Consider the following 71,529-nt stretch of genomic DNA (forward strand, 5'->3'; position numbering starts at 1 on the left):
ATCCGCTCCGCGCATAACTGCGGCCAGCTGGCTGTCCTTGGCCCGTCTGAGAGAGGTGGGCTTTTGTAGAGCGCGTTTGCACATGTACGAGCACGAGCACGAGGCCTACGCCGGTTCTGAGGTCATTTCCTGTGCGCCTGTTGGGACATAGAAAAAAGAAGGAGGGACCATGCGCGGACATTTAAAACAATGGTGGCGAAAGGTTCACGTTGGTGTGATGCGGAGGTGGAGTGTTTACTGCAGATTTGGTCGATGAAAAGATTCAAAAACAGTCGACAAGACGCACAAAAACTCCGAGGTCTATGGAAAGATCTGGAAACAAAGCCACGCATCGCCATGACGTCATCAATGCGTGTGACGTGTTACGGCGTGATGACGTATAGGCAGCAAGAAGCATTGGCTGAGGCCCAGGTAGTGTGAGTACAAACGGGCTGGCAAGCGGGGGGAGAGGGAGGGGGGGGCAAGTACCCTAAAGCCCGGGGCGCGGTACGGAAAGACAGTGTGAGTGCGCCACGACCAGCCCTGGAGAATCGTGTGATAATAAGAGAGTTACAAGTGCTGATAGGTGGTTTTCCCCTGTTTCCAGTCTTTATGGCTAAGCTAACCATTTAGCTTTAGCCTCATGTTTACAGACATGAGGACAGTATCCTCTAACTCTCGATAAGAAAGCAAATAAATGTATCTTCCAATCATCAATTGTCCTGATGACTATTTCACTGCACAGTGAGCAATCAATCCAAACACTGATCTATTCTCTAATCTCCATAAACAATTGTTCTGGTTTAATGCAACATGGGTCTTGTTTTTGCAGTTCTAGGCATCATTTCTATTGGTTCTGATAATAATTTACTCCTCAAAGTCACTGTTGAGACCTGGGAACTTGGCAGCATCAATACAACAAAAGCCTGAGCCGTTAGACAGGTTGTAAACAAGCTGACAGTTTAGCCAGATTATCTAAACCACAGAAAACATGATGTGCGAACAACTACGCGAGAATGCGTGAATGAATTTTGCCCTGCCATTTTCTGGCGTTGTCAAGCATTCGAGGAGACGGTTTTCCCTCGTGTTGACAGTAGGTCAGAATTTAACCAGAATTGTCGGGCTGTAAGCCGCGATGGAAGTTTACAGCTGACAGTTTGGGTTATAATTTTTGGTCTTCTTTTCCAGAAAGGCTTCAACAGCACTACGATCATCTGGCCGCCCGAGCTTCTTGCCCGATCACAAACACATCCACTGTTCACAGAGAGATTCCCTTTCATTTTGGTACGACATTTTATGATCTTATAACGCTGAAGAGTCCAGCCCTAAAAGCCAAAAACCAGCACTCTGTCCAGAGACAGTTGGCCACACCAACATTAGATTTTCATTTTCAGAGTGTGATGTGAGAAGACGTCCGATTTCTACTTCTGTCTCGATGCCATTTGGATTCACCGAAGTGCAAAAGTCACCAAGTGCAACTTTAAAAACCTTTGAATACAATATTCTAGCTGAATATGACCCACGCTGAATGAGTGGAAGACAATCATCCAATTGTAAATGAATGCCATAAATTATGATGATGATGATGATGATGATGGTGATGATGATGAATGGAGCGCTGCTGGAGCTGAAGTCCATGTAATTTTGCACAGATGGACGACTTTTAGCTAAAATCCCCCGCTCCAGACCACATGGGCACAGTCTCACAGCACTTCCTCCACTGTGATGTCTCAGTTCTTTAGTACTCAATGTCTTTCAAGATGATTATTCATGATGGTTTTCTCATGTTCTCATGGAATTTTTGGCTCGCAGGTTCGAGAGCACAAATTGAATCATTATGAAAACATTTCGGAGATATAGCTACATAACTTGACATGGACGTGGCCACCATCTGAAGAAGAAGAAGGCTGGCTCAGACCGGAGAGATCCGTAAACTGAAGAAGGGATGCATATATATTTAACCCTCCTGTTCCCCTCAGATGTGACCAACAGCGTTTATCCTCGGGGTCAATTTGACCCCAGCAACTTAAACATCCAGAAAATCCTCATTAAAGATCATTCAAGTGTTAATGTCAGATATTCTGTGTGTATGTGTTAATATGAATTGATCTAAAATTGTAAGTATTTTATTTGTAAGTATTATTTTGTGTTGTTTATTATATTCGGAATGAAAGTAACGTCCATTATCAAGGAGAGTAGCACGTGTGGTACGTTTAGGGTCAATTCGACCTCAGGAAAAACAAACAATTTCAACCATTTCTCATTCATTCATTCATCTTCAACCGCTTATCCCGGGGTCGGGGTCGCGGGGGTGCTGGAGCCGATCCCAGCTGACATTGGGCGTGAGGCGGGGTCCACCCTGGACAGGACGCCAGTCTATCACAGGACACATAGAGACGAACAGAGACAGACAACCATTCACACCTACGGACAATTTTAGAGTCATCAATGAACCGAACACATGCATGTCTTTTGGATTGTGGGAGGAAACCGGAGAACCCGGAGAAAACCCACGCAGACACAGGGAGAACATGCAAACTCCGCACAGAAAGGCCGAGGCCGGGATGCGTACCTGTGACCTTCTTGCTGTGAGGCGACAGTGCTAATTATTAAATTATCAAATGAACCCAAAGGAACGACGCTGCAACACGTACGTGTACAGGACAATTAAAGAATATAATCATGTCAATTTATGGTTTTCCCAGTTGTCCTCATGAAATCAGAAAATATATAAAGAAAAAAGACACGACATCAAGCGTGTGTTTAGAGAATTCAAACTATGAACAGGGTCAAATTGACCCAGAGGAGAACACGAGGGTTAAGGTGGCTTGGCCCCGGTCTACTTTCTGAGTATTGTGGTTTTGCAGAATTGCGGATAAGCGATTCTTGCACGTTATATACTTTACGGTGGGGCATGTGCGCGAGGAATGTAAAGCTGTGTTAGGCTGTTTTACTCTCCATGACACAAATCAATTTTTCATTTCTGGCATGAAGACGGAAAACATAAGGGCAAATATGTTTTGAGAGCTAAAGAAGCAGCACATATTACATATTACCATGCAGCATACTGACGTTTCCTCTGTGCTTTAAAGAAATCTATGGTTGTGCTCATCCACCATGAATCAGGGGCATTGCCGCAAAAGAAGTTCCTATTCCCCTTTCCAAGTTTGCAATGGTTACTTGGAGTGTTTACGTGCAGACAGGCTGAGTGAAAGTACATCGCAAATCAGGTTTGAAAGAGTTTTGCCACTAACTTTCAACAAACAAATATACACAAGTGTGGGATGCAGCATTGTGAAATTTTGAAACCCAGTTGTCTCAGAGCAGGACTCTCGACTCTCTGTGGGTCAGATAAGCACTCACTCTCCCCCCTGCTGAGCAGTAATGCTGCCTCCCCAGCACGAGGTATGAGTTATGTTAGAGGTATTTTGGCCTCAGTCTCCTAGAACACAGAAGCATAAGCTGAAGCAACTGCAGCACGTTTTGGTCTCTTTTCTTGCTCTTTTCTTCTCCTCGTATGCAGCAAAATGTCACAAATTGCCCGTATTAGTCACGGCGAGGGCACTGCATCCAGGCAAGTCATCACAGGCGGGAGAGCACTGTGACTCCCCGTGTTGCGAAACACAACCCGCTGAGTAACGCCCGCCTTGATTTTAGACATCAGAACTGGTATGTGTACAGAAAAACATGGGGCACTGGTGGTTTTGGCCGACGACATTCTGTAACGTAAACTGTTGCTAGAGCAGAAGCAGACTGGTACTGAGGTCATCACTGCACAAACCTCTGATATGGATTAACATAGAGCGGGTTGACTTCTGTGCGTCTGCCTATATGGGCAATCAATGAGACCCACTCGGTTGATGCAACTACTCGGAAAAATCATGTATTTTCTCAAGGGAGTTTCACAAATATCAGTTGATGATGGATAATTTAATTGTTCGACGTAGTTTGTTTTAATCCTCTTTCAAGTATGTTGATTTCGAACACAGCCTATATCTTTGGCTTTGCTTCAGTAAGTAACAACAAGTGCTTTCTGAGTAATGTTGTTAGTTTTTGATGCAGATACTAATCTCTGGCTAGCTTACTGTGATTTGCACAGAGGGTGTAGTGCTATTAGGTCACGTTAGCACTGGAGCACACCTATGTCGCGCGGTTAAGTTGCGGCTCGTTTCGAAGATTATGTAACCACTGATCCTATGGTGGCAAGTTATATAGATTAGTCGGCAAGTCTGGCAGATCGAGTTGATTCAAATTTCGAACTCTCACGCCCCTCCCCCTCAACCGTCGAGCTCCTCAGCTCTTTGCTAGTGCTCGTCAGTGCATGTGCACCAGATTCCCGTGAACACGCCCGCCTCTTCTCTCATCGATAAACAGCATGGAGTACACGCTACATGGAGGATGGAAACAACATAATCATGATGGTGTCTATATTCGTCTCTATGTGTCCTGTGATAGACTGGCGTCTTGTCCAGGGTGGACCCCACCTCACGCCCGATGTCAGCTGGGATCGGCTCCAGCACCCCCCGCGACCCCGACCCCGGGATAAGCAGTTGAAGATGAATGAATGGATGATGATGTATCCAGTAATTGAGCGAAACTACGTGGGGGTCGAGGTGGTGCCCTCTCCAGGCTTAGTGGGAGGGGAGGATTAAGAGACAAATGTTTTTTGAAACATATTTTAGTGTACTGTTTAGCTCTAAAATGAGAAAGTTGGGTTGAAAACAGTTGAGAGCGGCACTGTAGTGTGGTGGTTAGCGCTGTTGCCTCACAGCAAGAGGGTTCCTGGTTTGAATCCCGACTGGGGTCCTTCAGTGTGGAGTTTGCATGTTCTCCCCGTGTCTGCATGGGTTTTCTCCGGGTTCTCCGGTTTCCTCCCACAGTCCAAAGACGTGCAGGTGTTCGGTTCATTGATGACTCTAAATCACCCGTAGGTGTGAATGGTTGTCTGTCTCTGTTTGTCTCTATGTGTCCTGTGATAGACTGGCGTCCTGTCCAGGGTGGACCGGCCTTACGCCGCTCATGTCAGCTGGGACCGCGACCCCGTAAGGGACAAGTGGTTGAAGATGGATGGACGTTTACACTCCAAAGACTAAAAAAGGGAGTCCGACAATTAACAGAATAAGACACATGTCAATGATTGTGTTTCAGAGATGGAGAGAAGATGTTGTTAATAGTTTCACCTTCTTCTCACTGCTGCGCTAGAAATTGTTTTTCCTCAAACGTCATCACCGAGTTTTGTTGCCTACACTTTTAATGTTTGTGTTTTGTCTGAATTCACAAACTGTCGTCATAGTGAAGCGCTTTGTGCGTAAAAGTGACATCAAGGGTTCCAGAAAGCATCCGTATGCGACAATGATGAAAGAGAACGGGGCGTAAAAATGACACGGTAAAAGGTCGATATGCATGACATGACGTGCAGAACGCAGCCAAAAGCGATGCGCTATTGAAACGCTTTCCCATGAAACTACGTTGTGACAGGACGTCTACATGACCTCATCAACAACGCTCTGATAATAAGTCATGAATCAAACGAAAGCTCACTTGATGTTTCAACTCTTTCAATGTCAAGAATCATACGATTTCAGCCAAGTCTGTTGCCAATCCCCCATGACTCAGCAATTATGTTTTTCCATGACACATCCCTTCATCACGCAGCACGTCTCAAGAGAAAACAGAATGAAACCAGTCGACAATATGTCACGAAGTAAAACAACGCCATGCTGTACGTGAATAAACCTCAACTAAGGGAAAAGCAATGGCGTGCGTTGCCCTCTCCGGGTGTTACCTGACAAAAAACAGGTGTGCTTGTTATTTCTACGTTTAACATCGGCTGTAACAGAGCTTTTCCACCCGCGGCATCCGTCATGTGCACACACCTCGTCAGTCTACGGCTGACGTCTTGCTCTGAAGCAGATCCCGTGTTTAGCCAGCGCTCACCGATGACGGATCCCTACTGACATACATGTTCGTTCTGCCGGGGCCAAAATGCCCTTTCATGGCGGTACACGCACACGTATGTGAGAGTGCCGGCCTGTCTTTGGGAAACCGCGTCCTCCAAGAGGCCTGAAAGTCCAAATATTTAGTCTCTCTATTGTTAGTCGCACGCTGTTAAAGCGCAGAGTTTGGAAAGTGAACGCGGTGGTGATAACAGTGACATGATCTGCTTTTGTTTGGCGAAGGTTTCTTTCCCACTCTCGCTCCATTTTTCTGCTGCACACTCATGGAAAATAAACGCCAAGCCCTCCGCTCGCTGCATTTCTTTTGTCTCACTGAGGTTTTTGGCGAGTTGCTGTCCCGCTGGTGGTTTTTCAGATATCCTATTGATCCTGACAGGAGGCTTCCTCGTGCATCTGAGCAAAGCCAGGTCTAGTCTGGAAGAAAAAAAAAACTGCCTGTCTCCTACATTGCCGTAGCAACCATCTATGTACAAATTGTTGCTGGATGCCATCAGCCCATAAAGCAGCGGTCTGCGTAGCATCATCACAAGCACGGCAACACTTATTAAACTCACCATTCAATTTGAAATGTTAACAGAGGAACCTTTTAAAGTACTTTGGAGAGTCAGCTGTCCTTCTTTGTCAGCACACATCATCACATTTGGAGCTCTAAGAGCGCATTCACACTGTCCTTCCGCACTGGGCCAAAACCGGTTTTTCCGGCTAAAGCCTAGTGCGTTTGACCAGTGTGAGTGCAACCACTCCGCGCATTACTGCGGCCAGCTGGTCGTCCAAGGCCCGTCTGAGAGAGGTGGGCTTTGTAGAGCGCGTTTGGACATGTACGAGCACGAGCGTGCGCACGTGTACGAACACGAGCACGAGGCCTACGGCGGTTCTGACGTAATTTATGTGCGCCTGTTCGGACATAGAAAATAGAAGGAGGGACCATGCGCGGACATTTCAAACAATGGCGGTGAAAGGTTCACGTTGGTGTGATGCGGAGGTGGAGTGTTTACTGCAGATTTGGTCGATGAAAAGATTCAAAAACAGTCGACAAGACGCACAAAAAACTCTGATGTCTACGGAAAGATCTGGAAACAAAGAGACGCATCGCCATGACGTCATCAATGCGTGTGACGTGTTATGGCGTGATGACGTATAGACAGCAAGAAGCATTTGCGCGAGGCCCAGGTAGTGTGAGTACAAACGGGGCTGGGGCGCGGGGGGGAGAGGGAGGGGGGTCAAGTACCCTAAAGCCCGGGGCGCGGTGCGGAAGGACAGTGTGAGTGCGCCCTAAGTTGATGGACAATGTGACATATCAGCCATCTAAGGATGTATTATATATTTTCCGCATTCCTTGTCGCTCTGACTTGATCGATGCTCCCTTCTCAAAACTGATTTACCGCAATTTTTTGGCAATCTGTTGTTTTTCATCTCAACCTTTACACTCAAACGCAAACGTTCGATTACGGTGCCATCTATCACCACCCGTCCATACTGCATAATGCATTTAACATCCTGCGTGCTGTTGCAGAATGTTTTCTCCTGGCCTCGGCTCAAGAAGCCAAAGAAAAAAATGTCCAGGTGAGCGGCGTGCTCTACGGAGGAGACAGCTGTAAAACACATTGATTTGATTAAAAAAGTTCAACACTGGAAGTTACCCTGAGAGGTCTGTGTTTGCTGCACCCACACTTAAAATCAAATTAAGCTCTTTGTGTTTTCCGTCGCTCCGCATGAACTGTTACCAACACAATGCAATGCAAATCGAGGGCATACATTTAAATAGAGGGATTTCACACCTACGGTCTCATCGTGGAGCGGGGCAAAGCTGGGAGGAGATGGACACTCGGGGCTCTGCAAATTGACTTTAGCCCTCTGGTGCGTAATTAGGTCGGATAAGGAAGCACTTCCCCAACGTTTGTGTGTCCGGCGAGCACAAACAGAGCTGTATTCGATCACCAACCCCCCGTTTGATAAGATAATGTCCGCAAGACTTAAGACAACTGTTTCACGTCAGATAAGACTTGGCTCTGCTCCGCGCTGCAGAAATCCATTACAAAGTTTAAACTTTGATCAAAACAACTTGATCTAACACAGTCTCTCACAGGGCAGGAATAGGCTTCACTAGAAACTGAACTGCAATCATTTAAATTTAGATTTGAATCGCTCAACTTGAATTTGAGTCGCGTTAATTGAATTTGCACAAAAATCTGAAAAGCATAATTTTGAAATTAATCTTATTGGTTTTAATTCCAGACAACTTGAAACTGAATTGAAATCTCTGCCAATAAGAGACAGTTCATTTACACTAAGACTTCTCTTTGCGGTGACTCCCGCAAGGAGATTTGATTTGGAGCAGCTTGCAAAACACTTGCGTGGAAAATAAGAAGGTATACAAAATATATGTGGTATAGAGGATAAGATACACAATAAACTCTGAGCTAAACAAAGAATACAAGTATAATAAAGTTCTTGGGAAAATTAAGATAAATGTAGAGGACTGTGTAGAGGATAAATATAGTTAAATAAAGATAAAAATATAGAGGACTGTATATGGCATACAGAAATCAACTGAATTGAAAATCTCTGCCAATAAGAGACAATTCATTTACACTTAGACTTCTCTTTGCGATGACTCCCGCAAGGAGAATATGGTATAGAGTATAAGATACACAATAAACTCTTAGCCAAATAAAGAATACAAGTCAAATGAAATTCATGGAAAATGAAATCAAGTAACATAGATGTAGAGGACACAAATCTCTGCCAATAAGAGACCGTTCATTTACACTTAGACTTCTCTTTGCGATGACTCCCGCAAGGAGATTTGATTTGGAGCAGCTTCCAAAACACTTTTACAAATAAAGTATCAGATAAACAATAAACTCTTAGCTAAATAAAGAATATAAGTCAAATAAAATTAATGGAAAATGAAATCAAATAAGATAAACGTAGAGGACTGTGTAGAGGATAATTGAGGAGCTCTTTTCCAAAACGCTCTAAATCCATTTTAATAGTTTTCAGGAAAATGACATTTTTTACCCAGACCCACACATTTGGTTAATATTCATTAATCTTGTCTAAATGGTTTTTATGGCTCAGTCTGAACATGTTGAACGGACGGACGACACAAAAAACTCTCCCGCTTCAGAGCGCCGCCATGTTGGATCGCATAGAACGCTCGCTGTGTTCTGATTGGTCGAGAGGACGTATCGCATTTAGGCTAAAAACAGGTTTGGCGCTGGTCACGGTTTGGAAAGGAACTGCATCTTGAGACCATTTTAAACAGGGACTCTCTCAACTTTTAACTTTTTAACCTTTTGAGTCATTTTCAGTTGGTATTTGTTTGGTTTTGGTCTTTTGTAATGACTTTGGGTCAATTTGTGGTCATTTTACAACTATTTACGGTCATTCTACATGTCTTTGTAGTCATTTTGCACACTTTTGTGAGAGTTTTGCATCCACGTTGAGTTATTTTGCACTTTTATCCGTGTTTTTACGTCGATTTTTAGTTGATTTGCATTTATTTGTGGTCATTTTTTGTCACTATTTGTTTGGTTTTGGTCGTTTAGTGTCATTTTGGAAAGGAACTGCATCTTGAGACCATTTTAAACAAGGAAATAAAGCAATTTGGCAGAAACACTGATGAAACAGTGAAAAGGTTCTGTAAACAGCAAAGTGGCTCAAACTCATCTGTTTTAAATTTGGCTTTTATCTCGTTTTGGAAAAGAGTTTTTCATATATTGATGCATAAAGATAAAATACATTGTATATGGCATTGTGTTTTATACAGTGGATACATGAAACAATGTCTGTTGCACTCTGTCACATTCAGTTATTGTTTGATTTATTGTATGTTAGCTTTCTTCTGATTTGATTTATGTTTTTATGCTTATTGTTACTCTGACCCTTTCCCAACTTTGTATTGAAACTGTTGCACAATCATTTCCCTCGGGATCAACAAACTTCTTGAATCTTGAATCTTAAATTTGCAGAAATTAGCAGTTAAATTCAATTATTGCATTAAAGAGGTGGATTAAGTTATTGCACAAAAGAAGAAGAAGAAGAAGAAGAAGAAGAAGAAGAGGGTCCAGGTATGTAGGAGTAGATTAGCGGTTGCACACTCCTCTGTCCTCTTTGCCCTAGTTCCTCCTCCCCCGGTGTGAGGAGTTGTAGGGTCACGAGGGACAAAGGGGGTCTTGAGTCTGCCGGTCCTGCACTTGGGAAGCAGCATTCTCCCACCGCACTGAGTTTGTTTCACTATCCTCAGGGAATCGTTGCGTTCTTTGGGAACAACTGCAAGCCCTCAACCCAGTTTGTGCCTCTCATGTATTATTATTATTATTACATTTGCGTCACAGCGCTCAGCGTCATGGGTGGGATGCACCAACTGGTCTTTGCTAAGCCTGGTCCTAACTTCTAAGTCGGTCTTTGTTGAAGACGAACCCTGGTACTTTTCAACCTGGACCCTATTTTCCCGCGTTTTCGTGCCTAAATGGGAACAGCATTGTTTGTAGTTGCTCCAGTCGTGAGTGAGAGCACAGCTGCAACATGGGCCGCTGTAGTTGAAGGGGGCGAAGGTTGTCAGATACGTCATCTGAGCCCGACGGTGGCTAAAACAAGCAATTTTAGGGGATTCACTGATGGTGCCATGTTCCAGCCTGGTCTCACCAAATGGCGTGTGAATGACACGCTATTTCTCTCAAGCCATCTCGCGTATAATCACAACGCATGTCATGATTTTTGCGTGTCATTTCACGCCATGTAGTCTCAATTGACTTGTATAGTGCAGAGATGGCGTTGTCATTTCACGCACAAATGTCATTGAGGGAAAACCCACGTGTTCGTATTTCTCCGCCACCTTGCTTAGAAATACGAAGTGGTGGAGCTTTCTGTCAGAGGGTTGTTTTTAAATCAATATTTCATGTGAAGGATGGCTGAAATAACGGGCGTGAAATACCCTAACCCCTAACCCCTAACCCTAACCCTGACCCTAACCCTTACCCCTAACCCTGACCCTAACCCTAACCCTAACCCCTAACCCCTAACCCTAACCCTAACCCCTAACCCCTTACCCTAACCCCTAACTCTAACCCTTAACCCTGACCCTAACCCTGACCCTAACCCTAACCCTAACACCTAACTCTAACCCTAACCCTCTAACCCTGACCCTAACCCTAACACCTAACTCTAACCCTAACCCTCTAACCCTAACCCTGACCCTAACCCTAACCCTTACCCTAACCCAGACCCTAACCCTGACCCTAACCCTAACCCTAACCCAGACCCTAACCCTGACCCTGGGGAACTACAGGCGTTAAATTACACACGAAAAGCTTAATATGCGTAGATATGCACGTGAAAAGTCATGAAAGTCATGAAAAGTGGCGTGCTATTTATACGCCCTCCCATGAGACCACGTAGCATGTTCGATTACATGACAGCCCTGTTTGTGGCTGCTCCGTACTGCACCAATTAAAAAAAAATGTTGTTCATTTGAGTCACTTTGACGCAAACGTAGGGCCGAGATTGAAAAATACAGAGTTTCCTCTTTAACAGGTCTTTAGTATTGTCTTGATGTCTGTGTCACCGACCGAACCCAATCCTGACTGCGGCCGGTCTTGCGTCTGTTGCTAGGATACGTTGTTAACAATCTCCTGCTGTCTTGTTAATGTGAAGCTAATTACATATTCAATTCAATTTTGTTTATAGTGTCAAATCATAACCAAAGTTATCTCAGGACACTTTACAGAGTAGGTAAAGACCACACTCTATGACTTATTCATGATTTACAGAGACCCAACAATTCCCCCGTAGAGTACGGTGGCAACGCAAACCTTCACTATAACAGACAGGAACGTCAGACAGACCCAGCTCTGTGGAGGACGGACATCTGTCTGCACCAGAGAGAGGAAGAGAAGGAGAGAGAGAGAGAGAGAGAGAGAAGGAGAGAGAGAGAGAGAGAGGAAGAGAAGGAGAGAGAGAGACAAAGACCGACAGAGAGACAGTCCCAGAGATGCGAGATGCCAAGTGTGTCTCTCTCTGTCCATCTGTCCGTCTTTTCTCTCTCTCTCTCCTTTTCTTCCTCTCTCCGGTGCAGACAGATGTGCGTCCTCCACAGAGCTGGGTCTGTCTGACGTTCCTGTCTGTTATAGTGAAGGTTTTCAACGCCACCGTACTCTACGGGGGAATTGTTGGGTCTATGTAAATCATAAATAAGTCATAGAGTGTGGTCTTTACCTACTCTGTAAAGTGTCCTGAGATAACTTTTGTTATGATTTGGCACTATAAATAAAATTGAATTGAATTGAATTGAATTGGGTTTAACTGTATTTTTTGTATGTATTTTTCAATGAAACAGTGGCTTTGCTCTGTGACCGATCAGCCCAATACTGACTCTTCACCAATTCTCTTGCAGGGATGTCACAGTTCATTTCATATTCATGAAATTAGTCTGGAAACATTTGTCCTTCTTCATAATCCTCAGGGACTCTTATTCCCTGCACCACACTTTGGGAGCTGGAAGGAGAGAAGTCCTCCATAACACACTATAGCTTACTTATTTATTATCATTATCATTGTTATTACTTATTTATTTATTACTGTAATTGGGTAGTTTTGTTTAAACAAAGCCAGTGCATGTTTGGGGAGTAAAGGGAGAGATGTGCCGGGCTCCTGGAGGGTTTTTACACACTGTGTAATGAAGCGCTTTGACTGACAGCAGAGTGCCAAAAGGCGCAGACGCGTTCCCATTGGCCGGAGCGCACTTTACAATCTGCTCTTGTTCCCCAGCTCCGCGCAGGCACAGCGCTTCCCTCCCCGATCACTCACAGGAGCCACACGCACCAGAGAGAGGAGCGCGGCGGTGCAGCCAGAGAGAGGAGAGAGCCTGTGGACTTTACCCAAACCAGAAACGCAACACGTTTTACGCGCGTCGATCCGCAGAGCTCGGCTCCTTTTTCCCCCCCCTGCATTTATTTTCTAGTCATTCCTCTGAGTCAGATCTTCATGAAGTGAGTGTTGACTCGTCTGTGTGAGCTGCGCTGAGTTCAGTATTTCATAGCTGCGAACAGAAAACATGAGGTCCGCTTCTGACTCGGTCTGGGGGGTGATCCGGCTCGCGGTGACAGTGGCGCTCATGTCAGCGTGCAGCGCGTCAGAGTACGAGTACCTCAGCTGGAAGTCGGACATGTACACCGGCGGGCGCAGCTACGGCAAGCCCCCCCAGTGCGTGGACATCCCGGACGACCTGCGGCTCTGTCACAACGTGGGGTACAACCAGATGCTGCTGCCCAACCTCCTGGAGCACGAGACCATGGCGGAGGTGAAGCAGCAGGCCAGCAGCTGGGTGCCCCTGGTGCACAAGAACTGCCACCCGGGCACGCAGGTCTTCCTCTGCTCGCTCTTTGCGCCCGTGTGCCTGGAGCGGCCCATCTACCCGTGCCGCTGGTTGTGCGAGGCCGTGCGGGACGGTTGCACTCCCATCATGGAGGCGTTCGGCTTCCCCTGGCCGGAGATGCTCACCTGTGACAAGTTCCCCCAAGACGACGTGTGCATTGCCATGACGCAGCCCAATTCCACCGAGGCCACCATGCCCACAGGTAACGCACACCTGACTCTGTTTCAATCACGGATTCCTGCATTTAAAAGTGTTTATTATTACTGTACCATCAGGAGAGGCTGAGTGTGGTGGTCTATGAGCAGCTGTACTGGGGCATCTGTGGGTTTGATGCCTGGCTCAAGAGCACAATGGAGAGGAGAGACCCGTCTCCTCTGTCCCTTATGATAGGTTTAAAAAGAAGAAGTGGTGTTGGTCTAATTCATGCAGACATATCTTATGAAATGATCCTATAAATGTGCTGTTTATCAGAATTTTTGTCAATGAATCGAGTCAAAATATTGAATATTGATTGCGAAATAACAAGGAAACAGGGCTGCAATAGAGTTTTAAAAATACTGAGGTCACGAGCCCGAGTTCCCTCAGACTGGACACTAAAGTTTCTTTACACTAATAAAAAGTAAAAGGACTTTGAACGTTGCCAATGGGGGAATTGGGTCTCAGTAAATCACAGTGAGTGGTTTAGACCTCTATGAAAAAGGCGTGCTGAGGTGTCCCTTACGATCTGACACTGTAAATAAGAATTTAATGAAATGAGATTTTGGATTTTCAGTCAGGCTTAATCCTGTTTTCTATTATACTCTCTGTACAGTTTAATTCCCACATCCACATCCAGATCTAAAGGCAATTTCAAGGCTTTCTTCACGCTGCCATGAGTTCAAAGTGGCCGAAAAGAGGTCACATTTACATATATTACATGTGTGAAAATAGAAAAAAGCAGAAAATCCTCACATTCAATTCATAGAGCTGGAAACGGCAAATAAATACCCAAATTATAATCCAGTTTTTGAATGTATTAGTGATTAATTTATCATCAATTAGCTCCTATGCAACCATTTGGGATCCCTTAATCTCGCCGAGCGTTGAGCATCTAACTCGCAGTAACTGCCTGACTGAGAAAACAAACAGCCACCACTTTGGCGCAGTGTAAAAGTCGACACCCGTGCAGTTAAATGGGCTTGAGAATGTTGTTTCAGGGCTGAAGGTGCGTTTGCAGATGCAAATCCCAACACAAACAAACCAAATAACAGCCTTTTGGGAGGAAATCAGCTGTGAAACCCTGGATTTGATCTGGTTTTAACAACGTCACCCGATCCCCGCACCCTAGAGTTTCAACCCGTACGCAGCGGTATGAGCCTCCAAGCGAATGAAGTTTGCTCGCTATTGACTCGGAGTAATATATTGAAAAAAGCTCTAACAGATGGTAGTGATTTACTCCAAGGTGTTTGCAGAGCCGGAGAACAATGCTGGGAGGAAATCCAGCAGCGAAAAGCGAATACCTGCATCTATTAATTCCAATTTGTCGACCGTGCCATCGCTGACAGACGCATTTAAAAGCGCCGAAAGATCCAAAGATGAAGATTTTGGAAAACGCGGCGTCCGAATAATGTATATTAAAAATCCAGTGTGGAGTGTGGAGGCGAGCGAGTGCCAGCGGTTTCTAAACAACGCTTCCAAAGGACATGGTTCTGAATAGTTTTGGTTTGAAGCTCGGGCTCACTCGTCCCCGCTGGATGTCTCGGCGCGGTGTACGCCAGGGAAGGGAGAGTACAACCACCTCATTCACTCTAACCATAAAACACAGAGTCACGTCCATCATCACATCAGCGACTTACTTATATTTCAATATTAAGCTGTAACTTCACCACTTGAAGACATTTTTTTTGCTGAAGGAGTCGGACATAAATAGAGGGACTGTGGATCTTCCAGCAAATACACACTGTGTTCACTGTATCTGCAGAGTGTCCCAAGTGTGTGTGTGTGTGTGTGTGTGTGTGTGTGTGTGTGTGTGTGTGTGTGTGTGTGTGTGTGTGTGTGTGTGTGTGTGTGCGGGTGGGGGTTTGCTGACTGACATGGTGGTATGGACGGAGGCCCGTTTTTCTGAAAAAGGCTCCCTTTTCAGGGTTAGGGGGACCACACAGAGCTCCGGGCTCCCCAGACATCACCTGTTATCATTCGTTGTCAGCGCCAGTGATGTATAATGGCGGCGTTCTCTGACAGGACACAGAGTCGGGCCTGTTACTCGGAAGGGGCCACGGCATTTCTGCCCGCAATATGCCTGAAAATGTCAGATCTGTCGGAGGTTGAGAGGAACAAAAGCAGCCTAATGTTTCCGTCGGTTCCCCTTAATGATTGTTAATAGAGGTCAGCTATCAGTGCTTACCACGCCGCCGCCGCCGCCCCCGCCGCCGACTACAGAACGGTGATAATTGATTTAAAAGGAGAACCAGCTTCAAACAGGCAAAGGGACCCCGTGACTCTGTAAACGGGGTGTGTTTTCACAAGCCCTTCACACCTGGGTGTCACTTTCACAAGTTTTCGTCAAACACGTGTAACGGACAACTGGCAGCGGGGAGCAAACTATTTGACCCCCCTCCCCCACACCCCCTCGCCCTCCGCCTCAATCGATCCAGACCCACGCCGTGGAATAATTAAAATGCAGTTGGTTTGAATTAAACGCTGCCGGACGCCGCGATCGCCTCGCATGTCCAAGTTTGTTTGGAGAATAAACTCAGCTGTTTGGCATGAAGCGAGCGTTTGCGGTAGTAGGACAAAAATTGAAAAGTCGTGTTGGTAAAATGGTCGCAGATACGTCTCTCGACTGGATTACTTCTTGGCAAAAACACATTTTGGCTCTTTGTCTTCAGTCTGGTTTGTGTCTTTTGATCTGGCTATTATTATCTCAGTGCATTCCTCCGAGCTTTCACTGAATATCATTACCACGAAGCTCCTTCTACGTTTTGAACCCCATTCTTTTGGTGCATTTAAGGTGCGTACGTCGCCGTTGGGCTTTATGGAAAGATCCCTTTTGAGAATGTAGCAGAGGGTGAGGACGAGTGTTTACTGCAGCACTAGCTTACAGCTGGCTATAAAAGCTGAAGACATTCCTCACTGAGGTCAGGTCATCGGAGCGTACGAAGCCCAAGAGAGCGGGAGACTAGATGGATCTCTGCAGACGGAGAGAGGGTTAGGTGTGTGTTGAGATTTTGCAGGATAAATCATTTAAAATTGGAGTTTAAGGGCAGGATTTAGAGTTGCACCCCCCTTCCTTTCACATGAGAAATGAGTGTTTTCGCTCCAGCTCGCGATTCTTTATTTGTCCTGTTCACCACATCCCAAATAGTTGGCGTTGTGAACGGTTCCAGTGTTCAGCCACAAGAAAGATTCATTGCCGGGATCATTGTTTTCATATTTTTGCCTCTTTTCCGCTGATTTCCAAACCCCTCTGTTGTTTCCGCAGGTTACTCTCCCATCTGTCCTCCATGTGACAACGAAATGAAAACAGACGCCATGCTGGAGCACATGTGTGCCAGCGAGTTCGGTAAGCATCCTCCCGACACCTATTGCACCAACGCAACATGCAAATCACACAAACCCCACTCACACACTGAGACGCCTTCACACGTATCACAGCACGCCGTGAAATCAGCAGAACAGCATGTTTGCATCCATTTTATCTTCCGTCATCAGGCTTTTAAAAAAATTCCATAAATTCTTAACAAAGTAAGTAAAGCTGCATTAAAGTGCGTCCTGTATCAGACCGTACTTGGCCATTTCCACCCCAGTGAGCTCCAGAACGTGTTTCGTGCGGACAGTTTTGTATGTAAAGGTCGGATGTGAGGTCTTGTCTCTTGGTGAGATGTACCAGGCCCGTCTGCTTCGGTGGAGGATGATGTTCTGTGACTAATGAATTGGGGTCGTTAAAGTCTTTATGTGGCAGGTCATGTTTGTTCTGCTGTCTGGGCAGACTGCTGACGCTGAATGCCTTCTGCACACTGGGGCATTGAAATGTCGTCCTAAATGGAGTAGTTAATGATAAACCATCTATTTGTTTCTATTTAATATGATGTGTTTCAGATCTTTTTATATATAACTTTGCTGTTTTAACTTATCACTTCAAAGGAGAGTAAAGAAAATCGATGCAGGGCCGTTCAATTCATTTGGCATCGGAGCCGTTTGACGAAAATGATCCAAAATGAGGGGCCGGGAAAATATGTTTATTGTATCAATGTAAATAGTATAGACAGTGATAGGCCGACTCAAAGTGTAAGAAGCTTTTCAAAAAACAATCCTTAAATGGACAAACATGTGAACCCGAGGTTTTCACTCAGTCATCGGACCAAAGTACAAGTTTGAGGCTCTGAGTATTTTCCTTTCATGCTACTTTATTCTTCTACTCCACTACATTCATTCATTCATCTTCAGCCTCTTGTCCCTGTCGGGGTCGCGGGGGGGCTGGAGCCGATCCCAGCTGACATCAGGCGTGAGGCGGGGTCCACCCTGGACAGGACGCCAGTCTATCACAGGACACATAGAGACGAACAGAGACAGACAACCATTCACACCTACGGGTGATTTAGAGTCATCAATGAACCGAACACCTGCACGTCTTTGGACTGTGGGAGGAAACTGGAGAACCCGGAGAAAACCCACGCACACACGGGGACCACATGCACAAATCAGTGAAAATATTCTACTTCTTACTCCACTGCATTATCTGATTACGTCAGTTAATAGTTACTTTACCAGGCTTACAAGCACATTAAGTTAGTTTATTCATCGAAAACTCGACCGACAAAAATGAACGTAACATAAATTTAGATTATTTTTCACAGTTCAGTGGAAAAGTGGTGTTGGAGTTGGCATGATTTTTCTCCAAATGCCGTATCAGGTTATACTCTTTACACACCGATAAACACTGGTTGCAGAGTAAGCACAGGCTTCATGGTGACAGTTATAAACAAATAGTTCTCCGTCCATTCGTCGGTTTTACTTTTCAACCTTTCTTTTGGTAGTAGAGACAGAAAGTAGAAGAGTAGGAAGAGACTTTGCGTGGTGATTTAACCACAGATTTAACCAGACGGAAACGGTTGCGAGAACAACAACAGAGCGGTGCTTGGCATCTGTGGCCAAGAGGATTCAGAAACCCACGAAGAAGAGTGTAGCAAGAGTGTGCGGAACGTTGTGGCCGCGCACCTTCTTTTTTCTATGTCCATGCTCCCAGCGCGGTGTTTGACAGTTGCACTGAGACAGTTGCGCTGAGATGCGAGGACAGCAGTCAAGATCGAACCCTACAGCCAGGAATTACTCTTTCACATAGGCTTCTACTCAAAGGGCCAGTAAATGTTCCCTCAGGGGCTGGATCTGAGGTCCCGTAGTCTAAACTGAGAGCGTGATCACACTGTCCTTTTGGCCGCGGCCAAAACCGGTTTTTCAGCTAAAGTCTAGTACCTTTAAGTAGTGTGAGCGCACCCGCTCCGCGCTCAACTGGGGCCAGCTGGGCCGCCACGGCCCGCTTGAAAGAGGTGGGCTTTAGCGGAGCCGTTTGCACATGTACGAGCACGAGCGTGCGCACGAGCACGAGCCCTACGGCAGTAGCGTTATGTCCGCCTGTTCGGACATGTAAATAGAAGGACGGACCATGCGAGGACATTTAACAACAACAACAATGGCGGTGAAAGGTTCACGTTGGTGTGATGCGGAGGTGGAGTGTTTACTGCAGATTTGGTCGATGAAAATATTCAAAAACAGTCGACAAGACGCACAAAAACTCAGAGGTATGGGGAAAGATTTGTAAACAAAGCCACACACACGCGATCAATGCGTGTGACGTGTTACAGCGTGATGGCGTATGGACAGCAAGAAGCATTGGCCGAGGCCCAGGTAGTGTGAGTACAAACGGGGCTGGGGCGCGGGGGGGAGAGGGAGGGGGGACAAGTACCCTAAAGTCCGGGTCTCGGTCCGGGAGGACAGTGTGATCACGCCCTAAGACTGCCAACTATTTTGCCTTCCACATTGGAGCAGCAGCGCATTGAAGCTTCACTACTTCGTTCTTATCGTTTACAATAAAAGTCCTCGACATATAACCTTACACTGCTTACCAGAGAGCGTTTCGCTAAGAGGCAAATGTAACAGGTGTGATTGAGTTGGTTAATTCTGTTGATAGACAAACAGTGCATCCACTGAACTGTTTCGAGCATGCATCCTCAGCAGGTTGATACTCTTACATAGGTAAGTGAGACTTAGGCTGGGAAGAACGTGAGGTGTGTCCTTCCCTGAAAGGTGACCACAAATGGAAGCATTATTAACCACATTGCACAAGTCAACAAAGCAGCTTAGAACTCAACAAAGTAGCTCACAGTGGATGTCATCTGGTAAAGTTAACGGCAAACAGTGGAACAACCGGAGTAACTGTGAAAGCTCTAACGTTACAAGAGCCCTGTGGACTGAGGAAGAAGAAGAGTAATAAAAAAACACTACTACAACTACTAAGCTAAACCAGGAAGTAACAAAATATGCATAGTTATAATTCTACCAGGTATTTTAGTCTGCCTTTATCATACCGAGTGTTTCGTTCTGCCTTTATCAGAGCACTGAGATCAGGGTTTCTGGTTCAAACTGAAATCCTTACAGTTGTCTCTTGCTTCGGATAGTAGCCAGGCTAGCAAGGATAGCAACAAGTGATTGGAGAGCCAGCCTGTCTAGCTTCCATCTACGTGTTCATATAAAAATCAATTGACAGAAAATAAGTTATCATTTACTCCGATGTGCAGTGTGTCCTGTGTTGTTGGTAACGTTAGGAGGAAAATGTAAAACGATCTCTATCTGGTCTTTGGGACAGTGGCACCAACAATACCACTTGGGAACACTGGGGGTGTATCCCGTCTGCTGATGGAATAAAATATATAATGTAAAGATATATATACATATACCAAAATGGGGGTTGTGACTCATGTTGCCACGTTTACCGTTCCGCCACCGTGCTCTACGGGGGAATTGTTGGGTCTATGTTTATCATAAAAAAGTCAGAGTGTGGTCTTTACCTACTCTGTAAAGTGTCCTGAAATAGCTTTTGTTATGACTTGGCACTATAAATAAAATTGAATTGAGTTGAACTGAATTGAAAGTGGTTAGCACTGTCGCCTCACAGCGAGAAGGTTCTAGGTTCGAATCCCGGCTGGGGCCCTTCTGTGTGGAGTTTGCATGTTGTCGCCGTGTCTGCGTGGGTTTTCTCCGGGTTCTCCGGTTTCCTCCCACAGTCCAAAGACGTGCAGGTGTTCGGTTCATTGATGACTCTAAATCACCCGTAGGTGTGAATGGTTGTCTGTCTCTGTTCGTCTCTATGTGTCCTGTGATAGACTGGCGTCCTGTCCAGGGTGGACCCCGCCTCACACCCGTAGTCAGCTGGAATCGGCTCCAGCCCCCCGCGACCCCGACAGGGACAAGCGGTTGAAGATGAATGAATGAATGAATATAGAACAATTGTACTTTTTGTGTGGATGGCTCTACTTTACGATATGTGCACGGAAAATAGCCCAAGCACTCCAAATGTCATAAGCGTTGCCGTAACAGACATTTTCTATATAGTGTGTTACGTCTATGTATTCTGTCACTTGACGATAGATATCATCTTATCAGCCGGCCCTACTGCATGCCATGTTACCCTCGCACTAAGCTATTGTCGTCATCTTTCTAACGCAAAAATGCCATAAAAACGACTTCCAGTAACATTAGATTGACACTCGAGAGGCTCCGTGAGTGATCAAATACCGCAGGTTTACAAAAGTCTCCGTAATGTGTATCATTCATTTTCAAGGGTTCCACGGCCGCTACAGTTATGTTCTCAGGTTTCCAGTGTGTGTGTAGTGTTTGGAAAAATTATAAAATGGAAGGAGAAATATTGCTGAAAGAGTAGGTAAGAGAATTAGGGCGCACTCACACTGTCCTTCCGCACCGGGCCAAAACCGTTTTTTCGGCTAAAGCCTAGTGCGTTTGACCAGTGTGTGTGCAACCGCTCCGCGCATAACTGCGGCCAGCTGGTCGCCCACGGCCCGTCTGAGAGGGGTGGGCTTTTGTAGAGCGCGTTTGCACATGTACGAGCACGAGCGTGTGCACGTGTACGAGCACGAGGATGAGGCCTACGGCAGTTTTGACGGTATTTATGTGCGCCTGTTGGGACATAGAAAAAAGAAGGAGGGACCATGCGTGGACATTTAAAACAATGGCGGCGAAAGGTTCACGTTGGTGTGATGCGGAGGTGGAGTGTTTACTGCAGATTTGGTCGATGAAAATATTCAAAAACAGTCGACAAGACGCACAAAAACTCTGAGGTCTACGGAAAGATTTGTAAACAAAGCGACGCATCGCGATGACGTCATCAATGCGTGTGACGTGTTACAACGTGATGACAGCAGTGTGAGTACAAACGGGCCTGGGGCGCGGGGGGAGAGGGAGGGGGGACAAGTACCCTAAAGCCCGGGGCGTGGCGCGGAAGGACAGTGTGAGTGCGCCCTTAGAGAACATTTCTGGTCAGGGAAAATGAAAATAAGATACAGCCGGTTTCACCCATTTATCTCATTAGAGCGTCTGCAGTCCGACTGGAGTGGAAACCAGACTGAAAACCAACATTTACAAACCAGGAAAGAGGGAACATCTTTAGCTGACGGGCGCACTCGCATTAGCTGCGGCAATTTTACAGTACAATCGAAAATCTTGAGCGCAATTAAAAACAAACATCGGCTGAATCATGAGGACTGGGATCAGGAATGACATGTGCATGATGCGCACAAGATTTAAGCTGTTAGGCTTTCATGTTTTATTCCCTGGCTCGGCTGAAACTCGTGGCGGCTTTAATTCCAGGTGCCGTGCCGGGCAAACACAGACTGGATGCACATTGGAAACAGACTTTCTTTGAGTTCTCAGAAAAAACGTTTAAAGTTACATTTGTTTAACGAATTGCTTTGCTGTTTATGCTGCGGTGACGGGACCAGCCTTGTTGGGTCTTTATCCCGGTTTGCCGAGAGGAGAGTGCCACATTATTGGCTCGTTTCATCTCGGACGAAGACAGATGTTGTTTTGCTTGCTTGTCATAAGCCCCCTAACCAGCTGACATGTGAGGATACACAGACCGATATAGTATCAGGCTGAGGAGGAGACACTGTGCTGCTTATGCTGCAGGTTTGAACCCACAAGGGACCGAACCATCTAATGCGAAGCCTGACAAGAGACAGCATCACCGGTGATATCAGGCTAAACATGTGTGTGTGTGTGTGTGTGTGTGTTGCTTCTTCCAGTGGGCCGATGGAATTCATTTCAATCCGGGGAGAAAACTGCGACTATAAATATATCTGACAGCCGCTGAAGCCAAACATGAGTTCATGTCTTTTCTTGACGTAGAGGAAAATATGCAGATGGAAAAAAATCCTCTTTAATCACATTGTGTTTTATCCCGGCAACGACAGATAAGACCAGCATCCTGATTGCATCCTGCTACTTTTAACTCAACGGGGACGGACAGTTTGGGGAGTAGGCCTGTCTCTTTTTGTTTGGACAAGACCACAAAATAGACATGATAGATGGGTTTCTCGTGCTCCTCCGTGGAACACGCGGATGGAAAACCGCAGAGAGGCTTGAGGAATGATTCAGTGACTTTCATTGAAGTCTTTATTAATCTGCACGGACCAATCATGTGTAAAATATCCACGCCCTGGCAGCGAATTAGCATTTTTCTCCACTGAAAAAAACCTCTCACTTACTGGAAGTTGTGAAAGGTCTGTTCGCAGTTAAGGTGAAAGTTAAGTGTGAAGCATTTATTTTTTTATTATAAAAGCCTCGCTATTGTTTGACGCCCTGCATAATTGCTTCCCATCAGTTGCACAAGCGTATTTGACTTTTCCATCTGGTTTTATCCTGATGAAAGCAGAGAGAGCTCTGGACTTAGGGTGGTTGGATGTGAAGTTTTCAATTCAGATTCTTGAAAATTAGATGTGCGTTTTTTCAAGCTCGTACATCAGTTATTGTAAGTAGAAGGCTCTCCGTCCGGCACATTTAGGGCGCACTCCCTCTGTCCGTCCGTCCCGTGCGTTAGGGTCCTTGTCCCCCCCTCCAGGCCCGTTTGTACTCACACTACCTGGGCCTCGGAGAATGCTTCTTGCTGCCTATACGTCATCACGCCGTAACACGTCACACGCATTGATGACGTCATGGCGATGCGTGGCTTTGTTTCCAGATCTTTCCGTAGACCTCAGAGTTTTTGTGCGTCTTGTCGACTGTTTTTGAATCTTTTCATCGACCAAATCTGCAGTAAACACTCCACCTCCGCATCACACCAACGTGAACCTTTCGCCGCCATTGTTGTAAATGTCCGCGCATGGTCCCTCCTTCTTTTTTCTACGTCCCAACAGGCGCACATAACATGACGTGAGAGATGCTGAAGGCGTCGTGCTTGCGTTCGTACACGTGCGCACGCTCGTGCTCGTACATGTGCAAACGCGCTCTACAACAGCCCACCTCTCTCAGACGGGCCGTGGACGGCCAGCTGGCCGCAGCTAGACGCAGAGCGGTTGCACTCACACTGGTCAAACGCACCAGACTTTACCTTGCAGTTTTGGCCTGGTGCGGAAGGACAGTGTGAGTGCGCCCTTAGTTTCTCTGGTGAGGGCTGACACTCCCCGATTTCTCCAAAATCCTGATGAATCACCTTCGAACAAACACACACATACATGCCTATACACACATCCTATGCTCAGCACTCAGCTGGTAACAGATTTACAGCTCATCCCACTCAACACTTTGTTCCCACCGTAATTTATCTCTGTGCTTAAGGTTTTACGGTACCTCATTGTCCCAAAACACTCCAGCACCCTTCAATTAAATCTCTCCTCTGCTTCGGGCCGCTCACTTTGTTGTCGTTGTCAAATTGCTTCTTCCCTTTGCAGACGCGGTAAACAACAGGGCTGCCCTGCTCTCTGCTCTGATCACTTCAGCTTATCCGATCACTTGTGTTCACCCATTATTGTGAATGGGGCGCAGTACACAACCCCCTGCTGGGTTTATGACACCCTGGGAGCTAGAGGTCCTGTCTGTGCCCCTGAACAGGCAGAGGAAATCGGGTCAGGGGTCAGGGAAACCCCCCACCTCCAAACCAAATAACAGTTTTAACTTTGTCCTACATGAGATTATTAAAAGAGTATAACAAAATTCAGTTTTCCTAATGAATGATTCTAAGCAAACTGTAATCAAAACATAGCAAAATGAGTTATAACCCCATTTCGGGAGCCTCTGGATTCAATTTCAGTTTAAATACTTTACGTGGACATGACTAGACACTAGACTTGAGTCGTGAAAAGAACTGTTTCACCAAATTTAGAGTAGCTTTTCTTACTTCCAATCTAAATTTGTGCTTTTATCTTTTAAAATACTGAATACAATAATCCCCCTAGGTCGGTAACACTGAGTTAAACAATCTGAGAAGGAAAACTTGTGTCCATATAGCCTATAATGATATAATGAAGGGTCACAAGGAGCCTTTATATGAGAGATCACAAACCCAGAAGGTTGGGAGCCATGGGTCTAATCCAGTCGTTCTCAAATTAAACTTTTATTACATTTTTTCATCTTATTGCACAAATTTAAGTACTTTTTCAGGTACTAGTGCCCCAATGTAAGAAGCACTGGCTCTAATCCGTAGAAATGCTTCATGTTTTATGTGCACATCGTAGATAAATAGTCGGATAAATACAGTAAAGTAAGATTAGAGAGTAGCAGAAGAGGGAATTACTCAAGTTGGTTCAATGAAATGTCTTTGTTCTCTCCGTACAATAGCTTTGTGATGGTCACATCAGTGCAGCAACAACAGCTTTACAGTGTTCAGACGCAGCAGCAACACCATTAAAGACCACCTACTGGATGGACTTTCATGTTAAAGGGAAAATAGTTGTTTGCTCTGTTGCACATTATAATTACGTGGATACAGGGACGGCTTCACCTGATGTAAGCAATGCACAGCACTGTTAACAGCTCACAGTTCAATTATTTGATATCAACTTCTTGCTGTTTAGCAGTCGCTGAAGAGATTAAGCTCTCAAACAACACAAGGTGCAAAGAAAGTTCATGGCGTCACAGGATTACAGAGGATGGAGGATTTATCAAGATGAAGTCCTTTCAGGAGTAGGCAAGGCGTTCTCTTTTATGACTCGCTAATTATGAATGCTGCCCATTTTGATTTAACTGAACACTAAGCCTCCTCACAGAGGCCGTTTGAGAGACTAGAGACAGGGGATAAAGGTCTTAATCCCTACCATGTGCACTCTTAATACTGGGAAAAACAGGCCAGATTTTTTTTTTTAACACTTTAATCAGTAATGGGAGATAAGGGCACAGAGGAAGAGATGAAACGTAAGTGCCAATCCAGGTTTTTATGTCAAGCATGATTCTGTAAAAAGTGAGTCAAGAGAGATTCGATGTCTAAAACTGGAGAAAATCAGAAAGAAGTTACAGTTATATCCAGAGCTTTCTTTGCTCGAGTGTGAAAATGATTCATGCTCAATTAGGCGGTTCCCCGTACAGTGGGTCACAAGACTTTGCCTGCAACATGACTCTGTGATTCATCCTGACAGCGGCTCCATCTCCTACATTGGACAGAGCGTGTTGCGACTTTTTCCCCCCTAATTTTGCCGTGTCACAAGGTCGCCCAGGCCGCGCAGACGTCCCTATATGTCAGTGGAAAACGAGGGGATGTAATACCTGGAGGCATATGGAGATTTGGACCACCAAAGTCTGACTCGTGCTCTGTTTCAGAAGGCTGACTCGTGCTCCGTTTCAGAAGGGGAACTAAAGGAAACACAGAGATTAGAAGGTTAAATAGAGTTTAGTGAAAGATCAGGATTATTATGGTCAATCTGAAAAAGAGCCTGAGGGTCAGCGGGGAGGTAAGAGCCAACAACAAAGGCGCGCACTGGTTCACAGCTGCTAATCTTGACCGGACAAATACATTGCTTTCATTAAACAAAAACTGACTTAGACTTGAAAGTTTAAGGTCTTAAGGACGGAAGTGAAACAGGTCATCCTTAGTGTGTAGGAGAGACCATTTAGGCTTGCTGGCCATGGACTGTTTGGGAGAGGTGGGCTTTTGTAAAGCACGTTTGCACATGTACGAGCACGAGCTTGCGCACGTGTACGAGGACGTGTACGAGGACGAGGCCTACGGTGGTTCTGAGGTAATTTCCTGTGCGCCTGTTGGGACATAGAAAAAAGAAGGAGGGACCATTCGCGGACATTTAAAACAATGGCGGTGAAAGGTTCACGTTGGTGTGATGCGGAGGTGGAGTGTTTACTGCAGATTTGGTCGATGAAAAGATTCAAAAACAGTCGACAAGACGCACAAAAACTCCGAGGTCTACGGAAAGATTTGGAAACAAAGCCACGCATCGCCATGACGTCATCAATGCGTGTGACGTGTTACGGCGTGATGACGTATAGGCAGCAAGAAGCATTCGCCGAGGCCCAGGTAGTGTGAGTACAAACGGGCCTGGAGGGGGGGACAAGGACCCTAAAGCACGGGGCACGGGACGGGCGGACAGTGTGAGTGCACCCTAAGTGGCTTTGTGTATCATTTCATTTGGTCTTTGATGCCACACATGGCTCTGGGTATCTGGATTTACTATTAGACCATGTCTGAAAAAGATATTGCATTATATATTATATGAGCTTAAAGGCCAAGACACACCAACCCGACAAGAACTAGTAGCGAAAAAAGGCCGACGTCACCTCACTTCTCCTGTGTCTCACCCCCAAAAGTTGCACACGAACACACTCAAAACCCGATTATAATGGGGTTAACTCCGGCTAACAGACCTCCCCCCGTCACGATCTCCCACAGGCGGTCACACATGGCCATCCTAGACAATCTTTCAGAGCAGATACCTCGGGGTCTTGCAAATTTGGAAGGCATGCGCTTCTTAGAATTCGTCAATCCAGGGAAATATGTTAAGATGAGTCAAGTGTTTCCAGAGGAGGCGTTTCAGACTGTCCTGAAAAGTTATGGTCAGTTCTTTGATTCAGGGAGACTGAGGTCTGAACTCCAGGTCCTTTATTCAAACCAGGACTTGCAGGGCAACAGGGGAAAGCTGTGTGATTTCTTGCTGTTTCTGAAAGACATGGAATTGGACAGTGCAATGCCTCAGCTGTACAAACTGTTGTCATTAGTAGCAACAGTTGGAGCTACATCTGCGGGTGTAGAGAGGAGCTTCTCCTGTTTAAAGCGGCTCAAGTCTTGCACCCGCAACACAATGGGCCAAGGCCGTTTAAGCAGCCTAGTTCTGCTACCATTGAGAGGGCACTGGTCAAATCCCTGTAAAAGACGCCCAGTTGGTACGACAAGCTCACAGATCATTAACGAAGGGTAGAATTTACGTATAAATACACAAACACATTTATCATGTAGGCCGGAAAAATGAGCTTCCCTCCTTGAAAGACCAGCAGCTGCCACTGCTTTACAGAACCATGATAGCATACTGGTCCCTGAAGAGGTTAAGCTGACTTGCCACTGATACCCTTTATCATTTTGCTAGCACAAAGGTTGCCGCACTGAGCATATTTGGCATATTTGTACCGGCAATGATTAGAGCAAACATTTTGTACGAGAACTCATCCATCTTTGTTTTTCTCCTTTTCTCCACCGACAGCGTTCAAAACCAAGATCAAGGAGGTGAAGCGAGAAAACATGGACCGCAAGGTGATCCTGCAGAAGAGGAAGAAGATGTTGAAAGCGGGGAATCTGAAGAAGAAGGACCTGAAGTCGCTGGTGTTGTACCTGAAGAACGGCGCGGACTGCCCTTGCCAGCAGCTGGACAACCTGGGACATCAGTATCTAGTCATGGGCCGCAAGGTGGATAAGCAGTACCTCCTCACGGGCATCCACAAGTGGGACAAGTCCAGCAAAGAGTTCAAAAAGGCCATCAAGAAACTCAAGACCTACAAATGTCCCGCCTTCGAGAACGTCTTCAAATAATACGACCCTCCAACCCCCCCACCCCCTACTCCTTCTGTGGCCGTATCCCGTCCTACATATGAACTTGCACAAGCATTAAAATCCTAAACTTTGCTTTCTATTGTCCATATATCTATATATCTTTGTATATTTACAGATATACTTTGAAATGTCGATTGTTGAGTTTTAGCTGATGGTGGTGAGTGATGACACCAAAAAAAGGGGTTGGGTTTTCTTTGTTTCTTCTTAAGATAAGGACGTTATAGTGAAAGACCCTTCCTCACTGAAATCATTTCCACTATGTAGATAGGTACACTTTCATTCAACAGGTCAGTGGATTTGCGTCAAAGGTATAGTTTGACATTATAATGAATTCATTTTTGCTTTTTCACTGAGAACTCAATGAGAAGATTGATACCATTCTCGTGTCTGTACCGTAAATATGAAGCTAGAATCAGCACGCGGTTAGCTTAGCCTAGCCCAGCCTCAAGTTGCTAGCCTCGTTTTGCCCAATAGTAAACAGGATACATTGTTGTGTTTTTGTACAGATTAAACAAATTGAATATATCTAGTGTATTTTAAAGATGCTGGTCAATTATTGTTGGGTTTTTTCGGACAGAGCCTGGCTAGCTGTGTATTTCTGCTTCAAGCCTTTACGATAGTGTAAGCTAACCATCTGGCTCTTGCTTCATAGTTTGTGTTCATACAGGACAGTGGTATTGATCTTCTCAGCTAACTCTTAGCAAGAAATAGGTTCAACGATACTTTTACATTTCTCTCATTGTGATCATACAATAATAAATCATACAACCAATGATTAGACTACAGAATGGGCTGTTGCAGGTTGGTTTGGGAGCGTACCTATGTTCCCCGGGTCATATGTTCCCTGGGTCCTATGTTCCCTGGGTCCTATGTTCCCTGGGTCCTATGTTCCCTGGGTCCTATGTTCCACGGGTCCTATGTTCCATGGGTCCTATGTTCCCCGGGTCCCATGTTCCCCGCTGTGTATTTGACCGGCGGACATCGGACCCTATTTTAAGAAAAGGATCCGATGTTCCCCGCTTTCAGTGCTGAATCTTGAATCTTGAATCTTGAATTCCATGGCAAATAGGCCTATGTAGACCCTAAGACTACCCCCTAACCCTGACCCTACCCCGACCCTGACCATAGCCCCTAACCCTAACAAAATACTGAATTAGATCAGCAGAGGCATAGGCTTATGCAACCGGGGATCATAGGGAAAGCCACACTGAGCAGCTTCACACACGGTTCCTGTCGAATAACTTTTAACTGAACAGAAGTATGAGAGAGTTCTGCTGTCAGATGATGGTTTTGTCTAACTTTGATCATTTCAATGTTCATTTTTTTCATTATTACTTGAAAAATCTTAAGAGAATAACCACCAATCTGCATCAAGATAACATGTTGGCCGGTTTGGCAGATTTCTTCATGTCTCCTGTGTTAGGCTAGCCGACATACTCTTTTTTTTTTACCACATTTCTGTCTCTACATCAAGTCTCACTGCAGTAATCAGTATCCATCAGTAATAGAAACCTGTAGCCATACTGTACATGTTTAAAAGTGTGAAATTGCCAACTCTTTGTTCTGGTTTGTTTCGCTCAACTGTCGCTGGTCTGTTTTAGCACTATTTTGTTTCAGATACGAATGCTAGCAGTGCATTGCTGCGTGTTACATGTACATACAAATTTTACATAAATATGGAAAAGTAAATGGTCTCATATTATTTTGTTATACTATTTAATCTTCTTTCATGGGTTTGTATTGCGATGTTGGTTGGTTGCAGGGCTTGACAGTAACATTTGTCAGGTTGCTATTGGCAAGAATTTTCAGAAATTGGCCACCAATTGGTTGCCCTCGGTTACAACAACTTCTTATCATGTAAAAAAAATACAGAAGGCAAACAGCAAAACATGCACCTCAACCTAAATACATTTTTTTAAATATTTGTTGCATTAGGTTAATATTGCTGTTTCAGTCAGAACCCGAACCAGACAACTGCACGTGTTCACTTGTGTGTGCATTTTCAGACATTTAGCAGTTTAGCTTCCAACATCACAAACACATGTGATAACTTATTCAACTGATAGAGAACCAGACAAAGAAAACGGTATTAAAAATATAGACTAAAATATTCTTCAACAACTTTGAAGACACTGTAGAGATGAAGGGGGACTGTTGAGAGATGGAAACTCCTCCAGCGAACCAGTTGAACCAGAATGAAAAACAAAGTAGTTTGTACATTTTTGGTTCTATATGTCACATTTTCATTATTAGGCTGACGTTGCTGCATAGTATCTTAATGACTTTAAATATAAAGTGACTAGATTAGCAACTGTAATCTCAGTTTTGGCAACCCAAAGCTAACGCCTGGTTGCCAGAGTGGCAACCCTTTTTAAAAGGGGTTGGGAGGTCCACCACTTTGCTCAACTGAAATATATCACCAGCTACTGGATTGACAGACATTTGTGGCTACTAAATAGTGTATCCTAATGACATAGGTCATCCCTTGACTGACCTGTAGCATAAGCATCCGATTAACTAACACTTTTTATAACAAAATACTGGAAAAACTAGTGACTTTCCGATTGCTTCAACTGTATTTAATCTTTTGCGCTAATTAGCAAGATTGACGGTGATGATGTCAGATGATATGAGGCTTACATAGCTCAAGACCTGTCCTGTAATAAATGAAATGATCACAAACGGACATATAGCAAAGTTGTGGTTTAGTCATACCATGTAAAAACAATAAATTAAGTGTATAGGCACAGTCTGGGTAAATGATTGCATCCTCCACTGTGATACAATACAATACAGCATGTATATAACACTATCGTCATTTGCTAATTTTATGCACATAAGAGCGATAGCTAACTATGTTACTTACTTATGGCCCCTTAAGATGGTCTTGCAAAGACCGTCAAGACTTTTCTCTTTCTGTAAACCATCATTTCAGTCTTTGCACGTGCTCTGTGTGATGCTGTCAACGTATCATTGCCAAAACCGCCAGCTTCTGCTTTGACAATCATGTTAAGCAGAGAGCACTCATCTTTAACATTGTCACGCTTTTTTGGAAAGATAAAGTATGGCACTGCCAGATCTTCACACTGGAAAATCTCGAATGCACGCATGCCCCCCCCCCCCCCCCAACCCCAGCCTCCTGCCATTACTCTGAAGGTCCATTGTGGTTTCACAGGCTGTTGGTGCCTTGGTATGTGGTGTGCAATGCTAATCCTGGGATATACGTCATTAACAGCTCATGCTGATAGTGAACTTTAATGCTGTCTTAACCAAAGGGCAATGTTGTATAATCAACTGTCAAACTTCAAATATTTGTTTTCACAAAGTCTGTGCTGATGGATAAGTTTTCCATGCTGAACATGACTTTGATTTTATTTGATTTGTGAACAGTAACATGAAAATGTGCACAGATAGTAAAACGCAGTTTGCGGCTTGTGTTTTTCCCTGCAAAAGAAATAGATTTTGAGTAACACGATGATGAATGTTTTAATGTAAATACTTTTACAAGCTGAAATCCGTCATGTCAGTGTAACAAGCGCAAACAACAAAACATGAAACCATTCTGTCAATAAAAAGGCTTGTTAAAAACCAGGAAGTATCAAACAGACCGAGCGTCTTGCCTCATCTGGTTCCAGTAACGGCGATGGTATTGGGAAATATATCTCAGATGTGGACTTTGCTTTCTAATCATTACTTCAGCTGCCTTCAAAAGAGCCCCAGAAAATCCGCGGCCGAGATCCAGCTTTGTCCCATTAAGAGATGATCTGCAAAAAACATCCTGTTGGAGCTGCGTGTCGTCGAAACCCTCAAATTGACAAAGCTGATGAAGCACTATTTTGATTGTTTCCAAGTCAGAGGCTAGAAAAGTATTCAATTATGCATCCAATATTAATACCACACGCTGAATTTAAATCTGTGTGACAACGCACTACTAAGTCGACAACTGGAAGGTCTGATTGGATAGAGAGCTCTCACGTTGTTGTAGCCATTTTTGGGTCGATACCTTATGTTACACAGATTTGGTGTTGATCCTTAAGACACCTACTGTAGCAAGAACTGGCTACCACAGAGGCAATTTTGAGTATATTACCAGGTGTTTATACGTCTGTCTGTTTGCGGCCAGATTCGTCTGGAAGCAGTGGAATCTCCACACCTCATCAACTGACCACAGCATGGCTTTGCGGGCTGCCATTTAAATGAAATCTTGGTTAACTGAATAAAATAATGCGGCAGCTATTCACAATTCTGGTGACAATTCTCTCTGATGACTCTCTGTGACCAATCAGTGTGTGTACATGCAGTTTAAAAACCAGATAATATTCAGGTTAAGGGCATACCCTGATTTCTTAAACACCAAGCAAACCCATACATCAGGTGAAATTTAGGGTTATCATATCCCGGTTAACAGATTTAGAGAGCTCCTTCAGTTCCCTGATTATTCGCACATGTAAACAGCATTCTCTGATTACTACCCGGTTTCTCGTCTGCGCATGCTCCCCAATCCGCAGCAGTGGCTATTGACCCAGAAATAAAATAAACCAGGAAGCAACAGCGTCGAAAAAACAACATTAATAGAGCTTTACCTTTAAACCATGGGTGTCAAAGTTATCCAGTAAAGGGTCGCTGTGGCTGCAGGTTTTCATTCCAACCAAGCAAGAACACACCTGACTCGACTTCCTCCATCACCTGAACTGTCTTCACACAGTTGATTTGTTGGACCAGGTGTGTTTTTGATTGGTTGGAATGAAAACCTGCAGCCACACGGCCCTTTACTGGATCACTTTGACACCCATGCTTTAAACCAAGGGAGGACTTTGCAATGGCAAGTAACATTACTACCAAGAAGACCTGCTTCGGTCGTAATTCTATCCAAAAGTCGGCCGTTTGTGATTTTGAGGTGAACCGGAAATAACTGCATTCAGTCCAGCTGTATGTTGGCGGAGCGCCACCTACTGTACCGGAGGAAGAGTTACTCCATCATTATCACATTCAAACCCTGCTCATGTAAACAAGGGGAACTTCAATAATCTGATCATTCCCTTAACCAGGTTGAGACCATTTTTGGGTTACTGATGTGCATGTCAACGCAATGAGTGTCCTTGGAGACGGTGATACCAAAGTAAGTACCAGGTACCATCCAGATCTTTTCTCATTGGAAACCCCAAATAGAGGGATTCAAGTAGTCAATTTGAGCCATGGCTACACCCGGCTGGGGCCCTTCTGTGTGGAGTTTGCATGTTGTCCCCGTGTCTGCGTGGGTTTTCTCCGGGTTCTCCGGTTTCCTCCCACAGTCCAAAGACGTGCAGGTGTTCGGTTCATTGATGACTCTAAATCACCCGTAGGTGTGAATGGTTGTCTGTCTCTGTTCGTCTCTATGTGCCCTGCGATAGACTGGCGTCCTGTCCAGGATGTACCCCGCCTCATGCCCGATGTCAGCTGGGACAACCTGAAACCTGTCCCAACCCTGTTTAAGCGGTTGAAGATGAATGAATGAATGAATGAATTTGAGCCATACCATATAGTGGGAAAGAGGCATTGGGCTCTAGATATTCTATGGGTCCTCCTAATTTGTATTGTTTGTATATTTAAAGTCTGATATACACATACATCATCCTGCTGCCTGTAAATACACAATAGAACACAAAATATGGATTAAACAGCTGAAAAAGTCCTGAATAAATGCATCATTTAGTCTTGTTTAAGTAACATTTTCTTAAAACTGTCCAGTAATTTTGGATTTACTGAGTCTCAAAAGAAAAAAATAACTATATTTGTGAACTTTAACCAATGGGCTTGGAGCTGAGTGCCACAGGCCGAGCAGGGACATCATAAAGTCCTGGTGAAAGGACTCATGCACAATTGGTCTTTACGTGTAATGTGTTGACAACAAGAAAAATATAGAATAATGCAAGTCCTACACAGTACAGACCAAACGTTTGGACACACCTTCTCATTCGATGAGTTTCCTTTCTTTTCATGACTATTGACGTTGTAGATTCACACTGAAGGCATCAAAACTATGAATGAACACATGTGGAAATATGTACTTAACAAAAAAAACAACTGAAAATAAGCCTTATATGTTTCTTCACCTTTTGCTCTGATTACTGCTTTGCACACACTCAAGAGGTCGTCACCTGAAATGATTTCCACTCCACAGGTGCGCCCTGTCAGGTTCATTCATCTTCAGCCGCTTATCCCGGGGTCGGGGTTGCGGGGGGTGCTGGAGCCGATCCCAGCTGACATTGGGCGTGAGGCGGAATACGCCCTGGACAGGACGCCAGTCTATCGCAGGGCACATAGAGACGAACATAGACAGACAACCATTCACACATATGGGCAATTTTAGAGTCATCAATTAACCGAACACATGCACGTCTTTGGACTGTGGGAGGAAACTGGAGAACCCGGAGAAAACCCACGCAGACACGGGGCGAACATGCAAACTCCACACAGAAGGGCCCAGGACGGGATGCGAACCTGGAACCATCTTGCTGTGAGGCGACAGTGCTAACCACTTCACCACCGTGTAGCCTGTCAAGTTCAATGAGTGGGATTTCCTGCCTTATAAATGGGGTCAGGACCATCAGAAGTCAGGTGGATGCAGAGCTCATAGTCCCACTGAACAGACTGTTGAAAGTAGCTAAGTAAAGAAAAACGAGCGGCCTTCATTACTTTAAGAAATGAAGGTCAGTCAGTTTGAAAAATTGGGAAAACTTTGAAACTTTGAAGTGTCCCCAAGTGCATCTACAATTCTCATAGTCGTGAAAATAAAGGAAACTCTTTGACTTTGAGAAGGTGTGTCCAACATTTTTAGGTCTGTACTGTACATATTCTACATATTCGCGATCATACCCTAAATGTTGGTGTTCTTTTGCCACACTATTCAAAAGTGTTGAAACATTTTATGTACAGTTTTAGAGGCACTTGTTATAAAAACTTTATGACCTTAACATTACAGAAAACTGCTTCCCAAAGACTTTCCTGACCTCTGAGATCACAGTGAACGTAGTCTGTGAGTAATAACGCCGTACCAGAGGAGGCTCCATTTACCTCTTTATCCCTTCTGCATTTCAAAGACACATCTGGAGAACCTTTGGACACCACTGTCTATTTAAGATGCAACTCCACATCCTCACATTAACAGGAGGAAACAATAAAGTGTTATTATGACTTATAGTGCAACACTGGCAGCAAAAAAAGCCATCGTAGCATGACTTTTTATTTCTTCTCACTCGGCCCAAATGTTTGGTTTTATGGATCTCTGAACCATGGCTGAGTCCCGAGGTTTTAAAAGTGAGGCACTCTGTTCTTAATCCAGTACGCGCCTTCGAAGTTGCTGCCATTGCCACAACTGCTATAAAACCGTCCTTTGTATATAATGGTATAGCTGTATTCTCTGTTTTATGGTGTGCGCCACCGGTAGACATGAACTTAAATGGGTCATTTTAGAACATTCTGTGTAGGTAGCTCAGTCAGCCACAATTTGTGTCATAAAGCACATAAAAATACAACATATGACCTTGGCTCAGAGGAAGGGTGGGTTGTCCTCCATTCGAGAGATTGGCGGTTTGATCCCCACCTCCCCTGGTCCACATGTCGAAGTGTCCTTGGGCAAGACACTGAACCCTGAATTGCTCCCCACGCTGCGCATGTGTGTGTAAATGTGGTGTGAATGGTTAGATTAGATGGTATGTAGATGTCCACTGCCATCAGTGTGAATGTCTGTGTGAACGGGTGAATGTGACAAACACTGTGAAAGCGCCTTGAGTAGTCAGAAGACTAGAAAGGTGCTATATAAGTACAAGTCCATGTACCATACACATAAACATTGGCACTTCTAGAGATTCTCCAGAGTGTCTGACTGCATAGATTCCCAAAGTCTTTTAAAAGCAGAAGTGTTTTTGTCTATTTTGCTTACACTAACTACAGAGCACACCATTAATGTCTCTGGCATGTCTGCAGGATTCAGGATTCAGGAGGAGGGATGAGACAGCACAGTGCGTTAGAGACCAGGTTGCTCAGGAATTCTGGGATTGCAGTCAAAATGGTAGATTAGTCATCGTCAATCTTCTGGCTGTTAAAGGCCCAGAACCTCAGGCCGTTTGTTTCTTGCTAGTACAGCTCGCACCGGGCGATTAATGCCCTATATCAACCACTGAAATCCTGAGGGGTGAAGGGGATAACCTAAGAGGAAAATGAAACAGAGAAACAATTGTTTTCTTTTTCAGTCCGCAAGCGGGCAGGAGGAGGGGGTGGGGATGGACTACACATGTGGCCGACGGCCATATGTTTTTGAATAATAGCCATTAGTTTTAAGAGGGTGATGTCATTGTAGGATTGCTGTTCCAGTAACTATATTCCTGCAGTGCTGGATCGGATCCCTGAAACAGCTCCTGCAGCGCATGATTCTTAGTCTTCACTGAGGAAGGTGTGGAAATGTTTGCACTGAATACGGATAGATTTACGAGTGTATTTCCTCAGCCTGATAATGTAAAGTAATAATCATATCAAGCTTTTGTTTCATAAGGGATTAGTCTTGAGGAGACGGTGGAAAACACAGGTCTCCTTCCAGCAGTGGTGGATTTTTGATTCATTCCCATTTTAATTCATAGCTTTCAGCAAGCAGTTAAACCTCTTCCTCTTTAGAAACCCCTCACTGAGTCCAGTCCTCTGCCTATGGACGCGGGCGAGGATGTGTGCAAATGCAAGTCTGGATAAAGCGATGCCAGTGTCAACACGGCTGTGCTGTTTTGAGAGCACTTCGCTGGCTATCACCAGTGACCAGCCGCACGTTGTAAAAACATTCGGTGAAAAAAATGAGAATTTATGAGGGGCCATTAAAAACCATGAAGACCTGTCAGAAATAACCACAGAGGGTAATTTAAAGTTGTGCTGTAATGGAAGCAGCTGGGCCAACTTCGGGATCTTAAAATGTTTTGGGTGATTGAGGAGAATTAACGATCGGTTATCGCAAACAAAAGAAATCCGTTCTACGTTCGCGCAAAGCAACTGTGTAATGTTCTCTCACAAAACCATAAATTCACATAACGTCAATCTTTTTGCTACTACTCACTATAAAGATATAAAACGTAGCAAGCTATTCTGCAAATAAAACTGCGGGCAGACTAAGTTGGACGGGCTTGCAACACTCAAAAGGCACATTTACAATAAATTCTGCTTGGTTGTAAGCCGTACAGTGTTTTAGTTGATGCATGAGGAGCGAGCGCCGTGGCTCCGAATCAGACAAATCCATCCTGACAGCCTGTTAAAAGTTCAGTTGTTGCTCAATAATGTCTCTCCTGCTTCCAAAGCCAACAATTTTTAAGCAAATTTCATAAATTGTTCCCCCAATAAACCGCAAGCATCTGTTACTTAGCGAAGTTATGACCAGGATGTGGGGGAGCGTAAACCCACCTACACTCACTTTCAGCAGGATTTAACTGCACACTGGAGTTCACTCATTCCTCTGACGTGCATCTTCATTAGCTAATGATGTTTACAGTAATGCATACTGCATCGTTCTCTATACCATCATAGTCGTTTTTGTTTCATCCCAGTGGTCTACAGGGTTTAGTTTCCAGGTTTGGGTTTCCTTGTCTTGTTCATTCTGTCACTGGTTGTTTACTACTTCCTGTTTTATTTTGTAAAACCACTCTCTCCTGCAGAATCTTGCTACACTTACTGTTTTGGGTGTTTTTCACGCATGTTTTCCACCTCTCTTGTATTCTATTAGTTGATGACTTCCTTGTGTATTTAGTCTCTGTCCTTCTCCGTGTTACAATGAGTTTAAAAACCTGATTATACTCGGGTTAAGGGCATACTCTGGTTTCTCCAACACCATAAAATCAGAGTTCTAATATCCTGGTTTACAGACCGAGAGAACTCCTTCAGTACCCCGATTATTCATGCATGTAAACAGCATTCCCGGATTACTGGCAGTGGCTTTTGACCTGGAAAATGATTAAATCAGGAAGCAACGGCACCGAAAACAACATGTAAAAACCAACAACAATAGAGCGTTACCTTTAAACAGTGACGGCTTCATCGCGGCAAGTAACATCGCTACCAAGAAGACCTGTTTCTGTCGTAATTCTGTCCAAATGTCGGCCATTTTCCCCCCGCTTGTGATTTTGACAAAGGGGAACCAGAATATAAAGCCACATTCCGATCAGCTGTATGTTGGCGGAGCGCCACCAACTGTACCGGAGGGGGAGTTACTCTCGTCATTTCCCCATTCAACCCCCTCTTATGCATACGAGGGGAACTTCAATAATCAGATTATCACCTTAAACGGGGTAAGGCCATTTTGGGTTAATGATATGCATGTAAACGCAATGAGTGTCCTTGATGACGGTGATACCAAAGTAAGTACCAGGTACCAGGAGTGTCAGTTCATCATCGTCTCTTCATGTGAATTCTTGCTTGTTCAATGAATTTCCAGTCTTCCTGTTTCGTTTTTCGGCTGCTACCTGTGAGTTCTCAATATTAAATTATTGCACTCTACCTGTACCCTCCACATTACTTTTCCTCTGTTTGGATCGTAATCTGCACTTCTCAAGTGGGGTATTGATACTTTTGCTAAAGGGACTGCAAGTCCTCCTTTTACAAAGTACCCTAAAGCCCGGGGCGCGGTGCGGAAGGACAGTGTGAGTGCGCCCTCAGGAACTCTTTGAGGGGTTTTCTTCCAATATGGTACAAATGTCCTCTTGGACTCAAGGATGAACTGATTAGATATTTGAGGTCAAAGGTCAACGTTACTGTGACCTCACGAAACGCATTTTCGGCCACAACTCAAGAATTCCTCCACTATTTATGACATTATCTCACATTTCACACAAATGGCGATAACAGGATAAAATGATGATGTTTTATATCCTTAAAGTCAACGTCACTGTGACATCATTATATTTCATAACTCAAGGACGGAAAGGGGAGACATTTGGTCAGACACTGAATTGGTGACGCTAATCTTGAAACGTCGGTGATTGTATAGATCTTCTTTGCTGCTGCGTTGAAGATGTGTGAGAAGCGTCCACGTTTCACCAAAGAAAATACACTTAATACCTTTTTATATAAATTCCTTAAAAGTCACCACTTCAAAGTTTGGATGTAAACTGCAACTTGATTGTTTGGCGGAGGCATACAATGACAACGCCAATGTGTGGTAATTCCAGTTTTAACTAATGCACTGATGAGCAAAGACAGGACAAACTGCAACTTTTAAAACACTTTTTCTTTGCTGCTCCCTTCTCCACTCTTGGAGTTATCACCCCACTGTCTACAATAAACTACAACAACTGACCTTTTTATCTACTGGGAGCTTCAGCACTTAGGTACACGTTGCCAAATGTAAAGTATGTTTTAAATCTTTCAGTTTGTGTGCAATAAATGCCGTGATTACCACCAACTGTCAAACAACAAGACTAACAGATGAAATACACGGGGCACAGACGGGGCGGAGCAGGGCTTTTCACTTGCTGCACAGACTCCGTCTTTGTAGCGTGTGGTTGCGTGCCAGCTGTGTGTGTGTGTATTGAGTTTTGCCAAGTGATTACGCAGTTGATTATGCAGGGTTTGGACGCGTAGCGTAGCCTATACTAACTGTTACTGAATGAGTTACAGCATGACATGACTGAAGATACTGACCTGCAAATTGAGGAAAGGTCAGTGGATCACCAAGGTCATGTATTAATGTCTGCAAGATTTCATGGCTATCCGTCTGATACTTTTTGGAGAATTTGTGTCTGGAACAAAGCGTTGGACCAACAGACACAACACCGTCACCCCTAGCGCCAAGGTTGATTGACAAGTGTCTCCTGGCAGGGCAGTTTAGAAACCCTACATCAATGAGAGCATTCACAAACCAAGGATCCCTTAACTCTTTGATTATTTCAAACAGCCAACTGGAAAATGAACAGTAGATCCATCGAGCCAGGATTTATTGAAGGGTAGTTACTCATTTATAATAGCAGCTTTCACTGAATACTATCTGTTTTTCCCCAGGTTTGTTCCATCATGCCCTTTGTATCTCCAGCACATTAGTGATTATTCTCTGGGACGACTTTCTAAATCACTCACAAGAGACTGCTTTGAACTGTGGCCGACTACTCATTATGTTATCATGATATATAAAAGCAAAAACAAGACAGCTTTATGTGGGTTTTCCACCTGAAATGAACGCACATTGCATATTTAGTTTTCCTGGCACGGCTTCCTTCGGAAAAAGGAATAGGTGGTCTTTGAAGAGAATGCACATGTAGGGGATGTTATTATGAATGTATGCTTTGCAGAGTCACTCATAAACAGTAAGCACAATGTCTGCCAGGCCGTGTGTCATTTGCAACATCGAGTATATATAAATTATAGCCATGTCTTTTGTGCTTAATTGTACAACGATGTGATGACTCAAGGACCGAAGGGTTCATTAGAGTCACTGTAAAATCCTCAATTATTGAGAAAGAAAGGGGATTCTTGGACTACTCAGAGACACGTGAAAAGGCAAAGATATCATGGTTGTTAGATCGCAGACGCTCGGATAATTTTGTGAATTATGGTCGATAATGGCTGCAGGTGACGGCAGAAAGACAGTCTAGTGTCTGTTTGCTTAATGGCCTACAATTTAGACTGTTGAGGACTATCATTTTGATTGTTAAAGCAAATTAAAACTAACTTGATTATTCTGATTCTATACGTAAATTGGATCAGCTCCGTACGTCATGATGAGGATTGTAGCATGACTCTAAATGCAACTCCCAAAACTATGGAAGCCCATTTACTTCTCATTACTTTTGTACTTATTGCACCATGGGTTGGAGAGAAACGCATTTGTATGTCTGGCACATATTGCAGGAATTAACAATAAAGTTGACTTAAACTTGACTTGACTTACCAGCACAGTGGCGTCTTATTGTAAATTGGCATCTTCCAAATCCATAACCACCCAACACTCTACTTATGTAATTTTTTCATATGTTTAGCTGTAATCTCTGCTTTGTAAAACCATTTTCTTTAATCTTCCTTCCTGCTGTTAGCTAAGTCTAGAGGCGCGAAGCTAGCTATAGTCTCGACATCAGCAGTGTCAATAGCTTCTAAACATTGCGTAGATACAAACTAAAATATGGTAATATTGGTAATGGTAATATTTGAGAAGCTCTTTTCCAAAACGCTCTTAATCCATTTTAATAGTTTTCAGGAAAATTACATTTTTTACCCAGACCCACACATTTGGTTAATATTCAGTTTATCTTGTCAAAATGGTTTTTATGGCTCAGTCTGAACGCGTTGAACGGACGAACGACACAAAAAACTCTCCCGCTTCAGAGCGCCGCCATGTTGGATCGCATAGAACGCTCGCTGAATTCTGATTGGTCGAGAGGACGTATCGCGTTTAGGCTAAAAATAGGTTTGGCGCTGGTCGCGGTTTGGAAAGGAACTGCATCTTGAGACCATTTTAAACAGGGACTCTCTCAACTTTTAACTTTTTGAGTCGCTCTGTGTTTTATTTGTGGTCGTTTTGAGTCATTTGCAGTCGGTATTTGTTTGGTTTTGGTCGTTTGTAATGACTTTGGGTCAATTTATGGTCATTCCACATGTCTTTGTAGTCATTTTGTATACTTTTGTTGTGGTTTTGCATCCACTTTGAGTTATTTTGCACTTTTATCTTCTGTTACTTGTTTTATTTGTGGTCATTTTGAGTCATTAGTAGTCACTATTTGTTTGGTTTTCATTTTAAACAGTGAAATATAGAGATTTGGCATGAAACATTGATGAAGCAGTGAAAAGTTTCTGTATACAGCATAGTGGCGTGACACACATTTTTTTTTAAATTTGGCTTTTATCTCGTTTTGGAAAAGAGCTCTTCATTTATACATGTTTTAATGTTGTTGTTTTTTTAACAATATTAAAATTGTGTTAATATTACCATACCTATGTGACAAATTAACCGCACTGGTCACATTCCAAGGCAAGATTTTTGTAATTTGAGTTATTAGATAGATAGATAACTTTATTTATCCCTTAGGGGAAATGAGAATGTAATTTAATTACAAATGTCAACGTTATTAAATCAGACAATGGAATATAGGCTACATATACAAGTTATACAGGAACCAGTCCAACATGTTAACAATTTTAAAAAGAAAAAGGTGATTTATTGTGATTTTAACACAGGCATTAATTGTTTTCTTTGCACAAACGCAAACCTGAGATGACGTTCTATCTGAATTATTCTTGTGAAAACAGTTTTTCACACGGGACGGGGGTCATCATTGTTATGCAGCACACAGAATCGTGTATTCTTTTCATTTGGTGTAGTGTTTGTTCACCACCACCACCATCACAGTTAACGCTGTGTCGCTGCCAAGTCAGCAAGCTCATGAAAAGGAAACCTGAGGCTGGTTGGCACCCTGTGATGAGCCTATCAAGTCTGGGCACAGCATTTGACAGTGGCTTTTTTTACAAGATGTCTGATGATTTGGGCCTTTGTGTTTGCTCTGATTAAATAAACTTGCAATCACAAGCTGCTAAGAAAACACTCATAAATTTGATGTCAGAATGATATTCCAGTGGGAGGATTTTTCCAGCTCTATCTGTTTATGTAGCACACTTAAGGGGAAAAGAAGATTCCCTTAGGGCGTCTGTTTCATGTGCGCGGATGCACGCGGAAAACCATGCCTCATCATGCTTTTAAACGTGTTCTTCTGCACAACAGTCCGGGGTTTCTCGACCTTTTTTCTGACCCATCAGACCAGAAATTCTCATCATTCCAGAGATAAAGAGCATAGACAGGGCTCATAGAGATATCCATGTACATATTTTGACACAATTAAGCATAAACGCAGAGTCTTGAGAAACTCCAGTCGAAGATGTAAGGACTTGCTGGGGATATTTCAAATCAGTCATTGGACCAAAAGTAGCTTCTGGGGAGTAACGGTGCCTTTAAGTTGAGTCGTGTTTGCTCTGTTCTCGAGAGAAGTCCATTTGAATGACCCACTCATGTGGTATTCACAGGTTTGGAGGAGGAAGTGGGAATTTTCTAATAGCTTCAAGATTACAAGTTGCATATTTAAAGGGTCAGTTCATTGTAATCATAAAAAACACACATCTCTGCACTTATCATGAACGCAAAGTCTTGAGAAACTCCAGTTTCCTGTATCGCTTGAGTGGTTTGACTCCTGTTGTGTCCTGTCAACAGCCATTTTCAACGACCAAAGGCCGACCTGGAAGTATTCATATGAATCCCTCTGAGAGTGGTTCTTGTTTCAATGTCAGTTGAACTGTATTTTAAGACCTACGAAGCTCAAAACATGCACCATCAACTCGATGTAACATTAATACTTCCTGAAAAGTTGATTTGTTTATCCAGTTTGATATTTCTGTAACTTTCCTGTGGCTCTTTTTATAGGTAGTGGTTGTAGCATGCTGATGGGAGTAGCTCTTATCAAAGATGTAAGGACTTGCTGTGGATCTTTCAAATCAATCATTGGACCAAAAGTAGCTTCTGGGGAGTAACGGTGCCTTTAAGTTGAGTCGTCTTTGCTTTGTTCTCCATTTGAATGACCCACTGATGTGGTATTCACAGGTTTAGAGGAGGAAGTGGGAATTTTCTAATAGCTTCAAGATTACAAGTTGCATATTTAAAGGGTCAGTTCATTGTAATCATAAAAAACACACATCTCTGCACTTATCATGAACGCAAAGTCTTGAGAAACTCCAGTGTCCCGTATCGCTTGAGTGGTTTGACTCCTGTTGTGTCCTGTCAACAGCCATTTTCAACGACCAAAGGCCGACCTGGAAGTATTCATATGAATCCCTCTGAGAGTGGTTCTTGTTTCAATGTCAGTTGAACTGTATTTTAAGACCTACGAAGCTCAAAACATGCACCATCAACTCGATGTAACATTGATACTTCCTGAAAAGTTGATTTGTTTATCCAGTTTGATATTTCTGTAACTGTCCTGTGGCTCTTTTTATAGGTAGTGGTTGTAGCGTGCTGATGGGAGTAGCTCTTATCAAAGATGTAAGGACTTGCTGTGGATATTTCAAATCAATCATTGGACCAAAAGTAGCTTCTGGGGAGTAACGGTGCCTTTAAGTTGAGTCGTGTTTGCTTTGTTCTCCATTTGAATGACCCACTCATGTGGTATTCACAGGTTTAGAGGAGGAAGTGGGAATTTTCTAATAGCTTCAAGATTACAAGTTGCATATTTAAAGGGTCAGTTCATTGTAATCATAAAAAACACACATCTCTTCACTTATGTCTAGTGCTAAACGACCATGTAAATAGTTGTGTAGTTACTCAGGATTTGAGGAATCCAAGTCTGAGATTGTTTTCCTCTACCCAAGGTTAGTGAATGGGATTTTTTTTGTGCTGCTCATAGCATTAAATATTTACCAAAAATCAACAGTGACATCTTCTAGAATCAATGTATTTTACCTTGATAATCCACAGACTGTAAACAGTTCTCACTGGAACTACTTCCCACCAAAGAAATAGTCCCAAAGAAGACTCTTGAGTGTTTTTGTGGATGTTGTCGTTGAAGCCACTGGTCGAGCAACAATGCTGTTACTCCGGCGTGCATTGTATATTCATGTTAAAAATATGATTACCGTATTTTCCGCACTATAAGGTGCCACCGGCGAATAGAACAGACGCTACAGTCGAGGCTGGGGTCACGTTAAGGACCGCCTCTAAATGCATTGATGTTAAGTTTGCGTGCTAGCGCTGTTGCCTTCAGTCGACTGGTGATCGTACGGACTCTTCTACTTGCTGCTCTCTGTTCAACAACCCACTGTTGGAGTTTGTCCTCCAGCTCTAGCCATCTCGCTCTGTTCCCTTTGGAAACTCTGTTTAGTCTTCTTAACTTGGCGCAGGTCATCTTGTTGCTTCCTCCACTTCGGCACCATTGATTGGTTCATGTTAAACTCTCTGGCTGCTGCTCTATTCCCGTGTTCTACTGCGTGACTAATGGCCTTGAGTCTAAACTCTGCGTCGTAAGCGTGTCTCTTAACAGGAGCCATTTTGGGCTCTTTACACAAACACACACATGGAAATGAAACGGCACGCTTCACGCAGTCGTATATCTCAACATGCACCGCGCGTTACTTCTTCTACGGGGGAAATAGAGTCGGTGGCTGCTCACCGTAGTTGGAGACCTGTTGTGGCTCAATATTGGTCCATATATAAGGAGCACCGGATTATAAGGAGGTTAAAGGTTTTTAGGTGCAACTTATAGTGCGGAAAATACGGTATATAAGGCTACGGATCAGAAACCCAGTTACCTAGCCTGCCATCACCAGACTTATTTGCAACTTTCAGTTCATTTTTGATTTCATTTGATTTCATTTTTTTTAAAAGTTGTCAACAGTGCAGACAACATTTCCGCTGAACACAATTGGATAGACCTCAGCATCTTCTCTTTTTACTGCGTGCTGTCTTATTGCGGTCTTGTTTTTATCGTGTTGCATGCGTTCTGTATTTGTGCTTCTGCTTTGCGTGCTGTGGTGTGACGTGTCTTGCGTCTTGAATGATGTTTTCCAAATTGATGTTATATACAGTATGCCACTTTGTCATGTTTGTTGACTGCTGTGCATGTTTTGTAGATTGCCCTGGCTCGTAATTTTGTAATCTTAATCTAATATTTTCCTATATTCTGTATTCTGTTCTGTTTTTAGGGCGACTTTAACATCTGTCTCTAGGGACGACAGATGAAAAGTAAACTCTTGGCTAATTCTGGCGCATTTACAGTAATGTTATTAATGTGCACTGTCCCTGTTTTCAAATTAACTAAACTTCAAACCTACAACCAATCAGAGCAATGAAATGTGAACTACAACCAATCAGCAGTGAAACAATGTAGCGCTGAGCGACGCATGCAAGTTGAAGCAGTGCTTGGTCCATGTGGAAGCAGTAGGGTCACACATTTATTAACTACAGTTACTAACAATACATTAAAATGTGTTTCTGAGGCGAGAAATAAGCAATACAGTTACCGTAATTTCCGGACTATAAGCCGCTACTTTTTTCCCTTGTTCTGGTCCCTGCGGCTTATTCAACGGTGCGGCTTTTCTACGGCTTACGGTAACCAGGGGCGCGCACTACCGAGGATGCGCGAGACCGAGGCAGACATCTGGCGCCAGGTAACGAGAGCAAAACAAAGAGTAGGAGAGCGTCAGCGACAGTTTGCGCGAAGGAAGTGTTCATGCAAACACCCTCAACATGGAAAACAAACGGAGAAGTGCATATGATGCTGCTTTTAAGTTAAAGGCAATCGATCTGGCTGTCAAAGAAGGAAATAGAGCTGCTGCACGTACCTGGTTGGTTATTTTGATAACGTAAACGGCCGCGGGACTGCACTTTTACTGTCGTGTTACAGGCGAGCACTTTGTTTTACTTTGCACCGTTGTATTATTTGTACTCTGCACGAATGCTGTTCGCCATGTCAAAGATGTGAAAGTTTGATTGAATGATTGAAAGATTTATTGTTAATAAATGGGACGCTTTGCGTTCCCAAACAGTCATCTCTGTCCCGACAATCCCCTCCGTGGTAGCAGGAACCCCTATATACTACGGTAATTACACATCAAAACGCCTGCGGTTTATAGTCGGGTGCGGCTTTTATATGGAGCAATCTGTATTTTCCCCTAAATTTAGCTGGTGAGGCTTATAGTCAGGTGCGCCTTATAGTGCGGAAATTACGGTAAACTATCTGCAACATGGCCAGGTATTGACCTTCTCTAGTAAATATCTGGCAGGGGAAATCAGGTTTCTCTAATCCAGGATTATGGAATAAGAGTTTAACGTATATATGACGTTTAAAAATCTGGTTGCTACAGAACAGTGACCCAGTTCCTTAAGTGCATCTAAACTGTTCAAAATCCAGGAACTCAGCATTTAATCCTGGCAAAGGAAACAGCCCAAAAGTGTAATTGAGCAAAGTCTTGAATTTCTGTTGTAATAGAGTGATGACAGGCTCTTAATGTGCCATAGATCCACAAATCTTTGAAGCATTCAGGGTGTGGTCCATGCCTTAAAACACATTTCCCTCCCACCAAAGGAATATATGAAAGAGATGCTGAGAAACAAGCCGTTTGGCACTGAAATGAAAGCAAAGTTGACAAGGTTAGATGGATGGATGGGCTATAGCCACTCTAAACTCTGATGATCGGCTTTTAATTCTAGCCATTTGATGTTTTCTTCTGTGATTGAAGTTTACAATTTTGGTGGATTTTCTCTCATTTAACCATGACCTGATCGCATAAACAGCTAACTTTGAATAAATTGTAGCGGTCAACATGTAGACCACAATCCAAAACCTAATCCTAAAGCTGAATTTTTTGTTTTTTAGTGCACTTAGTTAAGCTTTAGCTCTGTCAATTGGTCGGTCCAGACTGAAATATGTCAGTAACAGTTGGATTTGACTTTTGCACCCAGCACCATCAGGTCAAAATTAGGATTATGACCAGATACCTACCAAACTAATGACATTCCCATTTGCGTATACAGTTGATTAGCTAATGTTAGCATGCTAATACACATAAGTGCTATTACACTTACACAATATTAAAACAATATTACATGTAGAGTACTTTATAAGCATGCAACCCTTTCATGTTACTTAATCTATAAATACTGCTTTTCTCTCTCTCTCTCCTTCTCTTCCTCTCTCCGGTGCAGACAGATTAGCGTCCTCCACAGAGCTGGGTCTGTCTGACGTTTCTGTCTGTTATAGTGAAGGTTGCCTCCACCGTACTCTACGGGGGAATTGTTGGGTCTCTGTAAATCATAAATAAGTCATAGAGTGTGGTCTTTACCTACTCTGTAAAGTGTCCTGAGATAACTTTTGTTATGATTAGGCACTGTAAATAAAATTGAATTGAATTGATACTTTACACAAGACAATAAATGAGCGACACCATGTACATCTGCACAGGTTGTTTTTTTTTTAATAAGCAAAAAACACAGAAAGCTTTTCAGCATTCAACTATTTAACCACTCCCCAGAAAAAATAAAAAGAATAAGGACTTTTAAAAACTAGAGTTGGTTCCCTGCCTGGTAATATAATGCATACCTTGTGCTGCAATGGCCATTATTAACTGTGTTACAGTAGAAATAGAGGAATGCCTGTGTGAACCGTGGACAGCGGGATAATCTGAAGAATGAGTCTGGAGAAAAAGGCCGTCTCGTATTTCACTGGCCCTGAACGGGAGACTGAACCGCTATTTGTCCAAGCCTGCAGGGCTCATAATGAACGACATGGTGTTCCTGTTAGGGGCAACAGTATCGAGTCATAGATCAGCAGTGTCAGCAAAAACATTACCAACTGGGCTTCAACTGGGACGGGTTTCTGAAAGCTGACACCGATAGCAGTGTTTTCATACTGAAGCTGCTGATAGTGAATGTTAACGTTTGGCAATTTGGAAGAAAATGACAGACGTGTCAATGTGGAAACACAGGCTTTTAAAATAGCATTAAAGGAAACATCCATCAAATTGATAGTTGAGGACAGTAACCGGCGGATACTGAAGGGTTAATATCAACATGCTGATACCAGGCTGAATCCAGAGAGACGAAAAAATAGCAGGGGGTGGACGTAACTTATGTACTGCTGATGTGTCCCAGGATGGATTTTGTTGCAATCCCAGCTGGTGACAGTTTAGCAGATTACGGAAAAGGGGAATACAACGTTGAGGGATAATCGTAAAAAATATGGTTCCCTGGATATCCCCGTAGGCATCACACCCTCCATCTATCTATCTCCCACCTAGAAGTTGTTTTCCCTCCTTTTCAAAGGTCATTTCACCAAAGCAAACACTTTCCATCGTTCTCTGATGTGTATAATGATGACGCGGAAGAGGGAAACCCCACATAAAATCACCGCTCCTACCTTAAAGGCTGACATAAATCTTAATAATGGGAAGGCATAGCACACATCACAGTAAGTAGAGTTAAAGGGATGTGGGCTATATAAGGACAGGGTTTATTATGTGGAGAAAACATAAATCAGCTTTATGCCACCATACAGTAGTTCAGGAGTACAGGAATGTTCTGCTTTTTATCCCCCTACTGTGTGTTTGACGGCTACATCAGTATGCTAGTTACTTTACTCGACACACTATCTAGTTAAACTATCCAAGAACACATCAAGTAGTTCAATGAATAGTTTGATATTTTGTTAAACAACCTTATTCACTTAAGATGAAAAGATTGATACCACTCCTGACTGAGTCTGTGCACTAAATATAAAGCTAAAGGGCGGTTAGCAACTAGCACAAAGTCTGAAAAGGTTAGCATGGCTCCGGAGCGCACCGGCCGACCTTTTTGTTCCTCGCTGTTCACAAAAAAGGATCGAATGTTCCCCGATGTGTTATTTATTCCACAATCAGTGCCGAACTCCCCAGCAAATAGGCTTATGTAGACCTTAAGGGCGCACTCACACTGTCCTTCCGCACCGGGCCAAAACAGGTTTTTCGGGTCAAGCCTAGTGCGTTTGACCAGTGTGAGTGCAACCACTCCGCGCATAACTGCAGCCAGCTGGCCGTCCACGGCCCGTCTGAGAGAGGTGGGCTTTTGTAGAGCACGTTTGCACATGTACGAGCACGAGCGTGCGCACGTGTACGAGCATGAGCACGAGGCCTACGACGGTTCTGAGGTCATTTCCTGTGCGCCTGTTGGGACGTGGAAAAAACAAGGAAGGACCATGCGCGGACATTTCACAACAATGGCGGTGAAAGGTTCACGTTGTGATGCGGAGGTGGAGTGTTTACTGCAGATTTGGTCGATGAAAAGATTCAAAAACAGTCGACAAGACGCACAAAAACTCAGAGGTCTACGGAAAGATTTGGAAACAAAGCCACGCATTGCGATGACGTCATCAATGCGTGTGACGTGTTACGGCGTGATGACGTATAGGCAGCAAGAAGCATTCGCCGAGGCCCAGGTAGTGTGAGTACAAACGGGCCTGGAGGGGGGGACAAGGACCCTAAAGCACGGGGCACGGTGCAGAAGGACAGTGTGAGTGCGCCCTAACACTACCCCCTCACCCTCACCCTAACCGTAACCTCTAGCCCAAACTAAATGCTGAATTAAACCTGTGAAGGCAGAGGCTTATGCGAGCAGGGAACATAGGACCTGAGGAGTATAGGGATGACCCCATGGCTCTGTCTAATGGTAGCAAAATCAGCAGAAAGCAGAATAATTTACATGTCACATCTTGTTAGTTTAATGAGTAATATCTTGGTTTACAATTCCAGTTAATGCTCCTCTGTGTCTGCTGGATATACATAGGTAATCGTTTGCTAACACGCGAGCCATAACAACTGTCTGCTGCCGGATGGTGCTAACGTTTCAGTGTTTCGTTTACAGCTCACAGATGTATCATAAGAACTGGATACCGGATCTCAAAATGGTGCTTATTCAGTTCAATGAGAATTGTTTCTGGCCCACTGAGGCGCACGATCGTGTTTCCAGAAAAATCCATGGATTCTAAATTCATAATAGAAAAAGTCATAATAGACCTTGCTTGCAGTTTGAGGCGTCCTGTCTACAGTTTTTCATATGTCTCTGTTACAGTGGAGGTAAATGCTGCGTGAATACTTAAAAAAATATTGCTTAACCCTCCTGTTCTCCTAAGGGTCAATTTGACCCCATTTAATGTTGAACATCTCTAAATAACGACGTCTTTTTTTTGTTTTTTTGCTTTATATTTATGACTTTTCCTCATTTTATGGGGACAACTCATAAAAAACCTAAAATTATCATGATTATATATATTTTTTATTGTTCTTATCGTACATGTACTTGTCCCACAGGTGTTCCTTTGGGTCAGTTTGATCATCTGGATGATTTAATCATTATTATTAATGTTTATTTTACAATTCAAATATTATATGAGGTCAAATTCATGCTGCTGTCCTTGATAACGGACGTTACTTTCATTCCAGATGTTACAAATAACACAAAATAGCACTTAAAATAACAGACTTACTTTAAAACACACACACAGAAATCCCTCCATGCAGTTTAACATCAGTGATATTTTTCATTTTGTTAAATAAAAACATAAAGTACCCGACTTAACTTGAGTCACACATTGATTATGATCATTTTACAGATGTTTAAATTGCTGCGGTCAAATTGACCCCTGGAATAAAGGGTGTTAGTAAAATCTGAGGGCAACAGGAGGGTTAATACGTTGGTAGTTAGGGTCTAAAAACTAACAACCAGCTGTAAACATTTAAAACATTACCTGTGTCAATAATGCTTTTGGGTTCATCTTCACTAGGCCTTTTGTGTTTCTCATAAGCCAATATGAATGTGTCTCGCTCCATGTGAGACACATTATGGCACTAAGGCTTTACTGGAAACAGTTATTCCCTGAAATGTCATTCACTGGAAGTTAGCGTTTTATTGTGTCCATTAGTGACTTCTCTGGTGGGATTTCAGGCCTGGACAGTGTGAGGGCACGGGGCTCCCTCTAGTGTCGCATGAGAGTCTCTACACTGACTGTTTTGCCCCCTTCTTCTTCTTATCATTCATCTGACTCAAAGAACTTAGCTCAAGGTTCACTTACAGAGGCGTCAATCGAATAGTTTCAGTTAATTTATAGTCAAAATGACACTGTTCAATTATTTCTTTGATTAATTTTGCCACAGGGAAAATACAGAAGTGATTCAAAGTCAGAAGTGAAATACAGAAGTGAAGGAGTTCAAGTACCTCGGGATCATGTTCACGAGTGAGGGGACGATGGAGCTCGAGTTTGGCCGGAGAATCGGAGCAGCGGGGGCGGAGCTGCAGTCGCTCTACCGCACCGTTGTGACGAAAAGAGAGCTGAGGAAGGCAAAGCTCTGGATCTACCCTCAGTCCTGGTTCCTACCCTCACCTGTGGTCATGAAAGCTGGGTCAGGACCCAAAGAACCAGGTCGCGGGTGCAAGCAGCCGAAATGTGTTTCCTCAGGAGGGGGGCTGGAGTCTCCCTTAGAGAGAGGGGGAGAAGTTCAGCATCCGTGAGGAACGCCGCTGCTCCTTTGCGTTGAAAGGAGCCAGTTGAGGTGGTTCAGGATCATCTGGTAAGGATGAACCCTGGGCGCCTCCCTAGGGAGGTGTTCCAGGCACGTCCAGCTGGGAGGAGGCCTCGGGGAAGACCCAGGACCAGGTGGAGAGATTAGATCTCCACTCTGGCCTGGGAACGCCTCAGGATCCCCCAGTTAGAGCTGGTTAATGTGGCCCGGGAAAGGGAAGTTTGGGTTCCCCTGCTAAAGCTGCTGCCCCCGCGACCCGACCCCGGATAAGAGGCTGAAGATGAGATGAGATGAGATGAGATGAGATTCAAAGTCAACACTATTTCAGTGTAATGCCTTTCTGGCTGACAGCTGATCCACAACGTGGTAGATCCGTCCAAGCCCGGGCTGGAGCAGCTTAAACCAAATGATAAAATGATTCTCACATACTGCGTGACCTCAGGTCCGCTCTCTGGATACCCGCCCTCCTTCACTCCGGCCAGAAGAGGATGAGGTGAGATGCTGTTGGACATTTACACTGATATTCAATCCTCCGCTTGGCAGCACAGGAGGTTCCTTATTCTCTGTTTGCTCCACGTCCGGACGCCAAGACAAACACGCAGCCGCCTGGCAGCACTCCATCTCTGTGGGCACGATTGGCGTACGACCGGCCACCCCCCACAAACCTCCCAGCAATTCCCCGAGAGGTGATAGCCGTGTGTGTTCACAGCTCTTTACCTTCCAAAGTTTGCCTTTTTTTCTGCCTCCTGGAATCTCGTTCTTGCAGTAAATGGAAACAGCCCCGATCGCCTGCCTGTGGTTGCTGGAAAGGGGTGGCAGCGGTTTGGGTTGAAATGCTATTAAATGAGGTGTGGAGGAGTAAAGCCTGATATATTTCCCCTCCTTTCCTCTTTTGTTCCTCTGCTTGTTCCGATTCATCTGAAGAGAAGTGAAATAAAATAAACTGACATACATTAACTTCATATTAGATAATAAATAACTAAAGTATTTTATACATTTATAAATAAGTATGTTCTTTAGCTATGAACTATGATATAAAAAGATATTTTTTTAAAGATTTAAAAGATTGAAATTAGTTGAAGTAGAATATTAGCAGAAAACACTTTTGTGCACTTTAAAATGTTGGGGCGGCCATAGGGGACTTGGCTGGGAACTGTAAGGTCGCTGGTTCAAGTCCATGTATGGAGCGTGGACTGGTGGCTGGAGAGGTGCCAGTTCATCTCCTGGGCACTGCCGAGGTGCTGTTGAGCAAAGCACCGAACCCTGATCTGCTCAGGGCGCCGGTAACTGGCAGCCCCCTCGCTCTAACATCTCTCCTTACCTGCATGTATATAGGTCCTGTGTGTGTGTGTGTGTGTGTGTGTGTGTGTGTGTGTGTGTGTGTGTGTGTGTGTGTGTGTGTGTGTGTGTGTGTGTCATGATTAATAACAAGAGTGAGAAAATTAAATTTCCCCGTTGCGGGATAAATAAAGCCATTCTTCTTCATTTTGTGAGTTTAATCTTCTTATTGTTCAATAAAACAATGTTGGAAATAATTCCCCTTTTTTTATTTAACAAGCAATTTATTGTATTTTAGCAGTGAACTTAAAGCTGCAGAAAGGCACAACTGAGCACTCTTTAATGTCTGTTTCTATTTATTGTTATTGCGATATTCAACACTATTGCATACTGTATATTCCTGTGTGGAGTTTGCATGTTGTCCCCGTGTCTGCGTGGGTTTTCTCCGGTTTCCTCCCACAGTCCAAAGACGTGCAGGTGTTCGCTTCATTGATGACTCTAAAAAAAATTGCCCGTTCATCTTCAACCCGCCTCATTCTGGGTATTCAAGCCTAATTAACGCACCTAGAGACAGAATGAGGGACACGCCCCCATCTTCATCAGTGAGACCACAGTGGAGAGAGTCAGCAGCTTCAGACTCATCACACTGAGGCGGTTCAACAAGGTCTCCAGGATATTCTGTAACTTGTGCACCACCGAGACTATCCTCAACCATGAGGCTCTACAGAGGGTGGAGGAAACTGCTCAGTATACCCTACAGAGCTGCCGTGGTGGACCTCTACACCCAGCAGCGTAGGAAGAAAGCCAAAATATTCATCAGGGCAGAGACGGATTATCACCCCTGCCACAAACTGTTCTGCCTGCTGCCACCCTAAGGCCCAGTTTCATCCTGTGGGCCAAACGACTTTTAAACCTTTACACCATCACTTCGCCTTTATAAACTTTACTTACCTTTAACGTCTGCACTATTTCATGTCTTAGATTCACATTTTTACTTGTGCGTTTTTTTAAATGAGCATTGTTGGAGGGTTGTTTTGCGTTTATGACAAAGAACTTGGATTCATCAGAATAAAACAATCTCAGAGCAAAAGTTAGAAAAGTTAAAAATGAAACCCACTACGTGTGGATGTGACTGACTTTTGAGTTGAGTTTGTTCTGCTGTCATTTCCCCTTTTTTGAAACAGTAGCTTTGAAGCACTGCTAACCTGTTTTTTTGGCCACCTGGCACCAGAACTCCACAACAAGTTGAACATCTCACAAACTCATTTGGCACAGGGCCTTATACAGTTGTGACGGCTAACCTGTTAGCAAACTGTTGCTTAAGGTTAGCACTGTCGCCTCACTGCAAGGGTTCCTGGTTCAAATCGCGGCTGGGGCCCTTCTGTGTGGAGTTTGCATGTTCTCCCCGTGTCTGCGTGGGTTTTCTCCGGGTTCTCCGGTTTCCTCCCACAGTCCAAAGACGTGCAGGTGTTCGGTTCATTGATGACTCTAAATCACCCGTAGGTGTGAATGGTTGTCTGTCTCTGTTCGTCTCTATGTGTCCTGTGATAGACTGGCGTCCTGTCCAGGGTGGACCCCGCCTCACGCCCGATGTCAGCTGGGATCGGCTCCAACCCCCCCACGACCCCGACCCCGGGATAAGCGGTTGAACATGAATGAATGAATGAATACGGAGGCATACTCTTCTTACTTTCTTATTAGTCATGAAGTCTGCATCTATAAATATTATGAGGTCTTAAGCAAAAACGTCATTTATCTATTGTTGAACTAGTCCCCACTTAAATTTCTATTGCGTATTTCACAAATAAGGAATCAAGTAGTAGATTTTTATGAATGAATGAATGAATGTATATGTTCCTCACATCGTGCAGCCTTTATCATAGTGTAACTGTAATCCCTGTTTAAACTAATGGACAGACTGAAGCACAAAATCGAAGTGGTTCATGTTTTAAGACGCTGTAAAATATTTATTTAATGTCGATAATTGCCTTACGTTCTATCTTCAACACTGTGGACTCCTACAAGTACCTGGGTGTGGTGCTGGACAACAAACTGGAGTGGACCGCAAACACGCAGGCAGTCTACAAAAAGGGCCTGAGCCGGCTTTACTTCCTGAGGAGGCTCAGGTCCTTCAACGTCTGCGACCGGATGCTTCAGATGTTTTATCAGTCTGTTGTCACGAGCACCATCTTCTTCTGTGGTGTCCGGGCATCAAAGCAAAAGACGCGAACAAACTGAATAAACTCTTAAAGAAGGACGGGTCTGTTGTCGGCTCTAAGCTCGTCACCCTGGAGGAGGTGGTGGAGCACAGGATGCAAAACTGCTGGTGATCATGGACGATGTCTCTCATCCCCTCCATGAAACCCTGGACGAGCTTCAGAGCAGCTTCTGCAGCAGACTCATCCAACCTCGCTGCCTAAAGAACGCCACAGGAAACAGTTCCTACCTGCTGCCTTAAAGAACGGCACAGGAAACAGTTCCTACCTGCTGCTTAAAGAACGCCACAGGAAACAGTTCCTACCTGCTGCTTAAAGAACGCCACAGGAAACAGTTCCTACCTGCTGCCTAAAGAACGCCACAGGAAACAGTTCCTACCTGCTGCCTAAAGAACGCCACAGGAAACAGTTCCTACCTGCTGCTTAAAGAACGTCACAGGAAACAGTTCCTACCTGCTGCCTTAAAGAACGCCACAGGAAACAGTTCCTACCTGCTGCTTAAAGAACGCCACAGGAAATCATTCCTACCTGCTGCTTAAAGAACGGCACAGGAAACAGTTCCTACCTGCTGCCTAAAGAACGCCACAGGAAACAGTTCCTACCTGCTGCTTAAAGAACGCCACAGGAAACAGTTCCTACCTGCTGCTTAAAGAACGCCACAGGAAACAGTTCCTACCTGCTGCCTTAAAGAACGGCACAGGAAATAGTTCCTACCTGCTGCCTTAAAGAACGGCACAGGAAACAGTTCCTACCTGCTGCCTTAAAGAACGGCACAGGAAACAGTTCCTACCTGCTGCCTAAAGAACGCCACAGGAAACAGTTCCTACCTGCTGCCTTAAAGAACGGCACAGGAAACAGTTCCTACCTGCTGCCTTAAAGAACGGCACAGGAAACAGTTCCTACCTGCTGCTTAAAGAACGCCACAGGAAACAGTTCCTACCTGCTGCTTAAAGAACGCCACAGGAAACAGTTCCTACCTGCTGCTTAAAGAACGCCACAGGAAACAGTTCCTACCTGCTGCCTTAAAGAACGGCACAGGAAACAGTTCCTACCTGCTGCCTAAAGAACGCCACAGGAAACAGTTCCTACCTGCTGCCTTAAAGAACGCCACAGGAAACAGTTCCTACCTGCTGCTTAAAGAACGCCACAGGAAACAGTTCCTACCCGCTGCCTTAAAGAACGCCACAGGAAACAGTTCCTACCTGCGGCCTTAAAGAACGGCACAGGAAACAGTTCCTACCTGCTGCTTAAAGAACGGCACAGGAAACAGTTCCTACCTGCTGCTTAAAGAACGGCACAGGAAACAGTTCCTACCTGCTGCCTTAAAGAACGGCACAGGAAACAGTTCCTACCTGCTGCTTAAAGAACGCCACAGGAAACAGTTCCTACCTGCGGCCTTAAAGAACGGCACAGGAAACAGTTCCTACCTGCTGCTTAAAGAACGGCACAGGAAACAGTTCCTACCTGCTGCTTAAAGAACGCCACAGGAAACAGTTCCTACCTGCTGCTTAAAGAACGCCACAGGAAACAGTTCCTACCTGCTGCTTAAAGAACGCCACAGGAAATCATTCCTACCTGCTGCTTAAAGAACGCCACAGGAAACAGTTCCTACCTGCTGCTTAAAGAACGCCACAGGAAACAGTTCCTACCTGCTGCCGTCAGACTCTACTACGCTGCACAGCAACGCTGAACAACGCTCAGGGAATAAACTCACACTACTCAAAGTGACCCATCACTGAAATGGACCTTTATCTCTCTTGCACCTTAAAATCCACATAGCACATTGTAATATAGTGTTTATCTGCGATACTGTACTTTTATTGTTGTTCATATTTAGTATTTTACATTTTATCTTATTTTTAGTACTTCTGATTATTCTGTACCGCTGCTACGATGACCTCATTTACCCTCTGGGGTAAATAAAGTTATCTATCTATCTATCTATCTGTCTCTCTATCTATCTATCTATCTATCTGTATATTTATTTTTATTATAACAGCATTGATGTATATACAAGTAACGCCATTTCAAACAAAACACAAGGGTTAAAAATAGCAGCTCAACAGGCCTGATTTTCTTTACAGCGATGCTTGAAAGATGATTATTTCCCACTGGACTTAGACTATTTCACTGAAATGTGTATAACTGTAATTGAACAGAATAGAGGGATGTGTAAAATAACAAAAACTTACCATTAAAACTTAACCATTAAAACTATGCACAGATTTAGACAAACTATGTATCATTTGTATGTTTTGCGACCAAACTTCCTCAAGATGGCGCTGTTCTCCAACATAACTCTTCACCGTCGCCCAGCAGCACAGCACCCACGGACAGTATAGTACACTCCTTATATTCCTTACTGTATCTCATTGTTCATGCAAAAACTACACAAGACGGAAAAGAAGCACCAAGGAGCTCCACCATTAAAGGCAGAATCCTTTGAGGTTTGGATGGATAGTCCCAGGGTTCATAGTTTATTCATCATCATAGATGAGGGTAGGTGGAGGCCGCGGGTCCCAAGTGTCCGGGTGATTGATGACATGTTTAACTGTGGACTATTGATCTGTTGTACATGGAGATGTGGTGGTTTCCCCTCCTCTCTCGACTGTATCCTCCCCAGAGGACCATTGATCCTCCAACAACAGGCCATTCTTTCTGGGGGAACTGTTAATCAGTGTCCGCATCCACGCTCACCACGAGTGGAGGCAAGTCTAGGGATGGGTGTTTCAGTGGATGATGGAAAAAATTTAGATTTCAGCTTTCGTGGTTCAGTGAGTCCTAAAGAAGTGTTATTGTTGGTTTGTCTGCGTTAATTACAGAAGGATAAAGATGAGAGACGGATACTGTTTTAACTCAAAACCTGTCGATGTCATCTTTAAAGATGCAAAACTTATGTAAACAGAGGATCCCCTGACTTTGTGTTCTGCATGGCAAGGGTCATGGGGTTAACCAAGCTAACACTACTGCTAGCGAGCTAATCTACTCACATGTTTACTACTGGCTGTGACTTTTGACAGTGTTGTTTGCTGCATTTCTTTATTTTTCACTGGATAGATTGCAGTATTTCTATTTGGCAACGATGTTTTTGTCTTTCACCTCCAATGCCACTGATGAAGGGTTTGCTTTATAAAGAATTACCACCCCACCGCAGTTCCCCTCAGCTCCATGGAGCATGTTGGCATCTTTTAGCTTGTTGTTTTGGTTTAAAGACTTTATTTCTATCTACTTTGCTCTAAACAAACTTTAATGACGATCGTGAGATGCGGTTGAAAGAAACCAAAAACATTTAATATATTTTCTAAATCCACGAAATGGCCCTCTCTGTTCATCAAAGGGTTGAAAGCGCACTGCGTTACCATTCACCGAGACCTTTCCTTTAAACCAAGAGCTCCATCTAGTCAACTCTGTCAGGCATCATTAATAAGGGGACAATGGGTTAAGATTTGTTTGTGTAAATGGGGGCAATGGCCATCTTTGAATCACCTGTAAAGTTTTGTTATTGAATCTTACAAGGTTATGGGGTCAGGGGCATAAAGTCGAGGGGCCCCTTCCCAACTTTCCATCCCCCTGTCCGTCCTGATCTCTTGAGCTCCATTGTATTTTACTCTCAGATCAGTCTGGTAACGTGCGGTGGAGAAAATCTGGAGAAGCTTGACCAGCGACCGAACCAATCAGCGTTGGTTTTGAGATGAGTCCAAGGTTGACGCAGTGTAAACAACATGGAGTCTTCCGCGGATGAGACGAGCGCAGCAATGGAGCAAGCCGCTCACTAACGCTTTGTTCTCTGGATCCTTCTGTTGAATATGGACCGGGCTCCTGAAATTGGGCCTTTGATCCGTAAATTCACGTTAAACACAAAGGGAAAATCTCCTTTACCCACATGTTGTTTCCTTTCTGAGCTTTGCCTCAATGCGGTTAGCACGTCATACGCTTTGCTGATCTGATTGGTTGATTTGGCCTGTATGTTGGTGATAGACAGATGGTTTGTCCAATCAGCAACCAGTGTTTTCGCCCCTTCCCAAAAGATCTCCAAACCAGAGTTCCCAGATGGAGTTTCAGAGCTAATGCGTATTATTCCATCGGATGGAGTCAGGTTACAATATGCGAGGCCATTTTTTACGAGAAAAATGTTTTATAAAATCAATTTTTGGATGTTCCCCGTGACCCTGATAGGGACAAACGGTTGAAGATGAATGAACAAATGAATTTTTGGATGTTGTGTAACAAGATTCGATCAAATCTTACATGAATCAATTTTTTCCAACACCCTTTACGAGCAGTGAACTATCGATGAGTTCTAAAATCACCATATAACCATCACATTAAGGGCGCACTCACACTGTCCTTACGCACCGGGCCAAAACAGGTTTTTCGGGTCAAGCCTAGTGCGTTTGACCTGTGTGAGTGCAACCGCTCCGCGCATAACTGCGGCCAGCTGGCCGTCCACGGCCCGTGAGAGAGGTGGGCTTTTGTAGAGCACGTTTACACATGTACAAGCACGAGCGTGCGCACATGTACGAGCACAAGCAAGTCATTTTATGTGCGCCTGTTGGGACATAGAAAATAGAAGGAGGGACCATGCGCGGACATTTAACAACAACAACAATGGCGGCGAAAGGTTCACGTTGGTGTGATGTTGAGGTGGAGTGTTTACTGCAGATTTGGTCGATGAAAAGATTCAAAAACAGTCGACAAGACGCACAAAAACTCAGAGGTCTACGGAAAGATTTGGAAACAAAGCCACGCATCACCATGACGTCATCAATGCGTGTGACGTGTTACGGCGTGATGACGTATGGACAGCAAGAAGCATTTGCACGAGGCCCAGGCAGTGTGAGTACAAGCGGGCCTGGAGGGGGGGACAGGGAACCTAAAGCACGGGGCACGGTACGGACGGACAGTGTGAGTGCGCCCTTAGTCATATCAGAGCTGGAAAGCACTGCGTGGCCAATATCAGGTGTTTACAGCCTGACAAGAGGGTGTGTAACCTTTAAAATGAACGCAGGTGATTCATTCAGCAGGACTAGAAGCAGCGAGAAGCTACTGTCTGTTTTAGCTCTTGGCAGCTTGTCCTCTGCTAAAACCTTAATCAAGAGAATTGAAGGTCCGCGCTGCAGATAAAGAATGATCAGCCCTCTGTCACGGCCGAGAGCTGAGGGATTTTCCCTTTCTGCCTCGGTTATCTTTCTTTGAGGTTATAATGATGTTAGCGAAGGATTTGCTGAGTGGTTTTTGCCGGGGCATTGTTTTCCTTCCTGTCCCATCGCCCTGGCAGAGGTACTGAGCTTTAATCCTCCTTTTGTTTTTGTGTGTCTGGCAAGGTGAGGATAAGTGCAAGGTAACAGCCCGGGGATGATTTCAAGTAAATGTGATCCTCTATCTTTTCTAGCAGCAGCAGCAGCAACACCACAACATAAAGAGCCCACAACAAGGTAAACATATCGCAACCTGCACCTGACAGAGTCCTCCATTGGGCCAATCGAGTAGAAATACAACTGGTTTGACATGAAATTTTCGTTGTAACGGTTTGGAAAATGCGGAAAGGAAGTCATGGAACGCATCATCGAGTGAGAGAGAGTGTGTTTAATATGTTGCATGTGATTGACAACGTGAACACTGAACACCACAGGGTCATGATAACTTGTCCATTACATATTTATTCATTTTTCATTCTATTGAGACCTCCTCATTTAACCAAACTAAAATAGGGTTTGGAAGGACGCTGTAAATGCGCTCTGAAATATTGTGGTGCTCAATCCTTCAGCTTGGTTGTATTTTTCCTATTTGTGTTTGAAGATATTGGGAACTGAGTAAAGAGAAGGTTCAAAAGAAATATTATAAATGCTGGTCAGGGTCTTTCTTTTTATTTAATAAAATATAATACAAGGTTCAGCCCCCTCCCCACCACAATAACTTTGGTACAGTCCCTTACCTCATCCTCTGTCCCACTTGCTCTCATAATCTAGGCTAAAAACAGTGGGTCATTTGCAGAATTGACCGGTGACTGGCCGGTCCCATTAGCAATGTACAGAGTGCTATAACCCAGCAGGGTGCACAGTATATCCTCCCAGAGCCGACAGACTGGCTGATCAGCACTCAATTTCCTGCTCCCAATTTCACAGGGTCTTGACCACTTTCCAGCTCGACCAGCATAGATGACCTCTGACCAAATAGCGCTTAGCTAGGTTTCCACTGATCATGGCGTTTCCTCAGATGAAAACATCACGGTCTGTACCTCCAAAAAGTTCCATCCAGGCTAACCGCTCACACTGCAATCATTTTAGGCCTTAAAAGTGTTTAGATCAAGAAGAAATGGAGTGAAAAGTGCGGCTCCGTCGGGAGGATATTAATCAGTGCAGTGGACGGAGGTGACCTTTGGAGCCTTTGCATGATAAGGCATGACGCAGCCATTAACGACCAATAGGAGTCAGGCTTACTCATGTTGGCTTGTCACACATCACATGTTTCCAATAATGGGTCTGACCTGAAACATGTGAAGCCAAACCCAAGGTCAGGACTGCACTTAATAACTGGCATGCAGTCCAGCACAGATGTTTCGTGTGTGTGTGTGTGTGTGTGTGTAGGGGGGTGAATTTGAGCACCTGTGCGTGCATGTTTAACCTACATTTTTTGCCATTTTGTGTACGTTCCAGAACAATGTGAGATGATTGGTAGATATACGTTCAATGCCTGGCTAAAGGGCATTTCACCAGACTCTGGATGCGTATTGGCTGTTGATTGATTGAATCTGTGAAGTTTCCATCAGGCAATGCTGCTACGGGATGAGTGTCAGAAGTTTGATTGGATTTTCACAGTTTGCTCATAATTGCTGCCCAAAGGGAGGGTGGGATTGGGGGGCGGCTTATATTCTTTGGCTTATAAAATATAGCTCCCACAGCCAGCCGTGCAGGCCCCTGTAGCGCTGCTGGGAGCTGATCGAGCATGTATTTCCTATTAAATCCCCCTGTTGTGCTGGAGGCACATTGCGGCAGAGGCTCCAGACAGTACGGACGCCAACAACACGAGCCAGCCACAATGCCTGAAGTAGACACAGGACACCATCATTTGATTGTGAAAAATATCCATACCATTGATTAATCCATCAAACAAAGGGGGGGGATGTAATTTGAAATGACTAAGCTGGGTGTAGGCATTGCTGTGTTTAAGTATTTGAAGGGGTGATACATTTCCAAACACTTGTTTTGCACAGTTTTGGACAAAAGCTTGCTACATGTGAGTTTTCCTTAAAGTTGTAATCTGTAATATTTGAGATACCTTGTTTCTAGCGGCCTCTGTGGTGGTGAGATGTAACTGCAGGCGAGACTGTTCTTTCAGAGCCTCCATCTTGTCACGTTCACGGTCACGGTCACTATGCTTCTTAATTATTTGCCCTTCTTCACTTAGCTTAACTTAACTTTCTTTGTCTTTGTACTGGAAGCTTAATGGTCTTCTTTCTCGGTCTGTTGATCCTCCATCGTGAGGCGGGCAGTAATGAAATGGACCAAACACATTAGAGCGAGCCTTGTATCGCGCCACTTTATATACATATCCATACCGGAGACGTGCATGCTCTTTTGTAAACTTTAATGACACTCATTCACCTCTCTACTTTGGGTCCGTCCCCTATATGTTCCCCACTTAAACCCACACACACACACACACACATGTTCCTATTACACTTCTGCCCTTACAACAAGCCTGACTCAGAAATTGGAAATTTCCTGATTTCCAAATACAATGAAATGCAGCATACGCTTCAGTGACTAGCTCCGCCTGGGAAGACCAGACTGACGTGTTTCTGGGCTAAGCAGCAAACACAAGTGCTTTCATTAGAGGGTCATACGATCAATCGCCATTGTTTTAACGCACTCTTTGATAGTAACTTAAAAGACGATTAACTAAATTAAAATCTTACGGATTAGAACTTTAATGTGTGCTTTGGGGGAAAGTGGCCTGAAGGCACTACTAAATATTTTAGTACAAACAAATGACTATGTTTAATGTGAAAGGGGCTCCTTGTAATTATCAACTCACAGATAATTATCACGTACATGTGCAATGTCTTTGAGCCCATTGTTTTGTTTTTAACTGCTTCACTCTCGTGTTCTCATCAATCCTTCTCTTTAGAAACAGGTTTTCACTGACTGTGCACTTTCTGCTTTGCACCAAACTGCAGTCAAAGGTGCTAGCGTGCACCTGCTAGTGAGCCTGGGTGAGAATCTAGCAGCTGAAAGCGAGATATCTGTTGGATGTGTAAATAAGCAACAGTTTGCCCAACAGGTTAGCCATCACAACTGTATAAGGCCATATTGTCCCTGTCAGGGTCACAGGGGGACTGGAGCCGATCCCAGCCGACATCGGGTGTGCGTCGGGTCCACCCTGGACAGGACGCCAGTCTATCACAGGACACATAGAGACGAACAGAGACAGACAACCATTCACACCTACGGGTGATTTAGAGTCATCAATGAACCGAACACCTGCACGTCTTTGGACTGTGGGAGGAAACCGGAGAAAACCCACGCAGACACGGGGAGAACATGCAAACTCCACACAGAAGGGCCCCAGCCGGGATTCGAACCAGGAAGCCTTGCTGTGAGGCGACAGTGCTAACCTTAAGCAACAGTTTGCTAACAGGTTAGCCGTCACAACTGTATAAGGCCTTGTGCCAAATGAGTTTGTGAGGTGTTCAACTTGTTGTGGAGTTCTGGTGCCAGGTGGCCAAAAAACAGGTTAGCGGTGCTTTAAAGCTACTGTTTCAAAAAAGGTGAAATGATGGCAGAACAAACTTAACTCAAAAGTCAGTCACATCCACACGTAGTGGGTTTCATTTTTATCTTTTCCAACTTTTGCTCTGAAATTGTTTTATTCTGAAGAATCCAAGTTCTTTGTCATAAATGCAAAACAACCCTCCAACAATGCTCATTTAAAAAAACGCACAAGTAAAAATGTGAATCTAAGACATGAAATAGTGCAGACGTTAAAGGTAAGTAAAGTTTATAAAGGTGAAGTGATGGTGTAAAGGTTTAAAAGTCGTTTGGCCCACAGGATGAAACTGGGCCTTAGGGTGGCAGCAGGCAGAACAGTTTGTGGCAGGGGTGATAATCCGTCTCTGCCCTGAAAAATATTTTGGCTTTCTTCCTACGCTGCTGGGTGTAGAGGTCCACCATGGCAGCTCTGTAGGGTATTCTGAGCAGTTTCCTCCACCCTCTGTAGAGCCTTATGGTTGAGGATAGTCTCGGTGGTGCACAAGTTACAGAATATCCTGGAGACCTTGTTGAACCGCCTCAGTGTGATGAGTCTGAAGCTGCTGACTCTCTCCACTGTGGTCTCACTGATGAAGATGGGGGCGTGTCCCTCATTCTGTCTCTAGGTGCGTTAGGCTCGAATACCCAGAATGAGGCGGGTCTATCTCGCCGAAACGCCTCTAATTTGCATGTGAATCGCTCAAACCCCTGAGAGAATCCCAGTTGCTGATTGGATGTAAGCTCTCAGCGGGATGTGACGTGTGGTCGTACAGACGCCACAACAATACAGCGAAGTAGACACTAGAGTAGAGTAGACACTTTTTTCCAGTGGTGCAGAAGAACGCAGCACAGAAAATGATCTGTGTACGCGCATCTTTGCACGGGCTTATTAAAATGAGTGCTGCAGCAGCCGGGTTGGATTCTGACCTGTGGTTCTTTGCTTCATGCTCCCATTTACACACAAACGCACACACACACACACACACACACACACACACGCACTGTACTGCAAGGTGACAGCCTGTCTGTCAACAAGCCCTTTAACAGCGCCCAGAATTTTTAAGATGGAGTGTTTTCGTTTGTTACTTGTGCATAAGTTGTCATTGCGAATCGTGCGGGCCACCTTAAATCAAACTACAACTACTCTGTATTATCCGTGAGGAACTCGGGGTAGAGCCGCTGCTCCTTTGCGTTGAAAGGAGCCAGTTGAGGTGGTTCAGGATCATCTGGTAAGGATGAACCCTGGGCGCCTCCCTAGGGAGGTGTTCCAGGCACGTCCAGCTCGGAGGAGGCCTCGGGGAAGACCCAGGACCAGGTGGAGAGATTAGATCTCCACACTGGCCTGGGAACGCCTCAGGATCCCCCAGTTAGAGCTGGTTAATGTGGCCCGGGAAAGGGAAGTTTGGGGTCCCCTGCTAAAGCTGCTGCCCCCGCGACCTAACCCCGGATAAGAGGATGAAGATGAGATGAGATGAGAGCATAGAACCAACCATGCTTATGTGATAATGTGTAATATTTCTTATTCTATTCAGTTTATTCTTCAACAGTCTCGTAGATATTCCATTATAATGGTCGTAGGAGCATCAGTTATGGTACAGTAGTAGTGTTGGATTACAGGAATGATAGCCTAATACGAGCAGGCGTGATATCCATGTATGTAGTCAGATTTGTTGAAGTTGTAGAGCAATTCAAATCACAACAGTAGCAGCAGGGGCAGCAGTGATAGCAGTGTAAAATAACCATTAACAAAGAAAGTAGTAGCAGCAGTGTTCTCTGTAATGTTCCCTGTAACAGGGCACAGTACTGTAGCACTGACGATTGCAGTCCTCCCTTTTTACTTCACAGATTTAATTCCCTGAGATGTTGCAGGTAGAGGTAGAGAGGACTTTGGCGTTCTGGCACATTTATCACGGTGGCAAAGACGTGATTTATGCAGCAGAATTAAAAGCAAGCAACCTTGTGTTTACTGTCTGTCTCAGTATTAAAGACTGTATGTGAGTGTGTGTGTGTGTGTGTGTGTGTGTGTGTGTGTGTGTGAGAATGTTCCTGTTGATTTTATGAGTGCACCTAAGTGGAATGTGTTTGCATGTGTGTGTTGTCATGCAAACAGCTGCACCATGTTGAGCATGCTAAAGCTGTGTAATGGCTGGAAACATGCCAGGTGTGTTTATGCACACACTCTCCAGCCTTTCTAGACATGTGCGTTGAGTAAGGCAATGGGGGGGGGACGACAATAAGCTTTCCCCAAATGCATTTAATGAAGATGAATGTCCATAAAGTGAAAACATTTACAAACTTCCGGACCTAATGCCGCTAAAAGCCTGAGGATGATAAATCCCTCCGTGTCGCTCAGAAGCTCTTTCTTCTGTTGTTAAACATCACTTAAGGGACACGAGGTAACAGCCGTCTTGGACACCGGACAAGGCTGTTCCCTGTCACATGCCTTCGCAGCAGGGTGGGGTGGAGTCATAGCTCCCTCAGTAGTGGTCACCGGCGTCATAGAGTGCGTAGGTTGATGCCTGTGAGGGCCTGCAGACTCTCTCCCTTGAGGGTGTAAAGAAGGGAAGACAGTGCTCTGCCAAAGGATCCTTGACTCAGAGCTGCGTGTTCGGGCTGGCAGTCTTATTTTGGGCTCAGAGTGCACGTCTTTCAGATAGCGAGGAGCTTGACTCAGACCGTAGAGTCTGCGTGACAGGATTACCACATCCATCCTTAGCCCTGCCACATCCCGCCGTCGTCGTTTGAAACGTCTTCAAATTCTGAGGCAGGTGTTATAAATGATCACCCCACGTGTTTTTGCGCAGATGAATGTTATGTAATTGTAATGGGGGATATTAAAATGGTCCGGTGTGGCGTCATTGATCTCTCGGCTTATAAAATAAAGCTCCAAACTGAGGTTTCTGTCATGTTGTTATACTCTCTAATGGAAGAGTTAGAGATTAAAGTTGAACTCATCAGTATGTTTATAGCACAGGGGGAACCAATAACTGTGGAGTTTAAAGCTGAAGTTGGTAACTTTCTGTAAAAAAAAGCAAACTATGTTCTGCTCTCCGTCTGTTCAATTCCAGAAAATGAGAGTTTGTGCGCTCGATCGGCTGCTGAGCCTTCTTCGCCCAAATTTTACTGCCAAAAGGAAGAGCGTATTATCTCATCTTTCAGGGCGCACTCACACTGTCCATTCGTACCGTGTCCAAGCACGCTTCACGGCTAAAGTCTAGTTCGTTTGACCAGTGTGAATGCAACTTTACTGCGCCCAGGCACGGCCCGCTTGCCGGCCGCGGCCCAGTTAAGAAAGGTGGGCTTTTGTAAAGCACGGATGCACATGTACGAGAACGAGCCTGTGTATGAGCGCGAGCATTGACGGCGGTCCTGATGTCTATATGCATCTGTTCCTCACGACGAAAGCATCGAGGTGGTTTGATGCAGAGGTGGAGTGTTTGCAGCAGATTTGGTCAGATGAAATGTTCAAAACAGTCAGAAAAAGCGTTTTATCTCATCTTTCAGGGCGCATTCACACTGTCCGTCCGTCCCTTGCCCCGTGCTTTAGGGTCCTTGTCCCCCCCTCCAGGCCCGTTTGTACTCACACTACCTGGGCCTCGGAGAATGCTTCTTGCTGCCTATACGTCATCACGCCGTAACACGTCACACATTGATGACGTCATGGCGATGCGTGGCTTTGTTTCCAAATCTTTCCGTAGACCTCAGAGTTTTTGTGCGTCTTGTCGACTGTTTTTGAATCTTTTCATCGACCAAATCTGCAGTAAACACTCCACCTCCGCATCACACCAACGTGAACCTTTCACCGCCATTGTTTTAAATGTCCGCGCATGGTCCCTCCTTCTTTTTTCTACGTCCCAACAGGCGCACAGGAAATGACCTCAGAACCGCCGTAGGCCTCGTGCTCGTACACGTGCGCACACTCGTGCTCGTACACGTGCAAACGTGCTTTACAAAAGCCCACCTCTCCCAAACGATCCTTGGCCGGCAAGCGTGCCGCAAATAGGCGTGGTACGGTTGCACTCACACTGGTCAAACGAACTAGGCTTTACCCGTGGAACCTATTTGGGCACAGTACGGATGGACAGTGTGAGTGCACCTTAAATCTCAGAGGTTTGATCTCATATTAGCAAGAAGCAATCGAGGGGGAAGAGGAAGGAGGGACAATCACCCTAAAGCACGGGTCACGGTGCGAATGGACAGTGTGAGTGCACCAAAAAATGTTCAGGGTTAGAAATCTGAATGAGAATCTGTAAAAATCCAGAGTTCAAATCAAGTGTTACCCACGTTTCCATAAAGATGAGTCGGTAAAACTCAGAGACAAAAGCCAGCACTTTGCCAACATCTGTGGAGCTCGCCGACCATCACCTGAAAGCTCTTCATTCAACTGTGACCATGTAGCTTTCAGCAAAGTGTGTGTCGAGCTTGTTTTCCACTCAACCCTCGGCGCCGTTGTCTGCGAACGCATATTGTCTCATAATTGCAATGTGTGTGAGTAATTGCCCGGTGTGCTCCTGCACCAGGCAATTTCAATCAAGCACTCAACAATAGAGCACTGGAGTGTGTCCAGTCTTCTACGTCCGCTTACCATATCTGCCCATTTACCGCCAGGGCCGGTGCAGAATATAAATCAGAGGCCCTGCATTATTTAAGGAGTGAGAAACAGACAAGAGGAGAGAGACACAGAGAGAGAAGATGCAATTAGCGTTGACCCCGTGTGATCAGCTGGGCACTGGTCTGTGTTCAAGGATTCTCAAAGAGTGGGAACTTCTACGCTGCTACATTCATTCATTCATCTTCAACCCCGTCGGGGGGGCTGGAGCCTATCCCAGCTGACATCAGGTGTGAGGTGGGGTCCACCCTGGACAGGACGCCAGTCTATCACAGGACACATAGAGACGAACAGAGACAGACAACCATTCACACCTACGGGAGATTTAGAGTCATCAATGAACCGAACACCTGCACGTCTTTGGACTGTGGGAGGAAACCGGAGAACCCGGAGAAAACCCACGCAGACACGGGGAGAACATGCAAACTCCACACAGAAAGGCCCCAGCCGGGATGCGACCTGGAACCTTCTCGCTGTAAGGCGTGTAGCCTACGCTGCTACAGTGACTCTTTATTTGTCCTGTGTGGTCCTGGAGCCCATATTATTTACCAGGTATGAAATAAAGTTCATAACACAGACCATTAAAATATGTGCCTTGTGATAGACCGGCGTCCTGTCCAGGGTGGACCCCGTCTCACGGCCAGTGTCAGCTAGGATCGGCTCCAGCCCCCCGTGAACTTGATAGGGACAAGCGGTTGAAGATGAATGAATGTATAAATGATCTCTTGGAAAATGCAATTACCTACTACCACTGTAGAAATATACCAAGGGTTAAAGGACTTTGAGCTCAACCGGGTTTGGAGAAACTGAGACTTGACTCCTGTGACCTTGTCCTACCTAAAAGGTCGATTAGACGGCTGACGCTGATTCAGAGCGCTGCTGCTCGAGTCTAGCCTCGTCAGACCGTCCTGAACTCGCGAGCTCCATCCTATTTTACTCGCAGATCAGTCTGGTAACGTTTAACGGATTTCAGCGCGACGAATTGAGACGCAACTGTTCAGTGTAAACAACATGGAGGCTTCTGCGGATGAGATGAGCGCAGCTATCGAACAAGCAGCTCGCTAACGCTCTTGGATCCTTCTGTTGGAATATGGACCGGGCTCCTGAAATTCTGCCTTTTATCTGTAAATTCACATTAAACAAAGGGAAAATATCCTTTACCGACGTGTTGTTTACTTTCTGAGCTTTGTCCCGACGCTGTCAGCACGACATGCGCTTCATTTGATCTGATTGCATTGCATTGCATACTCATTTTTAACCTTTGTTAATCTGGCCCCAGTGTCTGTTGTCAGTTCTTATCAATGAGGAAATACATTTTGTGAGTGTGATGCATTCGTTTAGATGCTCGACTCCTTTAGGTGTCACTCCCCTTGGGAGCCAAATCCCCGTCCACACAGGAATGACATGAACAGATAGAGGGGGAGGTGGGACGTACCATATTCACTGTGCTCCTCTGTAATCTAATATCATAAGGAGAGTTGGGGGTGAGGCGTGGAAGGAGAGTTGAGTTTGAGTCAAAAAACACATTTGATATCATTAAGTGCTGCTTACACTTCCTGAGGATACCATTATCTTCAATGTGCATCATACATAAATGTCCAAACGTCCTCGCAGAGATCATTAATAAAAAAGAGACACTTCAGAACTTGCCAGAGAGATTTTTTTTCAGTATTAACGTAATGCAGTGATAGTTGTCTGCACACTGCAAACAGGAAGTGATAATAGCTAACGTGGCGTACTTTTGATGGTGCCAATGTGCCGAAATGTAAACAACTATAGGACACAAAGGCGGGCTCCAAAGAGAACAGCAGTACCTCAGTGTTTTCAACACAAGATGGATGAAGGAAGAATGACTTTTGTCACATCGTCGTTGTGTTTTCGCAAAACCTCAGAGGATGAATTTGTTGTGGAAAGGTACAATGAGCTATAAATGCATGTGTGTGTGTGTGTGTGTGTGTGTGTGTGTGTGTAAGAGAGAGAGAGAGAGGCTTCCTGTCTTACCCCCCTTTCCCCTGCATCAGTGGAACTCATATTTCACCTGTCAGGCTCTGTCATCTCCACCCCTGTCATGTCAGTTCCCTCAGCCCACCGTCTCCTCTGTCTGGTCTATATGCGCCTTATACATGTGCATGTATGTGCGCGTGTGTGCGTGTGTGCGTGTGTGTGTGTTGAACCTACAAATATAAATGATGATGTATTGTTTTGAGTTAATTTAATGGTGTAAAACTCTAGGTCTAACTTCTTATCTTTGTAACCAAACATTGTTTTAACGGCCTAATTTATCTTTGTCAAAAGCACGCCAACACCTGG

The 71,529-nt window shown here is 44.5% G+C and overlaps 2 protein-coding genes across 2 annotated transcripts in view; one reads left to right on the plus strand and one right to left on the minus strand.

Moving 5' to 3' along the window:
* The first annotated feature begins 12,741 nt into the window (after nucleotides 1-12,741).
* sfrp1a (secreted frizzled-related protein 1a) lies at nucleotides 12,742-30,226 on the plus strand. The gene is made up of 3 exons (XM_083912277.1): nucleotides 12,742-13,516; nucleotides 16,775-16,855; nucleotides 27,999-30,226. Exons 1-3 carry the CDS (start codon nucleotides 12,994-12,996, stop codon nucleotides 28,322-28,324), a joined length of 930 nt encoding a protein of 309 aa, XP_083768403.1. The 5' UTR covers nucleotides 12,742-12,993; the 3' UTR covers nucleotides 28,325-30,226.
* Nucleotides 30,227-67,106: 36,880 nt separating this feature from the next.
* LOC310946374 (uncharacterized protein) overlaps nucleotides 67,107-71,529 on the minus strand; it is a gene marked incomplete at both ends in the record, with an annotated part of 9,956 nt that continues 5,533 nt past the window's right edge. The window contains 1 exon segment of the mRNA XM_083912820.1: nucleotides 67,107-67,154. Within this exon segment, the coding sequence (XP_083768946.1) occupies nucleotides 67,107-67,154 (48 nt within the window).

This window comes from Echiichthys vipera (assembly GCF_963691815.1).
Source record: "Echiichthys vipera genome assembly, chromosome: 4".
Lineage (NCBI taxonomy): Eukaryota > Metazoa > Chordata > Actinopteri > Perciformes > Trachinidae > Echiichthys > Echiichthys vipera.

Excerpts from the sequence above, each read along its gene's own strand:
- sfrp1a (XM_083912277.1), top strand. The coding sequence starts at position 12,994 with ATGAGGTCCGCTTCTGACTCGGTCTGGGGGGTGATCCGGCTCGCGGTG. Across the intron at positions 13,517-16,774 it reads CGAGGCCACCATGCCCACAG|GTTACTCTCCCATCTGTCCT; the intron begins GTAACGCACACC and ends TTGTTTCCGCAG. Across the intron at positions 16,856-27,998 it reads CATGTGTGCCAGCGAGTTCG|CGTTCAAAACCAAGATCAAG; the intron begins GTAAGCATCCTC and ends CTCCACCGACAG.